Below are 72089 nucleotides of genomic sequence, written 5' to 3'. Positions count from 1 at the left end.
GCTGCTAGGTACGGTCCAGACAACTGCCTGGACCGATCTTGCTAATGACTTATGTGCAGCTGTAGAAGAACATGGAAATGTTCTCTGCCAGAAAGCTAGAGGAATTTCTAGGTTTAACCCTCCTTGGAGTATCTCGGGGTTTGAATGTGAATAAAAAAGGCTTCTTCTGGTAAATGAGATTAATTTTATTAGGAGGGAAAATGTAAGAAAGCTAGCATTAAATTTGTTCACAAGTACAGTAGGCGTTGGTTGGAAAAAAGCATAGAGACCACCTTATGGATGGCTTTAACAACCACAGCTAACCAAAATCTGGGAGCGCAAACGCAGAGCGCAGATATTTCTGCTGCCTCCTTGAAGTGTAAGCACTGGGCAAAGAAGTGCTCTGAGGAAAGTTTCTTTCTCTCTGCTAAATGCATGCTTTTCCTGAAGAGGTGCCATGTATAAAGGAGAAATCATGCTAAAGGCGTAATTTTGTTTTCCAAGTCAATGTTTCATTTGCCTCCTCTTAGAATATACATTTCTTTGCTTATGATCTTGGCATGGCTGTACATATTTTCTATTCTCTTCAGGGGTGGTTTGCTTTGTTGTCATAGCAATGCCTTCTAACTCCTGCACTCACCAGTTTCTTTTCAGGTTCCTGCAGGCTGCAACCAGTCCCTCATTGTGATGATCACATCTCCTAGCAGCTTTAACACCTCTTTTTTTTTTTTTTTTTTATCTCCTAACTATAGGCACATTCAGTAGCATGATTCCAAAGAATTCATTCTGGCCCAAACAGGTTTTCAGCTTGAAGATAAGAAAAAAAAATATGGCAGTAACATTGTTTGTATCTGTTTGAGGTTTTCATTGTTCTACTGATGATCCAATATTTCAACATTTTTCTTCATTCATCTTCTTGGCTTTTCTTGGACGTGAGCTATACTTGCCTTGGTGATCAGAAATGAGGTGCACCAGGCTAAGTGATGTTGCTTGAGGACTGCTTTTGCCTTGACCACAATGAGAATGGCAGAGCGAGTCTGGGACCAGGCCAACTCAAACAAAGTTGTCCTCTTTCCCTGTGCAGTCTTGCCCAACAGCTTTCCTTCTGCAGATCTCTGTTTTCAGAGGCTCATCCTTTCCCTTTGCGTACAGTCCTCCTTTGAATGCCTGGTGAAGCAGAGCTGACATGTTGACCCTCCCCGTGTCCAGGGCTCTCTTTTAGCACAAAGTAGGTCATTTCAGCTGTGAGGTATTGTTGGAGATGGGCAAAGTGGGATGCGGTAAGAACTCAACTTGGTGTTCAGCTTTTGGATGACCCCGTCCTTGAGCAATCACCTGCTCCTCAGCGCACCCAGTGTACAAGGGAGGAAACACTTGTTCTGCCTCATGTGGGAGGGCAACATCTTTCCAAGCCCATCTTGGCTTAGGTACTACCATGAAGGGAAGACCACAGACAGCGGAAGAGAGAGCAAAGACTTCCACTGTTATTTCTGTTGTCAATGGTGGACCACAGTATGGAGAAGCCTGTAGCTCTGGGCTTGGAGATGCTGCTCAGTGACAGCTCTGCACTAAGGCAGGGATGCTACTCAGAGCAATGCACCAAGATTTAGGTCACAGATGAGCCTGACCTCCTCGTATTACACCTCCAATGCATTTTGCTGGTAATGTATGCATATGGTACATGGTTGCACGGGATGATGTGGTTCTTCTATCTCCCACAGCGTTCTCTCTCCCTTTGTGGATGTAAGCCACCTATCTGAGAGGATGCATGTGGTTTCTAAAGCAGTGAGTCAAGAGAGCAGTAGCCCATACGCTCACCCCCATCTATTTTCTTGAGACAGATTATTACAGGCTTGAATTCCACCCTCACCACACAAAATACAAATCACAGAACAGAGATGGCTCCTGTTCCAAAGAGCTTTGTTCATCACACAGTAGCTGGATGAGGTTGCTGGCTAATATTTTGTTGCTGTTGGAATTAGTTTCAATATGAATCAATACCATTTTTTTAGTGCAGTGGGCGCATATGTTATACAGTTGAAAACGAGTTGAAAGGGACTTGAGCTTTAATGAAGTGCCTTTCGGGTTTCGGTTCCAAAGCAAGTGACAGGCAGGATCATTAGTTTGTCTCTGCCTTCATAAACATTACATCCAGTTTGGATTGTTGTTGTTGTTGTTTTGTTTTGTTTTAAACCTGAAGATGCTTGATTTTTTTTTTTTCTTTCAAAGTAAGAATATTTATCTTTGAATCCTCCAACAGCTTTGGAATGCAGCCTCCACACAGACTTTAATAGCAAAACCCACTTCTTCTGACTCAGGGACCATTTGATGAAATGTCTAGAGAGGCAAAAAAGCAGCAACAAAAAAAGCTTTGCACAGATGCTCCTCTGTGACTAACAGAACGTCCACCCAAAGCAGAGAGAGCATAAGTACGTTTGTCATATGTGGGTGTATTTTTCCTATACATTCATTTTTAAAGCTATGCAGTAGAGCACTATAAAATTATAGTTTTACAAATAAGCTTTATTTGACCGTCACTGGGCTGAGCTGATGACTCACTCTGTGACCTCCATGCAAGTCATTTGATTTTCTTGTTCCTTAGTAAGCCTAGATGGGAAAGAGGCTTAAAAAACAAAACAAAACAAAACAACAACAACAAAAAAAACAACCACAAAAAAACACCCTGAGAAAGCCAGAAGACATTCCTGACAGAATGTTCCCTACCTAAGCTTTTGTGTTGACTGGAAACACAACATTGGAAATAAGAGCTCTACAGCTGTTGGCTTGATGTCTGTGCCCAGCCCTGTAGGAATTGTGGGTGGCCAGTGCCTCTGGAAAGCATGCTCTAAATCTGGTTTGTGGTGTCTGACCTATTCTAAAACATTAGCAGTAGAAGACTTGCTGTCAGCTGCCAATATCATTATACTGTCCCATTGTCATTGTGGTGTGAGCTGGGTCTTTTAGCAATATGAATGTACCATCTAAAGCTGTACTTGGAAATATTAGCCTTATAATACAAAGCCTTACAGGCTTTAGCATGTCCCTAGACATCTGTGTCCTTGTCATTTACTTTCTGATATCAGATTTCTCTTTGACCTGAAAACTACATATTTGCACTTCAACACCTTTTTAATGAAAATGGTCTTATTTGTCCAGAGGAACATAGGTATATAGTGTTTCCAGGTCCCAGACTATTAACTCATCCAACCAGTGCAATATTACCAGCATTACAAACATTTCTTCAGTGTTCAAAAGCTGTGGGGCAAATTTCAAAGAGTCACAGAATCACCAAGGTTGGAAAAGATCCCTTAAGATCACCCAGTCCAACCGTTCACCGACCACCAGTATTTCCCCACTAAACCATGTCCCTTAGTACAACATCTAAATGTTTCTGGAACACCTCTGGGGATGGTGACTCAAAAACAACCTCCCTGGACAGCCCATTCCAGCACCTGACCACTCTTTCTGAGAACAAATGTTTCTCAGAATCTCCCTTGGCACAGCTTGAGGCCATTCCCTCTCGTCCTATCACTGTTACCTGGGAGAAGATGCTGACCCCCAGCACACCACAACCTCTTTTCAGGAAGTTAGAGAGGGCTATAAGGTCTCCCCTGAGCCTGCACTTCTCCAGACTGAACAATCCCAATTCCTCAGCCACTCCCTATTAGACTTGTGCTCCAGGCCCCTCACAGCGCCGTTCCCTTCTCTGGACACAGTTCAGGGCCTCAATGCCTTTCTTGTAGTGGGGGTCCCAACACTGAACATAGAACTCATCAGGTACTCATCACAGAATCATCAGATTGCTTTGGTTTTAAAGATCCAGAGTTTGCTAGCCAAATCTGGGTGCCTTTTCTGGTTTTTGAAGCACGTCTATTTCACATTTCCCAAGTCTTCTTTGCAGAGGATAGCAAGCAGGAGAAAACAGCTTTAGTGTCACTGGGGACTGCATGCAATTCCCTTACTCCAGGGGCTGGGACTTATAGGGTGAAGCTCAGGCAGGCTCACCTGTTTTGCCTCTATCTTTTTTTTACATATATTTCCAGTTTATTTTCCTGTTGCTATTCATTGTTTTTTGTTTTGTTTTTCTTTGCTTTCTCTAGGCTTTTTCCTCAGTTTCCACCTGAGCAGCCTTGATCTATTTTGAGGAGAAGGATATAGCAGTTATCTTAAAAACAGATTTAATCAGCTTTTCCTTTTGGCTCCTACTTTCTGGTTACCAGCTACGTAAACTCCTCTTTCCAACCTGCCATCTAGTGTAATTGCTACCTAGGAACAGCAGTGTTAAGCTGCCCTTATATACAGAGTGACTTATGAGGCGTCAACTCTGAAGTATCTATACCATACCTTGAAGGTACAAGCTTGCTTCAGAGCTGACTCATGACTGACAAACAAAATCTAGTGGCACTAAGTGCCACAGCCAAAGAAGCAGTTGTCCCTCTTTTGAGCTGGGTTGCCTGGCCAGCAAGTGCTGGCATTTCTGCAGCAGGGTTGGAGAGTGGGGTTTGTTTCTCTCGCGTTTTCACAGTCTGGCATTTATGTTATACATCCATTGAGGTTGGGACAATGCTAGGATGCAAGATGAGCAAAGCCAAAGTTTCCTCATGCAGCTGTCCCTCTGGTCCCGATGCTATGAGCATCCTTGTCCTTGTATATTGTGGTTGACTGCGTGGGATGAGACAGGGATCCAGGATACAGGGCAGGAAAGACCCGCAGAAGGATCTGCGTGATGGACAAGCCTGCTGAGCAACAGAGCTTATGAAGTGACAGTGAATTCAGCCCCAGGAGGGTGACTACTCTCTCTTCTCAGCGTGTAAACTGCTGAAGCTGAGTCACAATCCCAGCAGTTTGGAAGGATGGGGGGCTGGAATGAAATATAGCAACAATTAACAAAAGAGGAATGTACTGAATAAGAGCCTCCTCCATTTCATTTTCCTTATGGATGTTTTTGATTCACCACTTTGGCAGTCCTGGCTCCCAGCCAGAATGCAAAGGGCAGAATATAGGCTATCTGGAGGCAGTGGCTATGGAGGGTAAGGAATATTCCTGTGCAGCATTTTGTATAGGATTTTTTTTCCCATACGTTTCCTACCCAAATTACTTATGTAGAATGAAGAAACGTATCATAGGGAAAGAATCATGCTAGTTTGGACTACTGTGCTTTGAAGGTGCCTATTACCAAGTGGGTGTTAACTACAGCTTTCCTCAGTGCCTTGCGCAACACCACGCCACCCCCATCTATCATATACATCCCACCAGCTACCCTATAGCACACCTACAGCCAGCAAGCAGCAGACGCTTGCTGTGGGAGACCTCAGGTGACCAGGATACAGGCAAGCTGGTGGGAGTGTGCATGCTGCTTGGTCAATCCATGAGCTGAGCAGGTAATGGAGGACCTGTGAGGTCTTTCCTAAAATGAGGGTGTTTTTTTGAGTATCTCTCCTCAGCCCAGTGCTGATTTTCATTAAGCTTGGTGAGGCTGCAAAGATATTATTTTCCTGCCTCTCTGCCAAATTTAGCTGGAATTGGCCAACAGGTTTAAACACATTTGAATGGGGGAGGAGGGTGGTAAAGGCAAAGTAAACAGGCAGCAGGATCACATGAGCTTCATTTCATTGGAAAGCTAGGCTACAAAAAGGAGGTTTTAACTTCCAGTGATTAAAATTTTTGGATGTCTGAAATACTTAGCTACTCAAAGAGAGCTGTTTTTTTCATCCAGACCAGTTGATAAACAGTGTCATTACCGAATGTGTTTGAGAGATTATTCTTACCTGTGTGTATAAAAGAAAGAAGGAAAAAATCTGGATGCTCATATATTTGGAAGAGGAAAGTGGAGGAGTAGAAAAGATTATGAGCAAATAGAGAAGGTGTTGCTGATCATATATAGTCAATATCATCTTTTCCATGGCAACAAAAATAACCACCCCTATGAGGCACTTGAGTCTACAAAACCAATGTAAGCAAAGATAGCAATGAAGTACGCCTTGTTTTGAACATAATTCATGTTAGCTCCAGAGAAATTCTTAATGAAGCATGATATATTCCTCTTAAAAGTCACTTCTTGATAATGGAATCTGTTAAAGTCTTTTAATTTTCATTTCCAATGGTTGCCAACAAAATCTGATCCAGGGAGTCAATTAGATAGGATTCTCCTGTGCTCCAGGTTTAATTATCTCCTCATTGTGCATTGAATCACTGTGTAACTCTGCTCTCTAGCTTCCTGCACAGTGTTTAGGATCGTTAAAGCTTTTATTTCCAGCGGTACCAAACAAACATCGAATTGTCCAAAGCTAGCACCATCACGTCTGTCTTGTAATGATGAGCATGGTTTTCAAAAGAAAGGAGGGTGTTGGGACTTAAATGGGTAAAACTTCACCCAGAGCAGTTACAGTTTGCTGGTGAGCACAGTTACATGTAAGCATGAAGCTATGTATGAAAAAAGAGTGAGTCTAAACCCTAGAGTCTGTCTTACTCCTCTGTCAGCTGTCCGAAAGGAAATGATCAAGATCTTGTCAATCATTAAGAATTTGTTTTCCAGATGTTCACAATAACCCTGTGAATATATACGTATATAAAAGAAGGGGAAATCTGACTTCTCATTGGGCACCAGGGCTTGCCACTCCAGTTTCATTGACATCAGCAGGACTCCTCGTGTCAGAGAGGGCAGAAGTTTTCTGAGAACAGATTCCTGTTCTGAACCTTCCTACGTCATTTACGTACACACAGGATTGCTCAGCGCCTGCTGGGGGTGACCTCTTTCCTCCCATCTCCCCCACGCATACTGTCACAAGTCTGAGCATTTCAGACTCCAGAATGAGTACTACCACATTTGGTCTCGGTTATAGGAAGACATTACGCACGGCGGGGGATGGGAGGTTTCCTCCAGGATCACCAAAACACCTTCAGTGACGTATTACTGGTACATCTGAGAGGAAGTTAACCTTGGTCTTGGCCCCATTGCTTGACACTGTTTCTGAGAGGAGAATTTCAAAGCTGAGGGAGAAAGCTACTCAGCAGTTTGAAAACCCAGCAGTTCTATTTATTCAGTCACTTCTTCAGGGGCTGTTTTCTGCTCCTAACAATCGCTTCTCTAGCCACCCAGTTTGGGTTTCAGGTGCTATCCTGCTAAATCTCACAGTTTTTAGAGGTAAAGGGACAGAAGCAGGACAGCGAGAGAGGCAAAGCCATACAGGCAGCCCCCAGACAAAAGGATGTGGAAGTGAGGAATTTGTGATCCTTCAGAAATGGGTCATCCATTTGGGCCATGCACTGATGCCACCGGGGAGTAACAGTTCTCCATCTCTTTGGACCAGCAGAAGGGTTTTAAACGCTGTCACCTCGATGGAGCTGTCTGCTGGCTGAGCTCAGCCCACCAGGTCAGGCTGCTTGAGTTAGCCTGTCTGCCTGCCTGCAGTGGGCTAGGGAGCACGGAGATAAGGTGATCCCACCTGCGGAGCAGGGAAGGTGGTAACCCTGCAGCAGGCAGGAGCTGACACGCAGGTGGGAGGTGGATGCACCTTCCAGCAGAGCAGCTGTTTGCAACCCAGCCAGCTCTTTCAGTCCCAACTTGCAGCCGCCTTCCAGAAGTCAACCGAACAAGAGTGGAGGCTGCGGAGTTTTGCAAGAGACTCATCTTAGGATCAAGTTATTGCACTTAGTCCTATTTTTGGAGGGATGCTCTGTCCAGTTGGGGGGATGCTAGCTTTGCCTTAGCACTGAGTCACCACGAGATGATGCTGCGGGCTCCTAGCTACGGGAGAGCCGGCATCCTCTTGGATGGCTGGGTCTGGGGGGTTTCACCTTGTGGATTTTGCTCAGAACGCAGTGCGAGAGGAGAGGGGCCGCGAGGCTGCCCCGAGGGCCGCCCCCCACCCCGGCCCGGCCCGGCCCAGCCTGAGGGGAGGGCGACATCTTGTGGCGAGGCGCGCGCCGCGCCAGGCGCGTGGCCCGGCCGTTGCTGCTCTGAGGGAGCGGGGCCGTCTCTCTTTGTTCTACGCAGCCGCGCTGTTCTCTGGGGGATTCGAGGACACCCACGGGCTGGACGCAAATCGTGAACTTTGGTCCTGTCCTCCTCCCTCAAAGGAAGAGCATAGGCGCGGAAATAGCGCTGGGGTTGTGAGGCGCGTTCAGCTTTCTGAGTGCCCTTGTGCCAGAAGGAAGTCGCTGCTGTGAAAGAGATTCGTTGCTGTGCAAGGATCAAGGAGATGGGATGTGACAGTGTTCCCCAAATAAAGAGTAGCATTTGGAATGCTGGCAGGAGTTTTCTGCTTGCTCCGTGCTCTGTGGAAGGCGACTTGCTGACACATCCAATGCAGTTGCAACGGGACTCATGCCTTTGACATTGCACCCTCCCTTGATACGCTTTCATGACCAAATGTCCTCATGCCTGGCCTCATTTGCAACCCTTCCTCGTGCCGGCTTGACGTGTGGATCCAGTTGGGTCTCTGATCTTTAAAGACAACCTACTCCTTGGTACCCATTGAATAGATGCAATAAATTGATCTGTGGGGATGGCAGCAGGAAAGTGCTGCTTTTGTAGAGTGAGTGTTGCCCCGTGACACAGATACAGCCAGGAACATGCCTTTCTCCCGTGAGGTCACAGAGGCATGCTGGTTGGAACAGAAAAAAACTTCAAAGCTGCCGATTGCTGGAAGGGATAACAGCCACCTGCTGGAAACGCATCTTCGCATCACGTGGAATTAGTCTGTGGAGCTCATTGCCACCCGATTACACCGGGACCAAACCTCATTGAGTGACAGACAGAAGAAAGCATCTTTGGAGAATCGAGGTAATCAGATTCATATTGATTTGTGCTAACGTTGTGTTTTGAAAAAGATATAACAACTGATGGATTCGTGGTGAAGTCCATGTACAAGGATGGGGAATAGATACAGTGTCCTCCGTCTTTCTTTGAGATGACTGCTGCTGGAATTGTTAACACTCAGTAAGAAAGTCCCTTGGTGTGACTGGGATTTGCCTATAGGTAGGTCTGCATTAAAGGAGCTGGTAATGTCAGCCAATTCAATCATAGCTTTTCCCATAGCCACTGCTAATTGTTAGCACTGTCAATAAAGTGATCAAAGAACGAATGGGCTTGGGGGTGGACTCTTACCTTTTGCCTTTTGGGATAGCTTTTCCAGCAGCATAATGCAGCCAGATTATGGCTGAGTGGAGAGACGGGCACTAGCTGTGGAGCGTTTTGCTTTGTTAATCGGAAGTTTGCATAGCCAGGTGATGGTAGACAACAGCTACCTTGCTGTCAGTTCAGTAATCCCCTAAACAAGCAGATCAGCTCCCTAGTCTACACTGGGATGAAACCTGCTATGGAAGCACTGTAGAAGCAGTGCATTATCACATTTTATAGGGAGGTAATAGTGGGGAACACTTGCCAGTCTCCTAGGGGGAGTCTTACTGGTACCCCTCAAGAGATTATGAGTGGTCCAGTCTGATCTTCCTTTGGTCTGTTCTGTATCCTGAATTAGTGTGAATTTCCACGGACCCCACAACATCAGAATGGGATTATTTTCCTTAATTATTCCCAGTCAGTCCGTCTCATTCTTCTTGGGGGTTCTGGATCTATTCCCTTGACAGCTTCTTGCCAGACTGCTGTTTCTGAGAATGCTCCGCCTCCCTTGGGCTGTAGGCTTTTATTCCAACCACTGCTAATCAGTACATACATAGCTGCAGATCATGAAGTAGCTGCTCAACACATTAACTCCTTGGTAGCTGGGTAAGGATGGGGTTGAATTCAGAACTCTGCTTTTCAAAGGTTATGAAACTACGGAACTTCCTATTTTCTTCTGGGTGGCCTCTCTGGAAGGGAAGCGCTTGCTAAAGACAAAAAGAAAATCTGATTTCAAGGCATTGCCAAAGGAATATAAGTTCCCATAGGAGAAAAGAGAACAAAATTTCAGTCTCTTTTCTCAGCTAGTGAGTTATTTTTGTGAGAAGTTAACTGACTGTAGAAATAATCAAATTTGGCATAATAAGGAAAAAAATAGCTATTCTGTACATGGCCATTCTTCAGTTTGTTTTTTTTTTCCTTTCTTTTTTTTTTTTTTTCCCTTCTTTTGGGAAAACTAGAGCAAATCCCACAGGAATGGCAGAGGTCTTCTTCACCAGCTGGTGAATTTTGCTGGGAAAGGTTATAAGAAATGTGATTCCCATATTTCCCAGGCAGGGGTATGTGTAGCTGTATGCTTTCCTCCATGTTTCTCTAGAGTTAACCTACCATCAAGCCCTAAAACATCATCACAATGGAGGAAGACCTTCAGCTATTGCACACTGGCATACCTGCATTGAAACTGGTTTGTGTTTGTTGAGGATAAGGTCCATGGTGCTTCGTAATCCTCATCTGACTTTGTTTATGCATCTAACTATCATTAAGGCTTTTAGAAACCATTCTTGGGTCCCTTAGGTATTTCAGTGTGATCATGATTTTCTCCCCAGTGCAATTGCATATCATTATGTCATTTATTTTCCTCTTGCCTTTCGGTTTTCTGAGTGATCTAAAAGTTCCACTGCCAAGGAGAACAAGAAAGATGAGGCCAATTTATCCCATTCTTTGATCTCTAATAGATTGAGCCAGTAAATTATATCTGCTAGGAATTCTTGCATGTATTGTATCTCTCAGGAAGCCACAATGAGGCTTCTATTACAGTTTAAGGAGAAAAATATGCTGAAATTAACCTATCATTGTCTGCATTTGATCAGGAAGTATAGGGCTTAAAGTTTATTTATATTTTAGTAAAAACAAATCAGTTCCTTTTCAGATCCGAAAGCAAAAGAAAGAAATAGTATAGAGAATAATAGGAGGAAAACACATGAGCTGTTACTCTGCATGTACAAGTGTATGTTTATAGACAGAACCCACAATACTGATCCAGACAGATTCTGTAAAGAATCTGTAAAACAGAAGGCCTTTTTTTTCAACATGAGGAAAAACAAAAAGAAATTCCACAAAACCTGATACTGTGTGGCAAAGTCATTTTCAGGACGCAGAACCTTTGGGATAATAATACCTTGTACTTAGGCAGGGTGAAAATCTCTTAGGAGACACTGTAGAGAGCCACATAGAATTGCATCTGTATATCTTTGGCCAGTTTGTACAATGGACTTTATAGCAATGTGTGTTTATAGGGGGAAAAATAAAAAAAATTGCTCCTGGAAAGGATTCTCTGTTTGTGTAGATATATGTGTTTACACATGCATGTACACACACAGAGCTCTCTGCATATAAATGGCCTAAGCACATACGGGTTTAGGCAAGAGCATTTCCCATAACTGTTGTGCTTGGTCTTGCCAACCTTCCATGTGATTTCAGGAAAGGGAATCCCATGTTGGCTTTGGAGCTGAAAAGTGGCACAATAAGATACTGGAAGAGCTACAACTGCTATGAGCTTTCCGTTCATTACCCTACTCAAGGCACTGGATGTTTCTGCTTAAAGTGAGACTTGTAACATTAGGAGAAATAATCTTGTATATCTTGGCAGCTTAGGTTTCTCCCCAAGATCTGCGTTATGCAAGACCTGGTTGTTTCACACACAGTATTGTGCTTGTGCAGGAGCATCAGGGCTTGGATATTCTCTAGGTTGTGGTCACTAGATGGCAACATGATCACACATGCAGCAGGATTCCCATTCCCTTTGGAAGACTGTGGAAGAGCTGGGAGGACGGGATGATTGTCTTCAACTTTCTTGATGTGTCAAAGCTTTCTAAGACGGCAGACAGGGAAAGCAGCCTTATAGGTCTGCTGTGTCTGCATCTGCAAGTTGCTTCATACTGCCAGATTCTTCCTGTGTTCAAAAAATCCCATCATCTGCCTGTAGGGATTTTAACAGGGTGAAAGGAAACTCAAGTCAAGTAACTGTTCTTTTTTTTTTTTTTTTTTTTTTTGTTGTTGTTGTTGTTGTTAAATAGTCATTCTCATCATGCTACGGTTAAAACATAGTTTTCAACTTTCTCTATGAGTGAATGCAATTCTGTGTATAAGTGCAGTTACAAAGCAATGTCTATCTTATGCCCAGATATTTAGAAGAGCAGTCCCTGTGGGTATCAAGGCAAAGGATTCAAGTCTTCCTGTAGGCTATTGATATTCTTTGCCAGACTCTAGCTTAGCTCAGTGGAAGGTGATCGTTTCATTTTCACTTGCAGGACAGCATTTCACAAGGACTTGGGGCATCCTGCTTGTTGTAATAGCAGTGCTCTCTAGACCCTGCTAAGACGTGATGGGTTAACAATGGCCATTGCTGATGGTGGAAATGTGCAATCTACAGACTGATACAAAACTACCATCACACTTATGCAAAGATTTCCATAAAAACTAAGAATTTTCATCTGCATCAGACTTGTTCCTATCCTTCTCCAAGCTATGGGGTCAAAATATACGGCAACAATAACGTTCAGTCATAATGAAATGAATATGATGAGTCTCCTGAGATAACTCATGTCTTTATGGAACATTAACATTATTTATTTGGCTGAAGACATTGGTGCCTCTGTTTTAAGATGTGTCAGAATGTTAATCCATTTTTTGGATTATGACGACATACCTCTTAAACAATCTTAGACATGTCTCCCCTTTCCAAAGGAAACATCAAGGGAATGAACATTCATTAGCAGTGTGTTTACAGTAAGTAGATCGCAAAACATTGGCAGGGTCTGGACATCTTTGTGCCAGCTGACTCGGGAACCTTTGGTGGCTGATCCTCTCAAAGTGATTGAGATTGATGGGAAATGATTTCAGGGGTAGGACTCCTGTCTGAGTCTGTTATCAGCTATAAGAGCAATATCTTCCAATGTTGAATTAGTCATCAAGTATATATAATTTCTCAGTGCTGATACCTTCCATCAACCCATAGTGTTTTGTAAAGAAAAATGTCATCTACATTGTGCAATGGAACACTGTTTTTTCTGTGCTGTTTGCCTAAGTCTTTTTTGCAACTTCAGTGAAGACAAAAATCGTACTTGCTTGCCTGGCCTTCAGTGGGAATTGTAGGTACGTAACAGTTATTGCTCACAAATTTAAGCAGGTGTATTAATCCAGGTATGTGAGAAATCTTGCACTTAACAAGCCAGCCTTTCATTTTCACAGCTGCACCTTTGCTTCTCATTCAGTGAAGCACTTATTTCTGCATCTAATTAAAGTGTCTGTGCACATTCTCTTGAAACCATATCCTCAAGCATTTGGTCCTTAAAGACCTGTGAAATCGAATCAGTTTGGTTGGGAGTCCTTTTATATTGCAGATCATTTGTTCCAGGGATCTAATGGAGACAGGTACATCTGTTTTATATGCTCCACCACTGGGCCACAGCTAAGAAGAGGTCAGGAAAAGTTCAAGACTCTTGGTTATCTCCATCCTGGACTCTGGTTGTGTGTGAAAATTTTGTGGTGGACTTTGACCAAAGATATCATCACCATCTGTACCCTGGCAGAAAGAAAAGCCCCTTGCCATGTCTCTCTTACCTTCCAGTGATATACTCATCCTCATTCATCCACTTATTTCTTGTGCAGTGACTGAGAAACATAAGCAATCATAAGGAAACACAAGGACACACGAAAATATAAAACCTATCTTCCTCCATCTAGGAAGATATCTCACTTTTGGATTGCTGCAATGGAGAATTAATTCAAAGACTGTGTCTTCTCACTCTCCTGAGCAACATCCTGTGTTTCACCCTGACCATTGTTTCCTACACCAGTCGTTCCTTCAGAGGAAGAGCTACCACCTGTTATCTAGCCACTATAGCTACTCAGTATGCTGTTGTTGCATGTTCAAGGTATTTGAGCTTTTTTTCTGACATCTTCATTCTAAATCATTTTATTCTTAACTCCGGCAGCTAACAATCATAAGAATTAGTAATGGACAAATGAGCTCTTTACCCCTTATACTTTCCCATGCCTCCCAGGCACAACACTAACTTGGAACCTTGTGTAGGAAGGCAGAATTAAAACCTGGGACAGAAGTCTCTATTTTTATTTGACTTTATTTATTTAACTTTTCAGTATAGCCCTTTTGGGATACATGCCTGATAAAAAGTGTAAATGCTTGGAGCTGTATTCACCTTGGAGGGCTCTGTTCTGCACAAGGTGTTCAGCAGCTCCATGGCCACAGTACCTGCCTGGAGTAATCCATCTGCAATAAATGGAATTACCTGGGTGGTGTAAATAAGAGCAGAATCTAGTCCCGAGGCAACTTGCAGTTATTTTGATGAATCCTTTCCCTCTCTTTCATCCTTCCTTTTTTTTTTTTTTTTCCACATTAGCCTTCCAAAAATAGCACTGTTGTTATGATTCTGGTGTTTTCTTGTCTTAATTAGGTGAAACTGTTATTAAAATGCAATGGCCATCCAGATAATGCCAAAATAGTTGGGAAGCCTTTTTATCACATTTTAATTGTTGTCAGCGCTGTCCAAGGTATGTGTTATAAATGGGAAAAGTGTGGTCTTCTTTGTTTAAATCTCAAACTAAAATGCTTGTTTGATGCTCCAAATAATTTTTTTTTAAGTGCCTATTTATCTATATCATGATGAGATTTCAGAATTCATCATGTGTGCAGGTCAGGCCTCCTCCAAAAGAAAATAGTTAATGCATAGTCTGCATTTGCTAATGCTTCTCTTTTTAGCTGTAAGGATGTGTCTCTGTGACACAAATTCAGTCTTTCTGGGTGTTGCATTTATTAGAGGAATCACTCAGAAGGTGGCAAGAATGACTTCAGGAGCTTTTCTAAAGTAACTTAAGTGCAAGGCATGGCAGTCAGGGCAATCCCAAGCACGGAAGCAGCCTTGAGGAGAAGGATTTAGGAGGGTTGGTTGATGAAAGATTCAACATGAGCCAGCAATGTGTGCTTGCAACCCAGAAGGCCAACTGGATCCTGGGTTGCACCAAGAGGAGCATGACCAGCAGGTCGAGGGAGGTGATTCTGCCCTTCCATTCTGCTCTTGTGAGACCCCACCTGGAGTATTGTGTCCAGTTCTGGGACCCTCAGCACAAGGACATGGAGCTGTTGGAGTGGGTCCAGAGGAGGGCCACAAAAATGATCAGAGGGCTGGAGCACCTCCCCTACAAGGACAGACTGAGAGAGCTGGGGCTCTTTGGCCTGGAGATGACAAGGCTCTGAGGGATGTTATTGTGTCCTTCCAGTACCTGAAGGGGACTTACAGGAAAACTGGGGAGGGATTTTTTGTAAGGGCAGGTAGTGACAGGATGAGGGAAAATGGCTTTAAACTGGAAGAGGGCAGATTTAGACTAGATATCAGGAAGAAATTCTTTACTGTGATTGTGGTGAGACACTGGAACAGGTTCTCCAGAGAGGTTGTGGATGTCCCCTCCCTGGAGGCATGCAAGGCCAGGCTGGATGGGGTTGTGAGCAACTTGGTCTAGAGGGATGTGTCCCTGCCTATAGCAGGGATTTGGAACTAGATGATCTTAAATGTCTCTTCCATCCCAAATCATTCTACAATTCTATGATTCAGGGAAAATCTTCAGTATTTGCTGTATTTATACAAATGAACACAAATGAACAGAGAAAAATATTGCAGCTTGTCATTCACTTGTGCTATCAGGTATAAGCACTGTATGCTATGAAAGGGGAATATATGTATTTAAAAGCTGAGTTTTCCAGAAGTATTCAACCAGGAATAGGTAAGATTTTGCTTGTGATTTTTGTGGTATGAAAGTGGTGGAAATGTCCACAAATGGGTTTAATTCAGAAACATGAACAGGAGGAAAACCAGTCCCCAAGTTTCAGCTGGCTGTTTCTAACCTTTATATCAGTATTTACACGCTTATGTGTCTTTCGATTAAACTAGCAGAGATGTTCCAAGACAAGCTAAATTCAAAATGCCTAGTGTTTTTGTATTTTTTTAATAAGTCTGCATTTCATGGATAATAAGCTTTCCTCAGGCTTTCCATTTTTGGCTGTGGAAGTGTTTAATCCAAAAAGGAACCATGCTAGCATTATGTGGAAATCAGCTTCAGATCTCACCAGTGATGAGCACCTCAGTCAGGCTTTTTGTGTACGAGGAGCTGATCTGCTCATGTCCTACCCAGCTACTTCTGATTCACTGTGTGTAGTGGAAATGCTTAGTCACAACCTGAACCAGTGATTGAGCTTCTGGTGGGAAGGCAGGGCCAACCTAGGGGAGCTCAGGTGCATGCAATGCACCTGAGTGATCCTGGCTCCACCCCTTCCCAGACCTTATTTAAGGGTTGGCAGTGGAGGTAAGGGTATCTTGCTGGTGATCCCTACCTATCTGAGGCCTTCTAAGGGAAAGCAGACTTTTTTTTTCCTCAACGTTTTATCGGTGTTCGGCCCGGTTCCATGACAAAGGGGGTTCCATGACAAAGGGGACGGGGGACCCATGGGCCCATGCCCCAGTAAAAGGGAAAAGGGTAAGGAGATGGCCCTGAGAGCAAAGAACAGCGGCAACAATCTGAGGAGAAATGAACTAATTTACTAAATAAGATATCAGAATGCAAAACAACACACTATAATACAATATAATTACAATTTAAGCTGATAAATCCAATGCAGAGAGAGAGAATGTCCCAAAATCAAGGTAGGCCTTACTCTACTACCGACGATAAGACGGCTGGAGAGCAAGGTGCTGCCAAGACGAGAGACGGCGGAAAAAGGGCCGAGGTCTCGTGATCTGCAAGTTTTTATACTGTGAGCTTTTATCTTTTCCCTCCGGCTGGAAAATGGTAACAGAGGAGCAAAGTACCGTGGGGAATGTAGTAGTCCTTCTCTTCTGAGATCCAGGTACATTCACTACATGATGTTGTGATGTGGAGTACCAATAACTGAAAATCATAAAACCATGACACTTTCTTTGCTTCTTTGTCCATGGCTGTTGCTTTTGAGCTTGTCCTTGCTTGTTGCAGCCTTGGACTTTGCTACTCTGCTATCTTTGCTGCGTTTTCTATCATGTTATAGCATTACACTGTGCTGATGCAAGAGAAGCTAAGGCTTGGTGATGAAAGTCAGCAGAAGTGATGCTCAAGCTGCTTGCCTTATTTTCCCCAGTGCAGGAAAGAAAATTTTTGTCCTGCAGAAGCTGTGTGAAATTCTCTAATATTTGTAAAGAAGCATGGGAAGGCCCATCCTCCCTTCATCAGGTAGAGGAGCATTAAAAGGTGCTCAGTCAGCCAACGAATCATAGAATGGCTTGTGTTAGAACTGACTTCAAAAATCACTTAGTTCCAACCTCCTGCGGTAGGCAGGTTTCCCAATCACTAAATCAGATACTAGAGCAGGTTGCCCAGGGCCCCATCAAACCTGGCCTTGAACATCTCCAGGGATGGGACATCCACAGTCTCTCTGGGCAGCCTGTGACAGAACCTTACCCCCCTCTCAGTTAAAAAACTTTCCCCTGACATCTAAACTAAATCTCCCCTCTTTAAGATTAAAACTGTTCTACCTTGTTCTGTGCTATCTACCCATGTAGATGGCCTTCACCTGGACATAGAACTATTGACAACAACCCCCTGGCTGCAAAACTTCCAACCAATTCCTTATCCACCAAATAGTCCATCCTTCAAACCTATATCTCCCCAGTTTGGAGATAATTATGAGGTGTGGAACCATGTCAAAGCCTTGCAGAAGTCCAGGTAGTTAATAGCATTTGCCCTTCCTTTGTGCATTGATGCCATTGCTCTGTCAACTTCTGGGGTGCACCAGGATCCTGAGGCTGATATGGGTCTGCTGTTAGTTCCAATGCTGATAAGCATGGGTTTGTGATGAGCATGGGTGGGGGCAGTAGGAAGAAGCAGTGGGTGTTATCTCTGTGCGTGCTCTGGGTAAAGATGTTGCATTCCTTGGACAGATGAAGGCACATGCAGGATGTTGTCACGGATCTGTGGGTGGTAGTCTGGGCTGTGGGTCACAACTGGGCTATGGATGTGAGGCCACCTGAGCTTGCGTAATGCAGAGTCAGCCTTGGGTATGTAGGAGTGTTACCTCTAGTACAGGGCTAGGGGAGAATAATGGTGCATCTTCCAGGAGCAGCTTGATACCAGAAGTGGTAGCCTTGATTGATTAGTTGATACATCTGTGTGCCTGCAGGAGTGGGAGCACAGACAGAGACAGCCTGTCCCTGTGACAATGGAGGCTCTTAATCTAATTCAGCATTGACTGTTCTGAGCCTGATCTGTGTCATGGCCATCCTGTGGCTTTACTTGAACTGTTGTACCTCAGCTGGACAGTGCACCATCAGTAATTCCAGGAGCTGGCCTGGGACTGGTGCTGTTCTTGAAGTCAAGAGCCCTGATGGATCTAGGATGAATCTGTGTATCTCTTATTTCTCAAGTTATCTGGAATTCTCCATTTGTTACGGGAGATATCCTCATCCTTTGTTCTTCTAGCTGTGGAAATGTATATTGCAATATGTAACTTTAAAGAAATACAATTACACAGTATTTCTTCTTACTTTAAAATAGTAATTCTCCACCATTAAGCTACTTAGGGGAAAAAAACCCCACACATTATTTTTCATGGCAGAGCTTTTCCTAAAGAAACCTCAGTTATTTATAAGTTGTGAGTTCTTTTAAAGTTGTCAAGAGCTAGGGTAATATTAAATAAATATAAATAAATGTATATTCTACGTAGTACTTGGGTGTTTGGCTGCATTCTTCAGTAACATTATGAAATATACATGTGGAAAGGAAAATTGACTTTGACATGTTAAACATGTTAGATAAAAGCTTATCGGGGGTTGTAAGGAGTCCTGGTAATAACAGTGGGTAACATTATGAATAATCAGTCTTGTTTCTAGATAGCAGCTTCATTTTTAGGCAGAACAAATGGTTTTGCTCTGAAATTTAATGCTGTTACCACTGTTTCTTCATATATCTCTATGTATCTATATATACCTCACTTTGATTGAAAGCTCTGATGAATTCTACTTGATTCCCTTACATGGTAGAAATTAACAATGGTATGAAAGTTAAGAGAGAACACTTTTACTTACAAGAAAGGTCCAAATGACAGATGAATGAATTGAAAGGCAGATGAAAATAAGTTGTCCGGTCATCTGAAAAATGGCATGTTATAAATGCAACTGCAGGGCATGTTAATGAATGCCAAACTAATGTGGAAAAAATGTCTTTGGGCTTGCCTTATGCAGCTCTACCAATACAGTATCCAGGCTCCAGCATTTTTCTTCATCTTAGCTTAAGGATAGAGTGTAATCCATCCAGAAAGAGGGTACCAGAGTTTGCTGTCCTCCTCTTAGTTTCCCACGTGAGTTTATACTCTCCTCCTGCAACCCCATAGGAGTTTCCATGCTCTTCTGAACACATGCCAGGTCATACCTGCCTGTACAGACTCTAAAACCCAGAATTGCTTCTTTGTCATCCACTTCTTCTACTGCTTGTTGGTGTCAGTCACATGCGCCTGTGATTGCTTGAGCAAGGAAGGAATTTCCCAGGTGTCTTAACAAAGCTAGGAAAAGTAGCTTACCTTGCCTCTGTCACAAGTCTCAGCGTATCACACGAGTTGAGATGGCTGAAGTCCATAGTCCAGTCTGCAGTCTATGCACCTGGAGATGGTAAAGTTGCAACAGGTTTGAGGAGGAAGGCTGGCAGATGGAGTGGAGGTGGGGGCGAGGATTTAAACTGGCACCATTCCTGCTGACTGTTCTTTTTTAGAAGGCATGGTAGTTCTTCAGAAACCTCCTTCCTCTTCCTTGCTTCCTGGAGACAGCGTCTCACTCCTATTCCTCAGTAGAATTGTGGTACTGTCTCTGCTATTACTTTGTGTATATTTTGGATCATCCGTGTTTTGTTTTTTAGTTTTACTCTTTGGATAGGACATGGTAAGATTATTCTATTTCTTCTAGCTGAGAGGAAGAAGATAGGAAGGTGGAAAGAGATTTCTATGATAACTTTCTTTGAAACATCAAGTTTCTAACCCTTCTAAGAGCATGGTTTTTCAGGCTCCTCTCGTGCCTATTTTCAACCATCTGCAAACTCTGGCTTATTTTTAATTCTGTTTTCCTTATCGTTTGAGGACAAGACTGGACACAACCAAAATTCCCCGTGGCATCCCTGAGACATATCTTCCATGCTCTCTGCTAGTAATCCTTTGTTTACTGAATTTCAGCCAGCTCTCAATTAAGAACCATGTGACAGTGTTTATATTCCAACCAAATGCAGTTAATAAGTGTCAAGAAATGCTGCATGAGCTGTGCGCTGAAAGACAAAGGTTCTATATCTAGATCTTTCCCTTTAGGCACTAATTAGATAATATGTTTGAAAGGGTTGAGTCTGTCAATCAAGCCATAGATCTGTAAATTCATGTTGAAATTCATATGGCAACACTCAACAAAACACTTAAACATGTGCTTAAGTCCTTTCTGTGTTAAATCAAGTACATAAGCACGTGCTTAATGTTTGGATCTCCAGGCAGACCAATTGAAATTAATGTGGGAAATTCTTTTCATCTCTATGCACCAGGTCTCCATCTTGCTACCAGGAAAACTGAAGCCTTCATCTACCAAGAGCAGAGTCATTCTGAATCTGACACTTCAATGGCTCTATTAGTACAAGTTGTAGGACTCATCTCAAGACACTCACCAGTGGTTCTGTTTCACATCCATACCTGTTTGTGGTTGTCGTTTCCATTGGGTCCCAAGTAACTCATAGTGATGTCAGCATGATCTCTGCTAAAAAGTGCATAGCCTTTGGATCCCATGAGCAGGAAAAAAGGGAAACCTGAGAGCCTTGAACATGTTCATTGTCACTTCTGTTTGTAATGTTGCAAATTTGCAGAGGACTTCTCAATTCCTAGAAGTGTTTGGGGCCCTTACCTGGGAACAAAGCATTGAAGGGCTTTTGGATGTTGCCTGTATAGGAAGCAAGGGGCAACTTTAAAGCACTCAAGACCAAATCTATGCCCTTTAGGAATAGTTAGGCCAGCAAAAGCAATTGGTTGAGGTTTCTTTACTTACTTACATCAGTTGTCTCTGACACAGCTGTAGGGATGGTGGACACTCTGGTGAAAAGGAAGAAATGAAAAAGGGAGCTTACCTGAGTCAAAAGCTTGCACTTCCAGGAAAGTCAACTAATCACAGCTATTGAAGAAAGACATATCTTCAAGTCCAGAGCAGTTTTGGGTTGTTGTTAAGAATAACAATTCTTGTTGTGCATAACAAATCTGGTGGCCTTCTATGGTGGGGTTACAGCATTAGTGATTAAAGGAAGAGCAACACATAATGACATAATCGACCTGGTCTTGTGCAAAATATTTCACATTGAAAATGTGAAAATGTGAAATGTATGAAATCCTTGCCTCTAAACAAGGGCGAAGTGATCTAGTGGAAGTTCTCCTTACCCATGAGAGAAGAACTAGAACTAGCTGTTCTGTAAGGTCTGTTCCAATCCAAACCATTCTGTGATTCTCTGATCTCATGAATACCAGATTGAGTATGGTGGCCCATGTCTGGAGAGCCTGTAATACTTTAAGCTAAACTACTGTTATAGGGCAATGTCTCTGAAATCCTCTCTGAAATCTTAACTCTTGGTCTGCCAAGACTTGTGTGCATGCTTCTCCAAAGAGCATGATTAATCCATTTACAGACAATGGTCACATTTGTCTAGACAGCACAGACATGGCTACTACTGGAATAAAGTCAGTGGGAATTTGCTTTTGCTTTTCAGTAGTTCAACATTGCTCCAAAGGGCTGAGAGCACCAAAAATATGCAACATGTGAAAATGAAAGAAAGTTCCAGACTCTTCTGCTAGTCCATACTGTCCACAAGGTGCTGGTACTGTGCTGAAAGAAGAGATTGTTTAGAGTATGAGGGAGTGATGTTTACTTCTTGCCAAAGTCCTTTACTAGGAATCTCAAAGGAAGATATGTAGACTTTGTATAGTGACACATTGTCTCCACAACGGAGGGGAAGCACTACAGGAGAGTTCAAGAGCACATCAGTCAATGAGATTGTGAAAAAAGAAGACAAAACCCACAGCCAGCATTCTCAGAATGAGATGATAGGGCTCAGTTAGATTAGAATGATCTCTCTAATGTAAATAAAAAGCTAACTATGATTACTAGTGGTAAGTCTAGTGCATGACTCCACATCTGGATTTCTTCCTCTCTGCTGACTGTTGTAGCCTGATGGCAAGGGAGTGTAATTTGACCCAAGGCCTATATTAGTCAAGGGAAAACTTCTACAGAGCTTTGAGCAAGCCCTCAGGAGCAGGACTGGCTGCACCATGCCTGCTAATGCCGCAGCATGCTCAGAAGAGATGTTACTTCCAGCTCAATGCGGTTAGTAGCAGGGCTTGAGGGCAAGGTACCAGAATCTTCATGGCTGGGAAATAGGCAGTCAATTGGCAAAGGATTATGAATACGTGCCATTTGTGGCATTGGTTGAATCTACACTGCTTGGAGGCAGGCCCATCTTGTGAAGGTGAGTAACCCAATGTGATTTTCCTGACGAGTTGTGACTTGATGTCAACACTGAGTTATCCAGGGCAAAGCCAGGTCAAGTGTTCAGGTAACACAGACACAGGCACTCTAAAGTAATCTGTAGATCAAGTGTAGTCTTTGATTTCTCAACTTCTTCCCCTCCCCCTTATTCTTTGTGGATTTTATACTTCACAAGAGATTTCCTGGCTTCCAGGACAGCTCCTAGAACCTTGAAATAGTTTTCACTACTATGCACAAGTGGGCTTGTCAGTGGACTGAGAAAATGGATCAACAAGTTGAGTTTTCATGAAGACCTACTGTATTTCACTCTTGAACACTAGTAGCCATCTTAACAGAAGACACTATAATTAGCAAGAAACTTGTGGGTGACTTTGACTTTTTTCATTGCAGCAGCAAACTACAAACTTTAAACTAGTTATCTAGACCAGTACAACCTACACCAGAAATAGGCTCTATGCAAGGAAATCCAACCAAGTGTCATCAGTCCTGAAGCAACCACGTTGCAATAGAGTCTTTCTTCAGACTCTGTAATGAATGACTATTCAAATGACTTGAAAAACATTTACTGTCAAGATAAATGAAAAATAACTATGCTAATAAATTTCCGGGGTACAAAAGGAGATCATCTTAAAGCCTGGATAAAATACTGCCCACACAGAACTTAACTGCTAAGCTGAATTTTTGTGGCTGTGACCTCTTCTGAAATAAAGGAAAGCAAGTTGATGTAGGTGTACTGAGTGTTGAAGCACTTCATGCAGAGAACAACTTCATCTTCCATGCCCCCAAACTAAACTTCAAAGTCCATTGTAATGGAAATACTATGAGCTGTATGTTTTTCTACTGCAAGACCTCTGCTCATGGCTGTCTACCACAGTCTCCTAAGCCCTCTTGTGTCATCTCATTCTTCTCTCAACATGTGTTTGAGCTAATTCCACCATTAAGGAAAAATATCAGGATTTGGGCGGAGTGAAAGACTGTAAAATCATCCCTGGGAACATGAAGTGAAATGACAGCCAGAGAGAGGCTTCTGCTGCCTTTGTGTTTGTGTTGAATAATGTGTTGTTCAGCCTCTATAGAGTTCCTCAGACCCAAGAGCAGTTCCTGAGTTCTGAGAAGCAAATGTTGGTTTTGGCTAAAGCAAACGGGAAACAGAGCTGTGGTACAGCCGAGGAAGAGGAGCTGGGAGAGGAGGAGACAGAGAGGACACATTTAGATTAGAATAAATTCCTGGAATCCAGAATTTGCAATAAATTTCTATTACATAGGGAACAGAATGAAGGGTGAAACTTACAGAGTGATTTTGGCATTAGATGAGCTTTTCTTCCCTTTTCCAACTCATCTTCCCTTTTCTCTTCACCTTCTTCCCCTTCCTCTCTCCCTTTCCTTCTGTGCTATCTCATGAGTCAGAGTGGGTGTATCACATATAATTAGTCAAGATTGCCGTTCATGTTGGAACAGCTACCTTGAAGAGCTATCTTTCATCAAGAGAAACCTGTCAACTGAATGACCTGCAGCAGGCAGCTAGGTGACCTATTCCACTTGAGAGACTGCTGTGCAGTTTGAAGCCTGTTGGATCAGGAAGTGTGACCACAGTAATTAGCAGGAAGTTTCCAGATCTGGATCCAGCATGTTAAATGCATGGCTGGCCCTTAGAGAAGTCTGACCTTGGTAAATAAGAGTGGGCTGGTTGGACTGTGGTGCAGAGATTATATAGGAAAGAGAGAATGTGAGAAAGGGATTCAATGTATTTGCTGTTGCAGAGCTTGTCACAGGCTAAGGCTAGGCATGCTTTTTTTTCAGGGGCTGCAAATAGAATTGCTTGCAGCCCTGTGAGAGAGAAGTGTATGAGTTAAAACAGATTGACTTTCCTCCAACACACACGTGCTCCTTAAATACCAGGGGAGTACAAAGGGAGCAAGTCTTTAAAAAAAGATTTGTTCTATAGACTGCAAAGATGAGCGATTACTAGCAGTCGTACAATTTATGGGAGGCAAATGTGCATGTGGGGCTTTTATGAAGTGCAAGTAAAGCGAAAAGATAGAAGGAAGGAAAAGGCATGCTTTCCAAATGCCCATCTCTTCTATCAACAAATGTTGCCTTAGAGGCAAAAGCTTGGGTGTTTCTTTTTTCCCTTGGTGTTCTGTGTGCTTGTATTAGTCACACCCATTTATTTTTGGCATAATTCATGCACTATTTGAATCTTGGCAAGAGTAAGGATGTTATGGCCAACAGTCAGTCTTGCTTCAGGAGTTTCTATGAATATGAATGCCTGAAGTTCACATAAGCTTACTCTGTTGCTATAGCAACACATTTGTTGTGAAACCCTTGTGTTTTAAAAGCTAGATTGTGTAAATTAACTTCATCTTCAATAGAATGTTGTGATGCTAGTGATTTCTGCATGTATTGTTTTCAGGGAAGTTGCAATTGTTAGGGGAATGGATAAATTGGGGGATTTGAAGAAATTAAGTTTAATCACAAGCAATTCCAGCACTTAAGATCAAAGTAAACTTAGTTTTTTGTCCCATCCGGAGAGGGGCTGAATGCCCGCAGTTCTAGCAGGGTTCAAAAAGAGTTGAAGTGCTGAATAACGCTGCTCAAGATGTGCAGAATGGTGCTTTACCCAGTGAGAGTGCAGAGCATCCAGCACCTACAGAGTTGTGTCAAGTTTTGAAACAACAAGGTAGGAAGTGTCACAGAGAGTATTCAAAATCTGCTTTTTTTAAAAAAAAAAAGCAGAAGTTGTTTTTGTTTTTCAGCTTGCTCAGGGATGTTTGAGTCTGAACTGACAACGAGCCCTGTCCAGGCAAACTCCTGTGCTGAAGTCCATATGTTCTGTGTGGAAACAGGGGTCATTGCAGGTTCAGGGTCTTACTGCCTCGTCGTGAAGGGCCATCAAATACACATAATAAACTAACTTGGGAGTGGAGAGGAAGTGGGAGCTATTTTTTTTTCTTCCTGCTGTTTTCTTTCAGTTGAACTAATCATGGCGTAATGTAACTGTAATAGGTTAACAACCCCAACCTCCCACCACCGATGCAAATGGGCTTTCCAGATAGATGGGATCTTTTTTTTTTAAAGAGATAACAGCAGCTGATTTCCACTTCATCTTGGAGTCCCTGGGCCTCTCAGTGTTTGCAATTGTTGGAGTAAATGGAACCCCATAAAGTGTGTGAAGCTAACTCTGTGTGTGAGCCTCCAGAAACAGCTAGCACCAAGCGTCTCAAAGGAAAACAAATGCCAAATTAATGGCTTCTCTTACTCTTTGACCTGGGCACCTCTGGTATTTCAAGGGTGTAGGGGTTTATGAGATGCTGGTTCATTCCTATTTTGCTAACAGGAGTGTATGAGAGAAGGGGCCAAATCTCTGCAGGCCAAACAACCTTTTAGCAGTAGCTTGAGGGGCTAGTTCTCCTTGTGGAAGCGGGCTGACTTGCAAAATTGTACTTTTATGCAAAGCTGTTTTCAGTTAGACCAGTACATAAAAGTGTCTGAAACACAAAACTTTGATTTTGTGGTTGCAACCTTTAATATTTAAGAATGGCCAAATTCCATTTAAATTTTATTTCTCCTTTAGTTAAAAACTGCTTACCCCCTCACTTCTCCCCAACCAGCTCCCGTCAGGTTTCACTTCTGATGCTGGTTTTGCAGTCAGGGATGAACTGAAGTTGTAAGATTTTGGGATGAGCAAAAAGAGGGTGCCGAGGGCAAAGGAATAGGCTTAGGAGTCTTTCAGAGCCATAGATAATATACGTTGAAATATGTCTTTACTGGTGGCTTTGCAATAACCACACACAATGAACAGTGAGCAGTCTTGCCAAAGCAATTATGTGATTTCCCTTTTAGAGTACAGAACAAACTTGTTGGCATATTCTACAACAGTCCAAATTACCAATGATATTCTTCTCATTGCTATAGTCTAAAACAAATGACGGGTTGGAATAATCTGTCTTTTGTGACGATTACTGCTTTTCTTATAGAAAAAGGTGGACGCAAACCATATTCTAAGGTCAATCAGAAGCTTTCTAATGGCAAGATAAGCACCTGCTAATTAAAGAAATATTTGAATGAGGCAAAGTATGTGCACTTAATTTCTTCATACAAAGAAAAGCTCCTGAACAGTTTCACGGGATGTATCTGGAGCTAGGAAGGGAAATTACAGATGAGTCAGGATCACCGCTGATGGTTTTGCTTACTATCTCTTAGGTCAATAAGTGTAAATGTTTGTACTGCAGAGCCATATTGGAGTGCAGAGCTCAGAGCTGGTCTTAGGTGCACACTGCTTGCTGGTGCATGGAGAGTGTAAATCCTAGGGCAGAGAGACAACCTGTGCGTTAGTGCGGTCTGGAATCAGGGTAGGTAGATCATGGGCTAAAAAGTGGAGGGAGCATCCAAGTTTCAGGCCTGTGCTGGCTGTGATACTGATCCGGCCTCTCCTTAAGGTTAATTAGCTTGAGTTGGCTGAGATCTCTACCTGACTGTGCTTCCAGAGCAGGAGCATTTGTTACTTTTGTCCGGTACCAGAGAGTATTAGTCGTTCAGCCTCTTGCTGGGACAGGCAGTTCCACGTGATGTTGTGTCCATTAGGTTTCAGCACAGACAAACTGTCAGCTTTCCAAGGCCCAGATCTTGGCCTTCTCTTGAAATGCCTTGACAGGCAGCCTGACTGCATTTACTCACATATGGGGGGTGATGTATGAGGATTCTAGCTCTCTTAAAGGAAACAAATGCGATGCAAATTCAACATAATGACAAGTTACTCTCAGGATCAGGAGGCAGGCAGGCAATGCTCTGCATATTATAATGTCGTGTAAGTAGTTCTACTGGCTGCTATATCTGGCTCATTTTGACGTTTTCTGGCATAACAATACTGTGAACCACCTCCAGGCCCCCCACATTCTTCCCCTTCCCCATTGTTTGCTTTGTATGTTTAACTGGCAAATTGAAGCAAGTGTGGAAGCTTGGAAGCTTGGCTTTTAGCAAACATCTGTCCCTGGCTGCCAGGTCCATGTAATTCCTTCTGGACACTTGAAGGAAATACATACTTTGCAAGTGGTCCACTGAATGCCACTATGATGCTCTGCACAAGTTCAGCTCTAATCAGGTCTGTCTGGTTGCAAATAAGATGAACAGAAAGCAGTTTGGAATAATCTTATTTCTTTTTCCCCAGTTTTGGATGCTGAGCTCGTCTTATTCTAACTTGATGACTCGAGCAGAGAGGTATCTAGTCCCAGCTTATTCCTTCAGATGACTAGGGAATTAGTATTGGCTTAAGTGGCTGCAAGATTTAACTTATTGGTTTCTTTCTTTTCTCTTTGGGACAGAGAAACTCCATGGAAAAATACTGCTGGCTTGCCAGTGCTAGGATCTGCAATGTCTGTGAAAAGTAATATTGCACAGGACTTGTCATCACTGGTCTTTAAGTATTATCCCTCAGTGTCCTCTGGGAATGAGATGAAAAAAACTCACTTATGTTATGCAAAAAAAAGTAGATGAGCAGTAGGAGGTAGTGGACACCTTACACCACTGCTGTCCTACTCATAGGGCAAGAAGAAGCAGTAGTACAAGGAGTAACTAAAAGGAAGTGGTGATCAAGAGCAAATGGGCTGTGCACACAATGCCCGTAATTAGTTAGATAAGTGTTTTTTTCATATGACTGTTATTTCTAATGAGAAGAGTTATTTTCCTCCACTTCTTGAATTCTAAGCTTTAGAGAGGAGCAGAAGCAGCTAAAAAGCACTAATCAGTGAGTTAAGGGGGAGAGAATACTCGTCTCTCTGAGGTGGTTCAGGCTCATTTGGCTTTAGCTCAGACTAAATCAAATTCTGGGCTGGTACAGCCAGAGTAGTACGAGCATGCAAGGAAAATGGAGCCAACTGCTGAAGTAGCACAGGACAGGAACCAGTTATGTGTACTTGGCCTCTACACACTGCAGGGTGATGGCTGTAGGAGTTGTGGGACAATGAGTGTGACCTCTGGGGAATCCAGGTGAAGTCACTGCTACTCTCAGTTAAGCAAGATTTTGTCCCAGATATTCCTTACCAAGGAAGTGATTCAGACTGAAAGATTCTCTCAGTTTGGATTTCCATAAAGTTAATGCTGTCAGGCCCAGTGGTAGATGTCTAATTCTCTTTTTCCCCTTCCTATCTTCTGCCTGAACTAGTGTAGTCCAAACAAGCCCCTGGAAGTTAAATAGCCTTCACTGTTCAGTCAAGCAATTATTAACAAGCCTTGCCCTTTCAACTTTGGCCATTTTAATTAGAACCTGCTGCTGTTTTATTTATCCTGACTTGTTTGGATCAGAGACAGAGTAGTTACATGACCTACCTATTTTTCCAGTAGAGGTGGAAGGGTGGGCAGTAGCTGTCCTCTGATCAGAAGAGATTATATGAAAGCAGTTCCATTGACACTGACATTCTTTTATAGAAGTGTCTGTGTTAAGGGTGTGTAGGGATTATTCTTGTTCATTTGCAAAAATAACACTACATCTGGGATAATTAGATCAGGGCAATGAGTGCCAATCAATCTTGGGAATAATATATATAATCATGGTATCTGACCTGTGGTAAATATGCATGTACAAGTATGTAGTCCCTGGGCAGTATTGTACTTTGAATACAGCTACATTCTGTTTTTGAAAGCTAAGCTAATTCAGCAGAGTTCAAATCCTCCCTTAGACTCTGTGTTCATGCGTAGGCAAGTACTACAGCTTGACTGATGCTCAGTGTCTTGGAAGTGTCTGAGGCTGTGACACTCATCACATAAAAACTGGGAAAGCTCTTTGGCATGCAAGCTGTGCTTTTGCTGTGCTTTAGCAGGCTTCAGTCCTAATGGATACTGGTTGGCATCACTGTATTGTGGCATTAGCCCAGCTGCACCCCTTTGAATGTCCACTTACTGTTCTGGAAGCATGGGGCACTACAGCAGTGAATGAGATCTAGCCCCTGGTGCATTTTGCAGAGCAGAATGTTTCTTCTCATCCTTGTTGAACACTTCACCATGCAAAGAGACAAGAGTCTTTTTAAGTACCCCTATATCTATCCAATAATGCATAAATCTGTTTCTAACCTGGAAGGACTGCTGGAAGATTTTCTGTCAGGGGATTTAAATTGTTCCCTTTGCCCAAGAGCAGGATCCATCCAAATTCTTTACTAATGAAACTTAAGCCAGAATATGAGGAGGGAACTGTATCTCTTAGAAATCTGATGCTGGAGAAATGCATCTTGTCCAGCAGACCTGAGAAAATGGCCTACATTGTCAATTCTGCACAAGTTACAAAACAACACTTGAAATTCTTCACAACTTAAGGAAAAAATTGCAAGCATCAGCTGTTCCTAGTAGTCATTCCTTTGTTGTGAGATACTAAAAAAGGTGACGTTATTCTCAACTTATAACTAAGATGTTCTCAGCGTGGTTAAGTGAGTTAACCTCAGGCTGTCCCATGCAGGCTACAAGCCTTGGCTCCTGCTTCTGTATCTGAACACACCCTTAAAACTGGTATTTCACCCTGCAGCATGTGAGGCATGTGAGTACCGCAGGTGAGACCATTACTGCAGGGAAAACTGAAGCTCTACAGGGGCCATTTTGCAACACAAAGTCACAATTCCATTACATGCCACTGTGTCCTGATTAGGTCACAGAAAGCAAAGGCCTCCAGCCAGCCGCATGTGCATGGCTAACTGCTAGACTCTGGTTAGACAAATATACTATTCCATACCACTGTGGAAACCAGTGCTCTGTGTGGATTTCGTAATTCTTTTTTAGTAGAAGCCAGATGAAATGAAGTCTCTGGACTCAGGTTGTTCATGTCATTTGGGGCTGAGTTGCAGCTTAAGTCAGAAGAGGAACCGGTTTTGACTGAAGTGTTTTAGTGACACCATCTCTCTATTTGGAAATAGTGTAGAAATATAAGATAAAACAAAATAGTTTTGGATCCTGATCTTGGTTGCCTTTTCCATCCCCAGAGAACAGAGGAATCTGGGCACTTCATCTGTCTGGCCTGGAAGCAACTGGAAGTATTCCAAATTATGTGGACATCTTTCCAGTTTTCAAAGAATCTGTTTGCAGGTTGGAAAAAAAGAGGACTGCCTCTGACTGATAGATGGGCTTTGGAGAGTCTACCCTTCTTTTTAGTTGTTTTCAAATATTGGAGAGCAATATTAAAATACATGACTGACAAAATGATGATTACACTTTCCAATATTTCCTTAGTTGCACAATAAGGACAGCACATGAAGAAAGAACTGAAAGTTACATTATCATTGTAGGAGTAGAGAAAGTGTCAACATTGATTTAAGAACGAAGTCATACAGACGATTTTATTTGTTCCTGATTCTCCTCTGTGATACTTCAGCCTGTTTACACAGCGTTACCCAGACTGACATTTCCTATGTGTGTCCAAATTAGTTTAATTTAAAATTGCAATGCATATTGAAGATGGAGAATTACAGTTCATACGCAGTAATCTTCCAGAAATTCACCATTGCTACTGATTAGCTTTTATTAATGCCACTAACAACTGAACTCAAACAGAATGTTATTTCAGATCACATTAAACTCACGATGAGTGCGACATTTCTATTGTTTGGTGCTGACACAGATCTGCTAGAAAAATGATTCCCTGCAAGGCATGGATGGATTTTTCAGCAAATCAGAACAAAAAATATGTTTGTTTCTTTCTCAGTATTCTAGACCCAGAAAATAGCCTGAACTGTGTCACACTGTCATTTAAAAAGGTATGTTTCCAAAATCAGGGGGGAAAAGTATTCTGGATAATAAATAAATCCTTTCAGCTTCAAAGAGTCCACTGTGGTAGGGATGAATGAAAACACAGAGTTTAGGAATATGAGGAAAGTGGTTTAAGTAACAAGACTGAATAGCAAAGCCCATCAAAGCCATTAAGGCATAAACCAACAGATTTTAAAAAGTGAGAGTTGAAGATTATTTAGCGTGGTATGGAGGCTTTGCAGAACCCATTTCAAATGAGGATGGAACAAAAGAATGAGCAATTGCAGCTTTAGGGGAGATTTATTTCAGTGGAAGGGAAAACACTTGCTCTCTGATACCAATTAACCAACAAGAGGACAGCGTCACAAGCCCCCAATATTAAAAATGTAAATCCCAAGCCCAAGGGTGCCTGAAATGCAGGTCATACAATTTGAGGAGAGAATGCATAAAGAGATAACGAGACTTGTATTCAGACCACATCGGCTGCCTGATTATCTCCTTGCCTTCTGCCTATTCTGCTAGCTTACAAAAGGAGAGTGTTAGGAGAGAGGAGCAGGAGGGCCCACGGGTGAAAAGGATCACCTTGGCAAGTGGGCTGAAGCTGATCGACTGTGTGCCACAGAGGTTAGGAAAACAGGTTAAAACCTGCTATGGTAGCACAAGACAAGCAGGTGAGGGAGAAGCAACATAAAGGAGTCATAGCACAGTTTTTGTACCCTATGACTCTAGGGCTTTATGTGGGGCTTTAAATCAGTGGTTCCCAGCAGAGGGCATGGCAGGAGTCTCTTGGAGCCTCTTAGGGAGTTAGGATGCATTTGCTTACTCTCACCAGGGGTCGTGACCTCAGCTGAGACTACGATGTTCAGAAAAAGGGACTCAGGGTGTCATGAGCAGCATGGGAATCCCAGTGCAGATGTATGGTTCACAACTCGAAAGTGTGCATGAACCAGACAGTGCAAGGTTTCCGCTGGAGCCTGGACCTGCTTGCCACATTCAGGGAGTGCTGTGGACTAGAGTGGAGCAGCTGAAGCTGTGCATCTTTATTATTACAATTATGGCCCATGTTGTCCCTCCGAGGATCTGCTTCAACTGAAATGCCAGATCTGGAATCTCTCAGGCCTTGGGCTTCAGTCCAAGTGAGGCAACATAGACTGTTTTCATAGTGCCAGCCTGTTTCAGTATTGTCATGGCAAGAGGAGGATGGTGAATGCCAGAAGAGCTGAGTTCCTAGCGCTAGAAAGATCTTGTACTTCTTCATCACAGGCTACCTGGAATTAGTATCAAAGGTAAAAGATTGTTTATATGGCTTTTAATGTGGTTACTGTGTAATTGCAGTAGTTAATAGTAGCAGTCTGATGCTAGAGAATGGGAAACAATGTTGCACACTCCAGAACACTGCCTCCAACGCGAGTCAGAGCTGCTATGAAAGAACCTTGGAACATGGAGACAATATTTTTAATGGCTGTAGGTGTTTCTTCATTATATTAAGTAGACATGTTGCTGCAAGACAGGTCTGCCTTTGATTCATGGTAAAGAGATTGTGGTTAGAATCAAATGAAAATTCATATGAAAGTGAATCTAAATAAGGATAATTGAAGAGATTCATGGTTCATTTGTGCTTATATTCATCATGCCTATTGTCTGGAGAAAAACACTAATTTAAAGCCAAATGACAGATTATAAATTACTAACTTTGCATTCATGACATCACTGTATTGTCTGTTCCATAGTTAAAAAAGGTTAAGCCCGAGGTAATTTTTGCAAAATACTATTATAGAGTTATAAATGTCATTAAACAATAGACCGAGGTAGTGCCTTGCAACCTCAATGTCTGGATTAAAGAATCACCCAGAATGAAAGTGTTCTAGTCAAATGAAAAACCTTCGCACTGTCTTTTCCACTGCTGTTAAGAAGTAAGTCCTTGTTTAATTTACACCTATTTTCCACTTGTTTTAAACTCTTACCAAGAACTCCTATTTCTTCTTTACCTTTAAGACATTTACTTTTCTGGTTCTAGTAAAACATGACTGAAAGACCCACGGCCTTTCCTCCCAAAATTTTAGAAAAGGATTTCTGGTGCTGCTGGGCAATCAGAGCATCGTAATGGTAGAAGCTATAGTGGAAAAGGAAGCTGATACCTTAGTCCAGAGAGCCTAACTGACAAGGCTCTGTTGGGTTGTAGTAATTTCATTTACCTTTGAAAAAAGAATTTATTTTTACAGTCTGTAGCAGTGTAATTTCTGGGAGCATCATTTTTGCTTCCTTGGACTTAGATCAGATCCTACTCCACGTTAAACATGCTGTGTTAAAACTAACCGGTCTGGGATCTTCATTGTTTGAACCATACATTTTCTCTCTCTAAAGTCATTCTGCGCATTGACTGTGTGCCTCAAAGACACTTTGACCATGTCAGGAATTGAAGAAGGGAACTCGATTAGAAGCTTGAAGAGGTTTGTTGGAGGAAAATGGGATACTCCAGTCTTGTCTCCCCAGTGTAATGATGACATGACAAAGCTTTGAGTGGCAGATCAAGTATTTAATGATCTCCGTTTATATCTTGTAGTCTGTTTCTTTTCTAAAAGCGCTTCCTCTTTAGAAACGTTTGAAATGTGCATGCTGCTGAAGACTCAGGTCATTCTGCATTCTGCCCACTAGAGAGAGCAAGTGGCCAAGCTAATGCTTTCCTTGAGTCCTGTAAAAGGTTTCCTGAGTTGAAAAGAGCGCAGCCGTCCCCCAATCCTTGCCTCTGTCTATCAAATGCCATTTGATGCCCTGTCCATTTGTATGCTTTTTTTTTTTTAAACAGAGGTGTAGCATGGAAGTCTCATCCCAAATTATTAAATCTTCCCATTTCACCAACCAAAGCTGAACCATACCCACAAATATATACTTTTCCCTTTGACAGAGCACAAATTCCATTTGTTGCAATGCTTCCGTACACAGAGGAGCTCACAGTAGATCTTAGCAGTTTTGACTGTGAGATGTGAGGATTTTGGTATCTGTTTGCCAAATTTCTAAATGGAGTGGAAAGGATTTCTACATTTCTATCAATGCTAAAGTAACAAAATGGTTTTTAAAGGTTTCTGTGGTAGTTGCACTTGCTCATATCATTACATACATTATAAGCTTCTGTCATCATACTGAATGCTGCAAAGGGGTAAAGGGGACTCCTTCCAGTAGGGGATAATGTGCTTCAGAGGTGGATATTCTTGTACTTACTGACAGGCTCCTAACCAAGGAGCTGAAGAAATGGGGTGAGAAGTTTTAAGGAATCCCCTCACTCAATGAAACCGTAACCCATATTTTAATATCCAGCTGGGATCTCTTCTTACCACAGTGATCGCGGTTCACAAATTTTTTACCCTAGCAAATAACCAGGCAGGCATGTTAAGAATGGCTGTAATGCCACACAAGAGCGGGCTGGGAAACAAAGGAGCTAGCTGGTGTCTGAGATTCTGTCTCAAAATTGTAATTGCTAAGGGAAAGTGATTCTCTACTTCATAAAACGTTATGTACTGCAAAGTGAGTGACTCATCAATATGGGGATATTACCACTAACTCGTAATGCAACTCTCCCCTCTAAGGGCAGAAAAGTTGGGGCCCGATTCTGTTGCCATTAGAAATTATGGGAATTTTGTAGATGATTTCGACAGAGGCTGGATGAGACCTTGGTTATTTTTTATGGGTGAAATGTCCTATGCATTCAGGGTGTATGCCATTACAAAGACTTATGTTTGTAATAAGAGACACATTGCTTTGGATATAAATACAGCCCTGAGTATCAAATAAAAAAAAAACACCCAAAAACATTAAGACATTGAGCCAAAGTTGTCCCTGTTGCAACTCCAGAAACTTAATAGAATTACACCAGGGATAGATTTGACTTGGTAGGGATAGCAGAGTGATATAAGTAATTGGTAATGAATTAAGCTTTTAATTGTCTAATCAAACCCCTTTTCCCTTACTCCTAAATTTACAGACAGCAAATATGAGCATTTAGAAAAGAAGCCACTCTAGGTGCTGGTCTAACTGTGACTAACACTGTGTGATCTGATAGCAAATACCTTACATGTACTCATACACAGGGAACCCAAAGATCAGTTGTTATTAAATAAGTGCATGTGCTTTAGGAGATTTCCCTGTCACGTGTTTAGCAGTGTCACGCTTTACGACTTCCATTCCCACAGTCTCTGAGCAGCCCTGTTTGCCCTCACATGCACCCTTTGAAGTCCCATGGCTCTCCCTGTGAAAGTGAGGAATTTAAGCACAAAGAAGCATGAGGATGAGGTTCTCCTCTAAAGATACAGGTCCAGGGAAGGACAGCTGCAAAGTTTATGTGACTTGCTGAACAGAAAGGCTCGTGGAACCAACGTGCAGGAAAGGCAAGGCATGGAGGTGCAGTAGAATTCAGGTTGGCCGAATGTGGTCTGTGTCATTCCAACAGATTGCTGAGACAACAAGGAGATTGATCCTGCCTGATATTTTGCACACTATGGATCACAGCTCTTCCCAGTCCAACAGAGAAATGGTCTCAAACCTCTTGTCCTAGCCTGTGTAGCCCAGGGCTTTGAGAACATAGGTGAGTCTCTGTTCATCTACTTCAGTTCTGAACAGACCTCGCCATTGTCTGATGGGAGGAATTATTTTTAAAGCCATTTGCCTATTGCCACGTTTACAGAAATGGCAAATCTTCACTCATTTGGGTCACTAGAGTTAAGGTGCAGAGGGTGGCTCTGAAATTTTGACAAAGCCCTGTGGGGTTTGAATAGGACATCAGGTTGGTGAAGCTGCTGTCTTCTCTCCATGGAAGAAGATGTTATGTCTCCATCCAGATACCGGCACATCTCTATTTTTATGCCAGCTGTGCCAGAGCTACAAAGTTTTAGTCAAGCATGATGAGACATGACAGGGCACACTTTATTGAATAATAATGCCTGCCTAAGTGCATTTTCCATCTGCATTTAAATGCCATGCATCTGAAGGAAAGCAGAAATTCCAGAACACATTTCTATATGCGTACAGCAATGGATACCTCATTACCGTTTACATGTTGTGCAAATTAAGGAACAAGAAATAAAAGTATTATTATTAAAAACATACTGTAAAGAAATCAGTCCTCAGCGTAACTTTCTATTACAACTTTCTGTTTGGAAGGAATCTTTTTCTTAGCATTTCCCCTTGTTGCTGTATTTTTGAAGCATTATATTATTTAAAATGGATCTTTATACACCAGAAGTCTTTAGGAACCTGCAGGAGACGAAAGCCTGTAGCAGCCCTTCCGATGCTGACAGTTTAAACCTAAGAAGCTCTGACATTACTGGGAATCCTTTTGAAGTGGCTGCAGCTTGAGGAAAATCCAGCTGCTCCAGGAAAGGAGACTTTTCAATTAAACAACATCTTCCCTTCGATCAAAGATAGATTTTTAAAGACTTTTAAATTGGCTTTACACTGTTGGTATTAAGCGAGGACTGGATTTCACCTCTTGCCTTTCAGGGCTAGAGAGCCGAGCCCCTCTTGGGCTGTATGCCAGATGGCTAGCAGACTGGAACCAGAGGGACGGGTTATTTCTTTTAAAGAAGGAAAAGGAATTGGCAGCAGGAGTGAGCTTATTAAATTGTCTTGGTCTGCTTTTATTAATGTGTTTGCAGAATCGGCAGGTAGGTTCACAACTGAGAGAATGTCACCTGCAAAACAGCCTGCTTCTAGCATGGGCTCGCTGATGGTGTTTCCAAGCTCCTGGCTGAGCTTAATGCTTCCTTCTTCCTGCCAGGCACAGGGGCCCTCTTATTTACTGACCCAAAATTTTGTTCCTGTCTTCCAACTTACTTTTAGCTCTGTGTGTGTTTTACTGTGTCGCAAAGCCATTTAATGTTCCTACTGTAGGCAGCTGAGCCAAGTCCTCTGTTACACATCTGCTGTCTCCTAAGGAACTATTTAAAAAGAGGTAGCACACCTCTGGGCTGCCTTTGCGTCGATATCTCTGTATCTCCATTGATGGTGTCTATGTCAATGTCACCATGCAGGGGCATTTAAGTTGTGCTTCTTCCTTGTAAATAAAGGACGAAAGGTTCTCCCCACTCCTTACCCCTCACTTTGCTTATGCCCGTTTAACTCCTTCCTTTTTGTCTGTGATACTCTGGGTTATAGTTCCCTTCAGGCCTCAGAAGGAAGCAATATCAAGAGTTGTTTTCTCTTCAGTACTCTGTTCTGAAAGACAGAGTCCTTTCGTGATGTACAGTCAGAAAAGGTGAATATGAAAGAAACATGGGTTCTCCCTATAGCATAGCAATCTAGAATTAATACGCATCTCTTTTCTTTGCTGTTTTCTTCTCTCTGAGACAGCTTGAGGTTATTTGACTTCTGATGTTCTATGCGGTGTTTCAGTTATTAGCTGTTGAACTGGACATGCATGTGGAAAGCTGTTTCCTGCCATGAATTAGAGGAACAGGCTTCTGCCTCCCTTCCACCTTGTAGAATTACACACCAAGGAGGAGATTTCTATCACCTTATGGGCAAATACAGCATCTTCCTTTCCAGACAGTGGCAGAACCCACTGAGCCTATTCTACACCTCAGCCTGGCTTCTGGCTCTTTTAGTTTGCACAGAAGTTCAATGAGTAGTTTGCTCAGATACTGAGTCCCATCTCTTCAGCCGAGTCTTTAGTCTTTCACATATGTGTTGGCAAGAAAGTTTGTCAGAAAACTTGGCAACTCAGAGGAAGTGTGCTACATGCCATGCACTTTAGTAAATTGGATCTACTGAAAAATCCAGTCTGCAGTGGGGAAAGAAAGCCAAGGTGAATTTCTCTGTTTGAGGGAGATCAGTATCTCGGTGTTGCACCAGATCTCATTTTGCACCAATGGAAAAATCAGCACTGCTGTATGCCCAGGTATATCAGCAGTGGAACAGCACAGTCTGCAATGCTCTTGCAGAAATTAAGAACATGCTGCATTAAGAACACACTTTAACCCCTGTTTTACCTTGGCAGGATGCTTTGCCCATGCGCAGCTGCTGCTGATATTTATTACATCTGACTGCTCTTCATTGAGCAGAGGACTTCACGCTGTTCCCCTGCCCCTACGCACTTTCCCCCATCCTGTGCCTTGATGATCCCATGGGTTTGAAGCTCATCTGTGGAGATAATTTTATTTCTAGTGGGTTGCTTGTCAGATCCTGTCAACTACAAATTGCTCTACTGAAGGTGCAGAAATAGAAATCCTTACCTGCTAGTTGTGGTAGTGGGCTTTTTTTCCCCTCCAAGTCTCAAGACAATCATTTGCAGTGATTTTCCCAACAACACAGTGGGTATTTTCTGTGCCTTTTTCTCTGCGCCCCTTTTTTTCTGGTACCAGCTGATTTGGACCGTATGTTACAATCCAGTGCGCTTGTAGCAGTGAAGCATGCTGGCTATGGTGGAAGAGGTCAGAACAAAGTGAGGAGGGAGACAGGGAAACTTCATTGCCAGGGCAGAAGGATTAATATTTTAAACAGAGGCTTCCACTCCATATTTCTGCTTACACTGTGCCCCAAGTGTATCTGGTCTTAGGAAAAAAAAGAAAAAAAGGAAAGAAAAAAGAACGAAACTGAAATCTACTTATCTATATTTCCTCGGGCTGACTTTCTGCAGAGATGGAAACCAATGCAGCAGATGCATGAAAGCCAGTTTGCTCGGCTCACATGGACAAGTGAGTGGCACAAGGCTCCCGTGAGCATGGAGGAATCCAGAAGAAATGTGTTTGCTTATGGCCAATATACACAAATCCAGAGCCTTCCCTGGGGGTTTGCAGCACTCCATGAATTGTCTGACACACCAAATGCATGTGCTAGAAATCCCCAGACTTTTGTTCTTGTGGCTAATGCTGACAGCAGAGCTGGCAACGCAGCTGGTATTTGTCTTACACATACAGAAGTGTGAGAAGGTACAGAAAGAAGACTCCACTGAGGGGAAAAAAAAAGGCTTTGGAAAAAAGTTGCAGTTGTTCTTGTGTTAGATACTAAAAAGACAAGGCAAAATGCCTTCCATTAGGATTACTCACCAGAGCATATTCTTTTTCTGTAGGCTGTTGTGATAAGTAGGCATGATGTAAAAGTACTCAGAGAAGAAGTGAAAAGAAAAAACGTCTGAGCGCCTTATATTGCTCTCAGGTTGTTCTGCAGGTCTTCCTTCAAATAGGTCTGCTCTGAATTGGGCTTTGATGCCTTTCAGTTCTAAGGTAATAGAGGCCCATCTGATCCAGGTGCTAGGATCTGGAAACACATTCATAGGTAAAAATCGTCGCTTATTGCAAAGGGACCAACACCAACCCTTGCAGTGGGAGTGTTGCTCACATAATACTGTTGCTGTCATGTCCACGGCTTTGCAAGCAGCTGTGAGAGCTGAAAATTATCCAGATGTTTTTTTCCCAGTGTTATAACTCTGCCTGCAAAAGAGATCACATGTGTTGCCCGTAATCCGTTAAAGGTAAAACCAGATGGGTTGCTTTAAACTGAGATTGTTAACCAATGATCAAATGATTGTTAACCAGTGTCAAACAATGATGGATTACCGGGTTTGCAAATGATACCTGAAAAGGAATCAAACTTCTCTGAAAGCATGAGAGGAGGCCACCGTTAGCAGGGTGATGTCACCCCCTGAGAGGACACAGAAAATACTTTAAGGAATGAGGCAGTTTGCAATTCGTGTCTTTTCTCCTTCCATGTCCAGGGGACTTTCATGCTGTTCCTATCCAAGGACTCTTTGGATGGCACAGACCAGTGAGACTGGAAGCTTGCCTTGCCAACGTGTTTTCGGGTTTGGAGCATGGCTGAATTGAGATAGCTACTGAGCAGGGAGGCTGAATGCACACGTGCATGTGCTGAGGATGAGGCTTGGAGGCAAGGTGGGTCTGGCAGCAGATATGAGAAACTGGATGTTGTTATGGGGGAAAGAGAGAAGAAGAGAGGTGAGAACAGTTGTTTTGAGCTCACAGTGGAACAGGAAAGCAAGGCTCAAACGGTCAGAGGTAGTTAGTGGAAGTCACATGAACTAACTATCTTAAAGCTAAGCAACTTTGCTGAATGCAGACCTGAGGAGAGTTTACATGATGAGCCTTTTTGCCAGTAGATATATAAGTATGGGTTGGACTTCAGACAAGTGAGTAAGAGACACTGGGTGGTCAGAATGCCTCCAGGTGGTACAGTCAGCTCAGGAAGGGAGCGCTCGCTGCAGATGTGATGGAGTTTGTGCTGTCATGAAAAACATGCTGAGCCCTGCCTTCCCAACCTGGGCATTCTCACATGAAGCATGCTGGAAGAATGTAGCAATGCTAACCTGACTGTAACAGGCATAGGCCCAGGTCACAGGGCGATCAAGTAACCAGCCCAAGACTGCACAGGAAATTTGTGCAGTATGTGGAAATAAACGCTGATCTCCAGGACTTCAATTCCAACTGCTAACTAGCCCTCATCCATCTCGGACAGCTGCCTTGTATTGGGATTTCCTCTGCAAGGCAGGGAGAATTTAATCGATTAATGTTGGTCCTTTGATATCTAGAGCAGTCAAAGAATGAAAGGTTCCCAGAGGAACAGATGGTCAAGTTTCAATTTACCTTTTGGAGCCATAGCTTTGCCTGTTAGATGTGGAAGGTTTTGGAGGTACCACTAGGAGTTATAAAGCCTAAGCTAGCCACAGAGCTGTTCTTGTGCAGCAGTTACTATGCTGTGCTTGTGCCCAGTGAATACTTCCAGTCTGCTAAGGGAAACACAACATTGGTTTATGTTTCACATTTCGAAGTAAGAAATCAGACAGACTAAAAGATGAAAAATTAGGTATTTTAACAGGCCCATTATGAAAAGCAGGGGTGCAAACACCAGGACATTTACAGCAAGGTCAATAAAACTGCAGAATCAGGCTCTTTAAAGTTCATTGCACTCTAAATAACTTACAGGCATTTCAGATCACCTACAAATCCACAGATCTACGAGTCCTGACTCATGAGTTTTTGAAGAACAATATTTGGGCTCTCAAATCCTGTCCTTAGTTGGTACAGGTACAGGGAAACTTTGGAGCATGCTCACAGATTCAAAGGTCTCAGCTTAAATGAGCTAGAGGAAGGGTAATAGATCTGGGGAACGTTTGTGTCCACAGCCCTGGTACTCGCTGAGAGTGGCAAGTGTGTTCACAGGGGGAAATCCCAGTGTAGGGAACCTGAACTCTGGAGACAGTGGCAGATCCTCATTTCAGGCTTCTACTCCAGAAAATGAGAATTTTCACCAGTTCATCGGAGGAATTGCTCTCCCCCTGTTACTTGTAGAAATTGCCCAGAGAACTTAGAATTCCTGAGCTGAAGCTGGTCTTTCCAGAGGCTCCAATGTGCCCTCCTTTTCTAGAAAATGAGTAATAGCTAGGTAGGTCACCAAGCTCAGGAAGCTAAGTGTGGTTTTATAGGGCAAAATCATGATACCTCCCTCTCTTGAAAACTAACTGGCAGCCAGTGCAAATTGTAGCAGGAGAATCATTTTTTGAGAGCTTGTCTGTAACAATAGCATGTTGCATTCTGCTCCCATTTCTAAGTGGGTTTAAGTGTAGCCTGGGGTTGGTGCGTGCTCCATACACATACAGCAAGCTTATACTGACGTGACAGAGGCAGGAATAATGGCAATGAGGCTCATAGCTGGTGAAACAGTTACAATTGTTCAGCCATATGTAATAAAGAAGAAAAGGGAATCCTTGTTAGCAGGCTTGGAATACTTGGAGTCATCAGAGCCCCAAGATGCAAAGCACGAAGTACAGGAAAATGAAGACAGAGCCCTTGCTGTATTTCTTGGTATGCTTTGCTTCAACTAGCCACACGGGTTGTGTGCTGGAAGAGTGATTTCTTTTGAAAGAAATTCACCCTGAATAAGTGGGAGGAGTGTTTTTCTGCTCTCTACACTGCAGTCATCCAGAGGGATGTCCTCGGGCCCTGTCCTGGAGGTAGGTGTTATCTGTACAAGTGCCTCCAGAGGGCTGGACAACAGCTTTCTGTGAGGATGGTCCCTTGATCTCTTACTCTTTTCTTCCGCTTGTGAAAGTGCAGAACTATATTGGAACCTTCTGAGAAGCTTGACGCTTTCCCCTACTCATGCATGTGATCTACAGACCATTTGTATGTCCTTACAAATGGGTTTCAGGCAGATCAGGTGTCCAAGGCTCACCTCCGAGTTGAATTCCTTTAGACTCCAGACTGCACTACTTGGGTAAATATGGAAATACTAAGAAGGATGACTCTTAGATGCACTAAAAATGGAGGAAGGTAATGTGCGAGTACAAAATATTTTTAGAAAGCATATTCTCATGGCTTTTATCCTTTGCTTGTTGTATAATGGTATTTGTGGTTACTTATTTAGCCTTCAGTGCAGTTTTTCTTTGGGAATGTAATCACCTATTAAGGCAATTTATTGCCTTGTATACTTCTCTGCCAAGAACATTATCCCTTAAATAGAGGCTTTGTAATAATAACCTCTAATTTCCACAACTTCATTGTTAATTTCCACAATTTCTACCTTACAAGTATAAAAACTCCAAGCTCTCACTGAGCCCCTAGATTATTTCAGCCTAATGACAGTAAATCCAGTATTTTCTTCTTGGAGATTTTAGTGTTTTAAAGGGCAGGATCCTGTCTTTTAAAAGGCAGGTCCTTGTTCAGTGCCTTTTGAGGTGCACTGCTGGGAACACTGGAGTTTGCTGTAGAGCCAAGCCGATCATGCTGTGTGCACGTTAGTGTCCTGGGACCAAGACCTTTTCACAGTACCTGGTTACAGGGACTTCTGTGAGGTCAAGGATTCCTTAGGTGTTCTGCAGAACAGAAGTGAGACAAATCAGCAAGACCTTATGTAGAGACCAAAGGACAATCTGAGAAGTCCTGCTATCTGTGTGCATTGGGGAGGCAGAGGAAATGCAACACTGCTTTATGTAGCTTTTTTACATCTTGTCCCTGTGATCATTTTACCCTACAGTTCTTTTATTTATTATCATTTTCATGACAGATCCATAAAGGATGCTGGTACAGTGCTGTTGCCAGCTGTAGAGCCTGAATGACCATTTTCCTGAATTACAGCAAGTTGTTCCTTCCATATCTAAATATTGCCAAAGAAGCATCTGCTTTGTTTGTTCTGAGGATCCCCAGTGATGAGGTGGATGATATGCCTGTAGGATCCCCAAGATTTCCGCTGACTTTCTGCAATGTTTTGATACTTGAGTTGCTGCAAGAGAAATGTTTTTGTCGCAGCAGATAGCTTGTGTAAATAAGTTGGGATACGATCAATCCCTCCACAGTAGAAGGCAGTGGAAGGAATGTATGCATCTCTCTTAAATCTAGTCTCACACAGATCTAGATGAAAATGACCAGCTGAAGGCCTGTTCTGGTGAAGCTTGGAAAACTGAGGTTCATCATTTCCATCTGACTGGAGGTCTTGCTTTTTCCAGAGGGAAACGAAGGGGTGGTTGGTCTCCAGACGAAGATCAAGTGTGGATTATTGCCTTATGAAAACACAAAACTTACCACGGGGAGAAAATTTGCTAGTCCAGTTCTGAGATCACCTGGACAGGAATGACATCTCCCATTACTGAGATTTTTAACCCTTTCTTGTTTCTGGGACCTTTTTTGTTGCAGTTTGGCACTCCTCGGGGAGTTCTTGTGAATCCTGGTCAGATCCCAGGTCCCCGTTCTTGCCTTATTTGCTCTACTTTATAAAACAACAGATTTCCCTGGCACAAGACTTTAACTCCTTGCTTTCTGAAAAGGAAATTCATCTGCTGGATATTGTCACATTTCTCATCACGATGTGAGCAAATGGGCAGAAACAGCTGGTGTTGGCAGGGAGTGGGACTAACATTATTTCTTTTCCTGCTGCATTCTCTTACTTCGTTTTACAAATGCCATTTGGTGGTCTCACTCTCTCCTAGGCTGTCCTCATTTCAGTGGGTGAGCTTCTGGCTTGTACGTAGTGCGTGCAGGTTGTAAATCATTTGGAGATGCCACTTTGTGAAAGGTGCTTTATGGCATAAGCCAGGGGTTTCCAAGCTGTGGTGCGCGTATCACAAGCCACTTCAAAGTCATTTGTGCAGAGCAGTGGTTGCCATCACTGAGTCTGTTACTTACTACCACTGATGGTCATGGCAGGCAGCAAACCCTCCACACCTCGCACAAAAATCCCTGAAAAGAACAAGGCCCCCCACACAAATCTTTTTGTAAGCCATTGATGATTTCCCTAGCTTGCTGTTCAGTTAAAAACAGTAGGAAATGAAAAACAGAGTGTAATCATTTGTTTCTTCTGTGCATCTCTCCAGGATCCCTGTACTTTCCAACTGCTCCAAAGTTTGATTTTGTCCCAGTTGTCTATATTGGTTAAAGTGGTCAGAGTTCTTTCTTTCTTTTAAGTAGCACAATCTACTGATTCAGGGCAACTGCGAGGATGGAGATGAGGTTAGTCTGGCTCATTTTTTCCCAGCGAGATTATAATTTGTTTCTCTAAGTCATGAGTTATTAATCTTCCTAAAAATTATCCCTTCTACTGTGCAAAAGGAAAAATAAAGCGGAGCAAAAATATGCTGGATCATAGCAAAATTCGTTGGAAATAATTTTCTTTCAAATAAGTTGCACATGTGTTTCCCTGTTTAGTATTCACAATGTATGGCAGAGACGCTTTCAGAAATGAGTTGATTTTAAAAAGAGATAGATTTACACACACTACAATGAAAGCAGTCACTGGCAGTATTGTATACCATATCAAATCAGTGACTGTTGTTACATATTTGAAGTTAATTTGACACTGAAGTAAACAAATCAAAGCGTGTTTATAGAATAATTAGACTATATTCTCAGCATTGTGGCTACAAAATTTTGTCACTGCTATTGAAGTACGCTGCGGTTTTATTTGGTTTGTTTACAGAATTCCCTAGCAACACAAGGAAAACTGTCAGAATTACATAAGTATCATTGTAATGGTAAAATCCATCTTTGCATAACAGCCGCAGACCAACTATATAAATCATAACCAGTCCTGTTGCTTGGTTTCATATTCATGATTCTGAAAGCATAAGCGGATATATTTTGGAGTTTGAAACAGTTTGAAAAAAAAATGCAAAGATTTTATCCAGCTAAAAATAATAAAAATAAACAATTTAAAAAAAAAACACAGCAGTAGACTCAAGCTTTTTGTCAAAATTACATGTATTTTCTACAAAGCAGAAACACGATACGCCATTAATGCACAGACATGTTATTACCACATACGATTTCTCATCTGATGTTTTGCAGTCATATTATTACGTGGTTTTGTATCCTTCAAGAACAAGCGAGTGTAAAAATAGACCAAACAGATATCAATGCAAAGCTCCTTTTACATCTGTTCTTCTCCTGAAATGTTTATGAAACTCTACCTGAAGAAGTGCTACAGAGCCTAGACTCTCCCAAAGATGAAAATGTACCTTTTTAGGTTTTTAAGTTAGGTGAAGAGAGCATCCATTCTTTTCATTCTTCTATTTTTGTGATATCACATGTCACTTTTGCTGCTCCTTTTGAATGCAAGGCAGCTGCTTTTGGTTATTTTGGGCTTAATCCTGCAAAATGTATGGTTTAGTTCAGTACAGCTTGGGAGTGCTTGGCTCCTCTCAGAAGCAGTCCTCAGAATTACAAAGCTTTCTTCTTCCTCTTCTCAGGCTTGCACATTAAAATAACAGAGCGTGCAGATCTGTTCCTGTCTGTATGGAGAGAGAAGTTGTGAAGAGAAATGGCAGTAACAAAAAGAGGTAGAAGAGTAAAGAATTACAGGTGAACTCCCAGCCTTTTTGAAACCATTTTGCCACTAAGTTCAGTGGATGAACATCCTCTCCTCTCCTCCCTGATTGGGAATGCCTGCCTACCTTTACTCCATCCTTTGAACTCTTCACAATACTTTTTCCCCCCTTTTTTTAATGAAAAGGTGCTTCCGCTAAATATTTACTGATGGGAGTTATTCCCCTAAAATGACATTTTTCTCCAGTAAATAACTTTAGAATCACAGTTTCTGAGTTCCTCGAGTGAAAAAATGTTTTGATGTGGTTTTGTATACATGAGTGAGGAAGCTTAACTGTAATCCAAATCTTCTTGGTCGGGTGCTGGCACGGGCTGCCCAGGGAGGTGGTGAGGTCACCGTCCCTGGAGGTGTTCCAGAAACATTTAGATGTTGTGCTGAGGGATGTGGTTTAGTGGGAAATATCGGTGGTAGGTGGACGGTTGGACTGGATGATCTTGGAGGTCTTTTCCAACCTTGGTGATTCTATGGTTTTACAGGTGATCTTTACCTCTCACTGTGTCTGTCTTCTGCACATTCTTCATTCTGAGAGTTTATTTCCACACTGGATTTTCTTCTCCACCAAACGATGTGGGCTTTCTGCAGGTGGCTGGGAATCTTTCCCATACAGCATCCTTCTCTTGATGAGTCTGAACTCCAGGTGTGCTGGTGTGCAGTAGTGTATGCAAAGCCACCGTTTTGGCATTACAGGTCTGATTATCATTTATCACCAAACTTGTTCTCAGATATTGTCAGATGAGAGTGCAGGCTTCCAGCTGGCCAGTTTTGTTTTCAAGTTTCTCCCATCTGAATTCCTGGTAATGGAGCATCTGGAGCCCTCACTAGGAGTTTTGGAAAGCACGCATTATGTAGTCTTCTCATGGAGGTGGCAAGTTTCTAGAGTTAGAGAATGAAGACAGTAATTAACAAGTGACATAGCTGTCTCTTAACCCTTTCCCTTTTTGGAACAGAGATGCTATAAAAACAGAACTGAGATATCCTGTGTTTACTTTTTTTATCAAGATTATATAAAGAAATCAATACCTAATTTTTCTATTACATTTTAGCACCGCATCTTCCTAGCCCTTCGGAATCATATCCTATTGATTCTACCTTTAATGACTTTGAAATTTTCAGTGATTTGTTTGTAGAGAATACTGTGCCCGATATAGATTTCCCCATGTTAGTTTAAACGCTGATAGTATACTTGGTGAATTAATGAAATAAAAATAGCTTTGTCAATAAGCAAAAGTGAAGCCACTTCCAACGTTTGTTCTGTAACCACTGCTTTCTGCAACTGCTGCCTACACAAAATTAGTTGGTGGGATTAAAGAATATATTCCTCTTTTATCCCATGTTTGAGTACTTGATCACAGAGGCATAGTTTAATCCAAACATCAATAGCACCTCATCAATTCAGTCAGATGCAGCTGTCAAAGTGGACTTCGGGTTTGTTTAGAGCTTTGCGATTTATCCTTTTTTAAGGTCATAGAATATTTTCTTTGATTTTTGATGCTGAAATCTTTCTTAATCTTCTAAACTTGAGAAACATCTGTTAAGATTTAATGGGGTGACTTTTGTCTTAAAATTGGAGTTCGTCTTGCAAATCTTTGGCTTTGAAAAATGGGCAAAAAGCACAAACATATATTCCTTATCAGTTATAAGCCCTGCTTGGTCAGCAGGCGATTAAACTAGTTAAAATGGAGCAGCAGGCAGTGAAGTTGTATTTAAGCAGTCTTTCTGTGTGTGACTTCAATTGTGTTTTGTTTCGCATTGGCATTAGCCATTTCCCTTTACCGTATCACTTAGCTGAGGATCTGAGTGGCAGATCTGTGAACGCTTCCACGGAACAAGGCAGAGTGATGCAACGGGGTGATGCAGATTCAGAGAGAAATTCGATCTGCATTCATAAACTTTGGGGGCTTGGAGTACTTTGGGAGAATGTAGTAGTTAATATGTTCAGAGGTAAATGGCATCTAAAAATATATGCCCCTAAAAACATACAGACAGCTGTCACGTCTGCTGCCTGAATATATTAGTCATTATCCTCATTAACAGATGCAAAATCATCCCTGTTTTCATAATGTAAGCATTTCATACCAGGTAATTTGTAGTAATTTTTAATGGGGCTATATTCCTCGACTCCCATGTGTGTTGGTGTTTTGAAGCAGGGTTCAGCTGAGAATTGCAAGATCAGGTCCAGGCATCCTATCCTACTGGAGCCCTCTTTTACTTTCTCACTACTACAGCCTGAGATCCCTTTTGCTAGGAATCTAGCTCATGGACTTTTTAAGCACGGCCTCATCAAATTTTTTTTGTAGCCAATAGACCTGCATGTCTAACATATCTGATGAGAGCTCTTTTCTTCTTTCTCCTTCCCTTTCATTTCAGAGACAGTACTACCTGGATGAAAAACACAGGATATAGCTTTCTGCATATAAAAACTTTTTTTTTTTTTTGGCTTACAGCGATGAATGTGTTATTGTGTAATTGCAGAGACAGCACTGGCACAACTTGTGTATGGTACTGCAGAGCTGCCATTCACAAGTACCAAGAGCAAAGTATGGCATGCAAAGCACAAGGGCCTGCCAAGTTTCTTTCTCCCTTCCTCGTACTTCTGATGAGTTTTTCAATGAGCAACTTGTAGAGGTCCAGCCTATAGTCCTATTTTCACGCACTACACATAACTTAATTCCCCAGAAGAGGCTGGAATTGCAGAGGAAAGGAAAATACCCATTGGTTTGTAAAGGCCTTCACTGGAAAAAAAGTTTACTAAAAGTATGGTTTGGGAGGGGAAGAGAAGGCGGTGGAGCACTGGGAAAAGGAGGAAACTGCTAGATTGTGTCTTGAAAGTGCCAAAATATCACAGGAGATCATTATCTTAAAAAGCATAAGAGCGCAACACTTTTTCTCTCTGTAGTCCCTGTGTCTGTGGTTAAACTGACGTGCCAGTATCTTCAGGAAGATAAATGCACTTCCCAAACAAAGCCCCTTATCTACCTAAGTGCCCCACACAACACGTGTTAATGAACAGTTTTATCATGTTTGTTAATGTTTCCCAGTGTTCCCCTTTAATGCTGTTTCTACAAACAGAGGAATCTCAACTTATTGAGCTAGAACATTGTCTGGCATAAATCCTTGTGGCAATCTTGTCTTCAGGTAGTAGCCAGTGTCTCATGGCAGAGGAAGTCAGGTGAAAGAAAGAGAATTACATGAGTGCCAGATGCCCTCTGCGAGAAAATGGTACAAAGGAGTGGAGCTGCTTTATTCTCCCTTGGATTTTGATCCTGGTGATCACATTGTGTCTATGTGTGGAGTACACTGCAGTGGTATGTAGTGATCTGATAACGGCACGGGTAATGTTAGGGAGGTTCCCAATGGACTGCAGAAGTCTTACGACCAGGCTGTGAGGAAAAAAAAAGCCCTACTGAGTCTTTGTGGTCATAGGAATGTCTCAAAGCAGATGTCCATCTGTGAGCTCTCACAAAAACTGAGCAAGGTCTTTGGGGACATTCTGCTCATCATGAATGGAGGGGGCAGTTTCACAAAGCTCAGGGTGGAACCACAACAGGGTTCCTCCGTGTTACACTGGCATGATCCTGGCTCTTTGCTAGACAGTGTACACAGAGGAATAAAGACTTGTGGAAGATGCATTTACTTCTCCCTCCTTGTCTCATTTCCTCTGCTAAGAGCTGCAGTAGGAACAGATAAGTTGATTTATGGCTAGTGTATACACAGCTGCAGTGAAAGCCTTGAAGCAAAACTGGAATAACACAGCTACAGTGGTGAAAGTGCCAAGAAGGATATGATAGGCAAGGACAAGAAGTTACATTTGTGATGTGTAGATGCAGCTGCCGCTGTGAAATTTGGCTTAATTCTCAGTAATGGAGCAACCAAAGCTAGACCTTCACTCACTGCACTGGCATCAGACCCACGCTGGTGATAAGCAATGTTTATCACTGCGTATATTCTTTTAAGAAATGCAGCCCTGGAGGGAAGGAGTAGGTTTCTCACTGATTGTCTTTAAGGAGCCAACCATAGCTGGTTCCCTTACATCCTGTATGAACTTTGGAGGGGGAGAATGTGTCCTCCACAAAGCAATTCAGAGCACTCTCCCTACTCTCCTGCCTGGAGCTGGGCTCTGGAGGGGACAGCTTCATACAGATAGTTCAGCACGGTGCTGAGGATGTGCTCTGGGGCATGGAAAATGGTTTCAGCACACTGGGCCCTCCCTGTGTGCTGGGGAAATGTGCCCACCGCACTTACAGAGGGAGACTTTTGGAGAGGTGCTGCTACAGGGAGCAGTACGGCCTGGCAATAAGTTTGTCAGCGCTCTCCCTGTAGCGCTCCAGTAAAAGGACGAGATGTTGTGAATTTCATACATAAAAGGAAAAGTATCACATTTTCCCCAAATTCTTCAGGAAATTACTCTCATATACAACCCCAGAATTTGGCTGCGTTACAGAGACAGAGTGTCATTTGCATGCCATTACCAGGCTGTAAAAGTCTCGTGGTGACTGCCTACTATACATTTGCAATCTTTTGGGATCCTATGAGGGTCACCCCTGAGGTCAGGTTTGTTTAGTCTGTTCCATAACGGTGTAAAGTGGACTTGAATGTATACTCTGCTCAAATAATACACAATCTGATTGATACTTAAACATCAGTAAGTGTTGTATATATGTTGCAGTTTCTAATGTTCTGGGCAGAGGAGAACCATGTATTTGCTAACAAATTGTTTTTACAAACAACCGGATGTGTCTTTAAAAAGTGAGTCAAAATAGGGAATGAAATGCACCCTCAAAATTATGATAAGAAAATATTCATTTTTTTCTTTTCATAAGAATACCTTTTTTTTTTTTTTAAATCCCCTCTGAACCCTCCCCGTGTTTGGAATTCTTACTCCTGTTTACTTTTAATTCACTCGCCATCCATTCACTGATTGCCTTGCAGTTCAAAAGCCAGGTTCCTTACCTTGCATTGTTCAAAGATGGCTTAATTAAAAATAGATCACGTCTTCTGTGCAGTGCTTAATAAGCATTGTGCTGATTGGCCTCTGAGAGGCCTCGATGATATTTCAGCCCTTTGCGGATCTTTCAAAAGGAATAATAAAAAGATAGGGAGGAGAAAAAAAGAATGTAAAGTCTTTTTCATTCTTAATATGTCATGATCTGCAAGTCAAGAATTATTACTCAACACAGGCTTAAGAGAATAAAGAGACAGTAGAGAATAAGGCAATATGTGAAGGACTTTGCTTTGTCTCTTTGTTTTTAGAGTACTGTAAAAATGTAATCTTCTATAAAGACCAGCCTACAGTATTTTTCTAGTGCTTTTCTTTCAACACAACTTTCATGATGAAAATGTAAATAAAAAGTGACATAGAATTATACAGCTTGGCCCAAAGCTGGTTGAGGCCAAAGCTTCTTCCTGACCTTTTTTATGGCTTCACCGATGAGCTATTATTTTTTCTCCTTTTAAAATTGTCACACACATGGGCTCAGAGAGGTCTTGCTCATCTTTTGTTCTTTCCCTATCTCTGGATCAATAATATATCTATGATACAATTTCTTCTTTGATTCCTTTCCACATTGAAATGTTTGTTTCGCTTTAGTTAGGCAGGAAATTTTTACCAGAGAGCAAGCAAAAGAGCATGACTCTTTACAAGTTGTAGTTCTAGATTAAACCAGGTTGGTGCTGAGGTGGAAAAGAGAAGGAAATGCAGACTATTTGTCCTTCCATTCCAGTAGCTCACAAGGACTCCGAACTCCTCAGCACAAGTGCTGTGATACTCACAAATCCTCGCTCACAGATACATGCTGATGGGTTTTGTTAGCTCAGAAACAGGGGCAGCAACAACACCCCTAAGTGTACTACAGCCTAACGGAGTTGCCAACCAGCTTTTGGAAGTGCTGTTCATAGCAACACCAGAGGAAACAATATTTCCCCTACTGTGAGCAGTTACCAGTAGCGCTGCTTGATAGCAGTCACCTGAGCATGTTCTTCTATGGGTGGAGAAGGGAACCCTGTGTTGTGTTGTGTATACTGCTCCTGGCTAGTCCCAGTTGCCCTTGCAGGGGACAAAAGCCCTCAGGAGCAGCAGTCATTCTTTTGAAGCAGAGTTTGGGGTGAAGCCTTGGGGAGGTCTGTGCCTCTGACCCAGGATCACTTTGGTTTTGGATTTGGAGTACCTCAGGTGTGTCTGGGCTGTGGGTTGTCCTGCAACGTAGTTGTGTTCCCTGGTAGAGACACTGATTAGAGAATCACAGAATTGCAGGGGTTGGAAGGGACCTCAAGAGATCATTGACTCCAACACCCCTTACTGATTGATTAGAATGTGGGCAGAACCACAGCCTAGGCCTAGCTTCAGAAAAGCTGACATAGCACATTAGTTCTCTTGCCCCCCACGGCTCCTTATTCCTCCCCACAACCTAAAAGCTTTGTCACCTAAATGATCATTGCTCCTTTCATCTACCCTAGCTAGATTTAGCTCTGGTTAGCACAGCCCCTATTTGGCAGTCTTTGTGTCTCTTTTTGCTTTTCTGTCTCTTTCTGGATGCAACACTTCGTAGCCTTTGTTCCTCCTAGGATTTGGCTCAGCGTGGAAAGATTGCATTTGACACTGAGCTGATAAATTCTGACTTTTCAGTAACTTCAGTAACTTTCAAAACATTCCTGCAGAGAGAGACAACATGAGGAGTCCCCTTGCCAAAATGTAATCATGCAGAAAATGCATACTTGAGCTCACCATGTAGAATATTTTATAATGTGGTCACATGAGACCAGAGGGTGGAGAAGCCAGAAAATGAACAGTCATTGCAACAAACTCGAGATTGTTGCAATTTGATTCACGTAAGGGAATTGTGTTAGCTTTTTGGCCGCGGTCTTGATGTTCTATTTGGAAATGTATGATGTCATTGTACCATGCAAATCACAGCAAAAGGCCACTTGTATTTATGTTGGCTAAAGGTTTAACCAAGTGTACATGGCAGGCTTAATTTATTGCTACTTTAACTTTGTTTAGTCACAGAAGGGCTTTATTTATGCTGGTAAATTCAAATAGTGGCTAACAGTGACCACACAGCTAAAGAAATGGCAAGAGTCGTGATCACTAAATCACTTTGTTGCTGAGTTCCCTTAATTAAGGGAGGGAGGGAAATTGAATCCCTGGACATTCAATAGAGAATAGGGTGGTAAAAGAGTGATTGATTGGGATATCAGTTGCTTTCCTTAGAAAACGAGATTTCTATATCCTAGTATGGCAAAACAAGAATGAAAATAAAACTCAAGAGTCATTTAAAGTGCTGAATTAATTGAAGGCATATTAAAAAGTTTTATAGGCTCTCTATAAAGTAAAATAAATAGCTAGAAAGTTATATTCTTTATGCAAACATTTTTCATTACAGTACGTGTCGGTCCCTTAGTGAGAGCTCATTAACTTTTTAAAAATTACCTTTAATGGGCTACTCATTATCATCACCATCAAATGCTTCACTTGTCCGACATTCTAGCATTTAGTGCAGATTAAAGCCAAAATTACCCTCTAGATACAGGGCATATTCAACTATGCAGGAAAAAAATCGTTCAGTGAAGTCATGGCTTATAAACAGTGAAAATTAGGAATGCTGAAAGCGGCCTTTTTTTAAAGCTCAGAAATGTGTCTTAATGTGGTAGCTGTGGTTTTGAGCAATAAAAAAAAAATGAAAAGGTTCCTCATGTTAAAGTCTGTCACTGAAAAGATACTTGGTTAAACGTAATTGTGAAACAGGCACTCAGAAGCCTGGTCTCCAGGGCTTGGGCATATCCTTGTTTGGCTGTTGTTTAGCTAAGGCATGCCCATGTTATTCCTTCCTTTGCCTGAACTAAAACTTGTTGGTAATTGGAACTGCTGTCAAGGACTGGAAACCTTTCCATTAAAGCTGCTTAAGAGATAACTGATTGCTGTTACTCGTCCTGCAAGAACTCTGCTGCATCTAAAGACTGCTGTATGCGGGAGCAGAAACAGCAACCAGATTCAAGCTTTGAGCTTGTTGAAATTGGCTGAAGCTTCTCAGTTTCAGTGGAAGTGTACTCATTTGCACCAGCAGGGAAATTGGCGTCCACTCTGTTTTCTTTTCTAATGGTGGTGGTGGAGAAGAGTGAAAACTACAAAGCGTCAGTTAAGAATTACAGACATCCTGGCATGTTCTGATTTACTGGGGGCTGCAGTACTCAAATGTGCTTCTGAGGTGAATAGCAAGGTTCATTGAGGTTGCATTAGCAAGGTAATCCCAAAAGCATTTCTGTGATGGCAACCTCACTCACTCTTCTGAGGAGTAAAACAATATATAAACAAGGCTAAGCCTTCAGCTGGACGAACTCTATTAACTCTGAGGAAGCTGGCTGATTCACGTGAGCCACAGCCTTGGACCTCAGTTCATCTTTCCTCTTCTTGGGCTTATCTGTGACGCAAGCAGTTTGCATGTGTTACCAATATCCAAAGGTGCTCTTGGGCTGTGGTACCAAGAAGGTGAAGAAAATTACTCCACCTGCATGCAAATTAGGTTCTGTGGTTTAGGGATGCTGTGGTGCCCTGCTATATTCTTACTGGCTGTGGGGAGTCATCCACAAAATGCCTCCTCAGTTGGTGAAAAGATCCCTGAGCAGTAAAAATCTTCTATCTCTGCACCTTTTCATCTGTTTCCTCTAAGAATCTCAGGCTATTTTTCAAGGATATTGAGCTGCAATATGCTGCAATATGCAGGCAAGCTCTTGAGTTTCACTGGGATAAGTTCTCCTTGGAGATAGGGTTTAGGTTGAGATCCATGCTGCCATTAGTTTAAAATAAATATGTTCTGAAATTGTCTAGTCTAGTCAGCCCTTCAGCTGAGAAGAGTCTCCAGATATAACTCCCCTGGCACAAACCTAAGGGAGCAGCTAAAATGTCTTCCATCCATTCACCTTCGGGCTTCTAGGATTCTTGCTGAGTAACCCGGGTCTGAACTGCACTGCTGAACTAGGTGATTTTCATAGCAAGCCTTCCAATTGGTTATGGATAACTAACCAGCTCATCCCTTCCCATCTTCCTGTCACAGCTCTGTTCCGTGCTTTTGCTGCCTCTTCTGTTTCTGCAGCAGTCTTGGCCCTAAAACATTTTTAGAGAGGAGAGATGAACCAGCAAGCATTGCTGGTCTGGAGATATGCTCAACTGGTATCTCAGACAGGCAAAAAGAAAGAACAAGCAGTTGGACCATACACAGGACCACAGCTTGTAGGCAGGGTCTGAAAGCACTCAAATGAATAGTCACTGGAACAGAAAAAAGTGTACAGACCACCTTGAAATGCTGGGAATGCTGCGTGTCTCATTTGAAAGCTGTTCCAGGACGGTGCAGGTCTAGTCAATATATACTTTGCAAACAGTCACGCGCACTTCATCCATAAATTGTCTTGTTCAATGTGTCAAAGATATAATTTATTCTTATTACTGGATTCATTAGCGGGGTGTGCTAAATATTTTTGACCTTCGATAAGTGCCCAGCTGTTATTGACCTGTACCTTCAGCAGTTCCTACCACTTTAAGAACACCCTGCTGCTTGTAAGGGAGTATGCTTGGTGCACCTTTACACCACACAATGCAGCATCATGTTTGACCTCTGTGCCACCCCTGAGTGAACTGTTTTCCAGGTAACCATGTTGCTGTGCATTGGCCAGGGGTCCCAGGAGCAAAGTAGCCATGTTAGCAAACCCCTCCTGTGGCAGCACAGGCTAACTAAATGTCCCCATGTCCTGATGTGTGAGCCACAATCAGAAGCATAAACTGACACCATGTAATGGAGCGTGATGAACACATCCGAGGCTGACTTGCTAGAAACTTCAGTCTCTGTGTGGTGTTCCTCTTGCCTATGCCTGGTCTTTTTGGATTTCATTAGTTTTCATCTGCTTCTTTCTATTTTCCATCAGAAGAGATTATTTTAATTCAAATTGTTGATACCTTTGTTGATATCACATGATCAGCTGGTGATATCCGTTGTTGATATCTTCGAACCAAATGTAAGTTATGTTTCTAGTCTGATTTTTTCACTGTCTGCCTGAACTTCTGTAGTGCCTGGATGCAGCTAAAAACGGTGCTCTTCTGTGATGTAGGCCTCCTGACAAGTTGATATCTCCCTCTGAAGTGGTGCAATACCATATGGGAACAATAAAATTGGCTTATGGTAAACAGCAGGGGAGGCAGTCCTTCATAACAGGTTGCTGAAACCTTGAGCAGAAATAGGGCTTCCTGGTCCATCTTGCAGTCTGTACTCAAAGCAGCTTCAGGGATGAAATACCCACTCTTTTGTAATGTCATGGTAGTCAGTGGTCCTGAAAGCTCCTCAGTGCAAGAATGACTCTTCTAGAGCATGTCTGCTCACGTGAGCACAGCCACAGCTGGTGACAAAACGGATGCTGGCAGAGGAGAGCCACAACAGCTTGGCAGCCTGAGTTTCTCAGCAGGGCTTTTTCAGGCCATGTTTTTTTGTTCCTGTGCACAGCTTGTACTCCTGGGTTGAGCTGCTTTTCGAGTTGACTCAGGCAGGTCTACCTGCACTACCACAACTATAGCGTAGAAATGCGCTCAAAACATCTGAAGTTATCTTATTGCTGACAAAGGTCTGGCAATGCCTCCTGAGTTCTCTTACCCCTCTTTTGTACCCACTGGACCTCCTGTGTGCCAATGGTGGCAACTTTCGGGTGCTCCAACATGGATATGCAAGGAAGAGCTGGAGGGAGAGCTACCGTTTCTACCTCTCTTATTCCAGCTGTAATTGCTAATGATGTCAACAAGAGTAGAACTTTGAAGCATTCTCCAGCCATTATTTCCCTTCAGGCAAGTGCTTATTTGGTAATACATAGACTAGCTGGATAATTTTTGAAAAGCAGACCAATGTGAAATTTTTATCACACTTGTACATTCTCTTCCTGCTGTATCTTTGCTGTACTTGGAAATGAAGACAGTGTAATTACCTAACAATTATCTTGTCACCTTGTAGCAGAATGTGAAATTCGAATTTGGGTAAGGAATGAGAGTGCATTTAAAGCTGTGGTCTTGTGATGTGGCATTTATTTTCCATGCTAATTTTGGGGATGGGTAATGATGTAGACGTGTGTGGCTAAGCTAAATGGCCCAGGGTGCCCTGATGGGCGTCAAAGGAAAGGGATTGTGTGTGGCTGTCCAGAACACAGGAGACTAGTCAGCCATTTGAAACCTCCCTGTTCCTAGGCATGCTGTAGCAGTGAGGACAGACATCCTACATGGCGTTTCTGGGTGTATACCTGGTGTCTAAGAATGAAGTTGCCACTGCAAGAAGTTTTGAGCAGTCTTACAGCCATCGGAGGCGGGGTGGGAGCAGACATCTCCCAGCAGATGTCTGTCTGATGGAGAAGAGTCTTTTCCACAGGGCCTCTGATACAGTGTGCCTTGAAGCACACGCTCAGGCTGTCCAGCTATCTTCTTTGTTGATCCTGGTAACTTACTAACATGAATGGGGAACAGCAGTACACCAAGAATGTTTTGTATTCTCGAGCCCTTCCTTTTGGGTTCTTACACTCACCTGCCTAAATGTCTGCTGTAGTCTCCCTTAAACAGGGAAATGCCAGCAGAGATGATTGCCTGCTGTTGTAGGCAGCCATGTGAAGCTGATAGGAATACGTTTGGAGAAGAAACAGTGCCCAGAGTTTTTAAATCTCACCGACATGAGGTATCATCGTCTGTGATTCAGAATATGCTTTGGGGCCAGTCTTTGGCTTGTGCTGTTGTATGGGGGTAGATATTCTCCTCCTTTTTGTCAGGAAATAGCCCGTTCCTGATAGATGTGGCTCTGAAAATATGGCAGTTTTAAGCTTACAGTGAAACTACTTTTATGACCACAATTGCCACAAATTCCAGCTGTTTTGCACTGACAAGACATAGCCAAGGAGGTTTATTTTTCGCTCTGATCAGACTGCAGCTTTTTACCTCCTGAACTGCATAGCTTGAGAGCACAGCAAGTGCAGCAGTCGACAGAGAAGTGACTTTTAGCTGACAGTCTCTGACGGGCCCTGATCTGCTATCAGTATACTTGAAGAGTTTTCAAAACAAGTGGTGCTTCTGTCAATGCAACTCTGTTAACACTTTGGCATTTCAAGGCCTATAACTCCTGCTTGTCGAAGGTAATGTGGGATTCTGGAGATTAGAAAGCGCTGCATTATGAGTTGCTGACTGGTCTGCATTTCAAAGTCAGCTGAAAGTTAAGATGCATCTTGACAGAAACATGCAGCATATGGACCACGCTTCCAGATACAGGCTAGGCTGCCTATTGCAAAGGAGTTGCTTTTCTGGTTAGGCAGTTCCAACGCACTGCTGCATGGTTGGAGTAGTACAACGCTTTGTACAAAGCTTTGAATGGTTGGAGCAGTACAACAGTACCAAAAGGTGCTGCAATATGCTTGACAAACCCAAGACCTTTGTTTTTCCATGTGGCGTGGTGTGAGTGTTGCACTGAACTAACATTTTTTAACACTGTTGCTTAGTGGTGGAGTGTGATTCTTCAGCAAAGCGCATGTTCTTCAGGCCTTATGGCTCAACATTTTACACTTCTTTGAATACTGTGAAAATTTGCAATGCTTTCTGAATAACTGCTAAGAAGACAGTGATGTATGTAAGTGCAGGTTTCACTGGCTGAAAAAACCCCACAACCGAATAGAACTTAGTTACCTTACAACTAGGAGTCATATGTTGCTCTTCATCCCAGTGATCTCAGGCCAGAAGTAGTGGAAGAAATTCAGTAAAAGGCAGAGAACAACAGCAATCTGTTCCATGCACCTCCTCAACCTGCTGCACTGCCTGTTGTCTCACCACAGGGGTTGGGGCAACGAAAATAACCTGTGGTGAGGGTAAGAGAAGTTGAAACTAGAAAAGGGTTGGGGGGGGAAGATGCTTACTTAGTGTTTGATTGCTTATTTTCTTCTTTCTCACTATTGAGGGGAGTGATTAGAAAAGTTTGTGTTAATTGCTGAGAACTTAAAAAAACATCCTCTGATTGACGGCTGTCTTGCTAGCAGCAATAGTTGTGCCCAGGACAGTAGCTGGTGGAGACCATAGGCAGACTATGGCCCAGGGTTGGAATAATTTGAATGATTCTGAGGCTTGGCGAGGAGCCTTGATTCTGGCATTGGGAATTTGGGGTGTAAGTAGTGTCTGTTAGTCTTGATGGGGGTAGGTAGGTATGAACAATATGTAAACAGGTGGGAAACAGAACTCAAAGCTACCTGTACATGTTTTTGAAGGATGGGAGGCCAAGTGAGAGATGGGATATGTCTGGTGGCTTGGAGCCTTGGCCATATGCACAAGAGGAATCCAAGAAAACTTGCCCACATGTGAGCACACTGGGTACTTGTGTGTGCCATTGAGCATTCATGCACAAATGAATTGGATGTTCAAACATTAATTGATCAAGTACTCATGTATAGGCTAATCGGGCACTCAAATGTGAATTGGTTGTGAACATCTACATGGACCAATTGAGTGATCATGCATGAAGTAACTGGGTTCCTGCCTATGAATTAGTTGGGCACCCAAGTGAAATTGACTGCCCACTTAGGCAAGAACTGTTTGGGAATCCATGCAGGAAGGCAGTAAATCCTGCAGCTTGTCCAGTGCATTCTTTCTTTTGCCTATATAAAACATTTAATAACGATTCATATAACAGTAATGGGTATTTACACTCTCTAAAACTTCGTTCCTTGCCTTGTGAACCACATTACCGGAGATAACATCACAGTCATAAGACCTTACCCATCACAGATTCCAACCCTTTTCTCTGTAGAATAGACTACACAGGTTAATATAGCAATCTTCGTGCGCGCTTGTTATCCTACCCCTGCTTCCTTGCTTGAGTCAAACTGGCTGTAGAGCTTTGTCTACACATAGAGTGAGTGTTAAGTAGTGCTCTCTTGATAAAACATAGGTGTTTTCCCACCTATGGAGTAAAATAGTGCACCAAATGACTCAGCTGTCCTGGAGTTTGCTCTGCATGCTGGAACATTAACTGAGCCCACTGTTTGCAATTCTTTAACTTGCTGCTCTCATCTCTGAAGAACTTTCTTTTCCACTTCAACCTATCCTGCCCTTGTTCTTTCAAGAACAGTCCCAACATGTTGAGTGGAAGCATGGAGAATATTCAGACTGTCTTGATGCTTTCTAGGTTGCCCATATTACTAGCCTCTCAGCATTGTCATTACTGCTGATCTCACACTCATCTTCTAGCAGGCTCTCCTCCCATGAGGATACATATGCACCACTGCTAGACCCACAGAACTTTTGACCAGCTTATAAAAGAAGGTAATCAGTAACTGTGGAGAGCTGTGAGGAGCTTTCAGGCCATGAGTGACATGCAGGCCACAGTCCCTCAAGGGTGTTCCTGCCCTGGTGTAGCTCACCTAGATGCTGCAGTCCCTCAGGGGCATCCTTCAGGCATGGTTTTCCTCCTTCCATGAGCAAAGTTCTACTCACACATCTTCTCTGCCCTCTCTCCCTCCATATGTCTCCTCCAGTATCTCCCCATGTGTCTCTTTCCCTTGTGCGTGCTGCTCTTTCTTAAATACCTCCGTGTTGGGACACTGTGGTCTTCTATGAGGGCCTGCCATTTTGAGAAGCCATGGGCAGTTACATCAGCTTCAGAGCCAGCTGCCACCTGCTCAGGGCAGTTCATGGCTGCCTCACACACACTGACTGGCACCACTGCAGCCCCTGGATGCCAAACCCTGCCATGTGTGCACCATGCAGCACTCGTGTGAGCTCATCAGGTGCTCATGCATGTACTAGTTGAGCGTCCATGCATGAATAAACTTGGTGCTCGTCCAGAATGAACTGTGATGGTGTATGAAATATTTATGTGCTCATGCATGATATGATCATGTGATCATGTGTGATCAATTTGTGCAGTCATGTGTGAGTTAATGGGGCATCTTGAACCAAGTGGATATGCATGTGAGAGCTAATTGGGTGCTCAAGTATGAATTAATTGTGCACCACTGCAGGAATTAATTGGATAATCAAGTGTACGTTACCAGGACACTCATGCATGAAATGACTGGGAACTCATGCATGAGCTACTTGGGTGGACTGTCATGAATTAATTTGGAACTTGGATAGGAATTAGATGTGCACCCATGTGTGAATTCACTGGGTGCTCCAGGGTGAGCTGATCAGATCCTCATACATGAGCTGATAGGGCTCTCAGGTGCAAATTATTTGTATGCCCATGCATGAACTAATTGAGCATTCATGCACATATTTATTGAGTGCTCATGCATGAATTTATTGGATGTTTGAGTGTGACCTAGTTGGGCATCCTTGTGTGAGTCTGCTGGGCACTCATGCGTGAATGCAGTAAGCCTTGCAATTTATGCCCCGAGGGGCATAATAATACGTATGCATTCAGGCCATTACGATATTAACCCCTGCAGTCTGATCCATGGGGATAGTGACTGAAGTTTGTGAAGAGCATGCGTATTCAGAATGTGAGAAGGTTGACCCCAATAATATAGTTCATATGGGAAAGGGGTGGAGCTTGTATTGAATTAATGGACAGACTTTGATGATGATGATAACCCCTGTAATCTGGCTTTCAGGGGGCTGGAGTAGAATTTTAATAAGTGAATGTGCACATTGTTACAGTATTAACCCCCTGTATAGTCTGATCTGCAGGGACAAAGGGTGGATTTTGTGATGAGTAGGATCATCTGACTGTGATGTTAACTCCTACAATCTGTTTTATGGGAGGGGAATAGATTTTTAGAGAGTGCACGTGCACATTGCTACTATTTTAGGACCCTACTATCTGATCTGCAGGGAAGAAGCATGAAGTTTACAGTTGGTGTATGCTGAGATTGTGATGATGTTGGAAGTAGAGTTTATAATGCATTTGAGCAGGTCTTAAGTGTTTCATAGGGGTGAAGGGAAGAATGCACGGGGCAAAATTTGCAGGTTTCCTGCATTTGTGCATGGGCACCGGTCTAGCTCTTGCATGACTGCTGGTTTAAGCCATACTCGAGTGTCTAACCTGTCCTGGTGTGGGATGGGTGCCCAATTAGCCAATGCATGATCACCCAATCACTTCACGCATGGGTGCTCAATTAGCTCATGCTTTATTGCTCAAATAGTTCACGCATGAGCACCCAATTAGTTCATGCTTGAGAGCCCAATCAATTCACGCTTGAGAGCCCAATTAGTTCTGGATGAGCACCCAATTTACTTGTGCATGAATGCTCAATTAGTACATGCATGAGCCCACAACAAGTTCATACCCAAATGCCCTGCCAGCACATATGGCAGGGTTTGGCATCCAGGGGCTGCAGCGGTGCAGTGCAGGAGGCAGCCAAGAACTGCCCTGTGCAGGTGGCACCTGGCTCTGAAGGTGATACAGCTGCTCACAGTCTCCTGAAATGACAGGCCCTCAGAAAATCCTGCAGTGCCCCAGTACAGGGAGTGTGAGGAGATGAGGGGAGAGATGCTGGAGGAGATGTTCAAATAATTTGAATGGCTTTGAGGCTTGGGAAGGAGCACTGATTCTGGTGTTGTGGTATGTCCATCATGTCTGGAGGGGAGTAGGGGTGGACAGGTGTAAGCAGGTGGGAAATGGAGAGTTAAAGCCTACTGTATTAAGTTCCTGGGGGATAGGAAGGGGACTGGGAAGAGATGGGATTCTGTTTCAATCCCCTGCCCAGAGGCCTGAATTCTGGGCTGTCTCCATGCGAAGGATCCAAGAGCATCCTCCCTGGAGGCACCGCAGGGCTGGGAAAGCCCAGCAGAGCTGCATGGTGCTGCATAGTGCAGAGGGGCCGCTGCTGTCTTCCAAGCAGATCACTAGGGAACCCAGCAACACTGGGCAGGGCTGGAGGCTTGAGCTGAGGTTCTCCATCAGAGTAAGGGGGTCTGCTAAAAGGTGTTAATGAGTGCTCAGAAAAAAAGGGAGGCATTTAGTCCGAACAAACAGCTTGTAGTGCTGAGCTGGTCAAAGTGTTCGTGATACAGCGCTTCCTGCCTGGTCCCCGGAGGGGAGGTTTTGGGGGGGGTGAAGGGAGTATGGATGTGGAGCTTGCAATTGTTGTGTGTTAAGCTTGAGACAATGTTTAAAGTAGAGTTTATAAGAGATTTATTTTGAAACACAGAGGTGGAGGGTAGAACATCTTGGGCATAAATTGCAGGGTTTACTGAATTCATACACGAGTGCCCAAATAGTTCGTGCATGAGCGCCCAATCATCAGTTCACGCTTCAGCGCCCAATTACCTCATGCTTGCACGCCCAGTTAATTCATGCATGGGTGCCCAATTGATTCATGCATGAGAACCCAATTCTTTCACGCTTGCACGCCCAATTAATTTATGCATGAGTGCACAATTGAGTTACGCATGAGCGCTCAATTATTTTGATGGATAAGAATTCAGAAAGTGCCACTGCTAGGAACCCCAAAAGTTAAGCCAGATGCAAATTAAATCCCTGCCCCTTAAGGACCCTGGACAAATAAATCTAGGCTGAAAAGCAGGCCTTTCAGATTGAAAAGAAACAAAAAACAGCCCTCATTCTACACTTGGCTGTACTTTGTACAACTTGAACTTGGATCTCTTATCCAGGAAAGCAGCTGTGTGGGATGTTAGCTTTCTTCATCAGGGTTCTAGCTAATCCAGCCTTTCTGTTCCCCTATGATTTTTGTTGTTATTTTTGTTATTTTTTGTGTTGTGTGCTAGTCAATAAAACGTAATTTCCCATCATTCAGCTTCCTTAGCTAAGATGAAATGTTTATTCTTAATGCCCATGGAAAATGAAGATATGTTAAAAGGAAGAGCAAAATGAAACCAGCAGGAAGAAATCAAGAATACAGGACAGTTTCATCTGTTTCAGTAGACAGCATCAGTGCTATATTCTTACCTTGAATGGATGCTGTGGAATGTGCATTAGCAATGCCCTGACATTGTCATCCAGAAAACAAAATATTGTTTGTTGATGAAGACCTGGAGGAATAGAATACAAAAATCTATTGTTATATGATGTAGACTGTTCTCCTTTTGATTATTTCAATTATTGCATCATGATAGCAGTTCCATCATCTAATTTCTAATTTTTTGGAGGTCTCCACTGTCCTAGCGTTAGAACCCCTTTGCTGGCTAGTATAGTTCCTCAGCTAATGTCAGAGCAGTGGAATTACCATCAGAGGTTGATTGATAACAGCTGGTAACAGTGCTCTCCCCTCAGCCAGCTGGCGTTTACCTGGGGAGTCAGGAGGCTGTCAAGAAGGAGGTATTGTCTGTTTTTAGACTCATGACATTTTGATGCTTCTAAATTGACCTTTCCCACCTCTGCGGTGTCCTTCTGGAAATTTTCACTAGTGTCTGCAGGCTGCTTTTAGCAGAAGCATGGGATGCTAAATGTTTGCTTGACCCACCTTTAAAATTTGTTCTTGTTGTGTAATGTATGGCCGTACCGTAACTTGTCACTCCACAAGCAGCCAGTCTAGGAGTGAAACCAAGAAGCTGTCTTTATAACTCGACTGGAAAGAGAAAAGGAGGCCATAAGCTTGTCCATCTGCAGATTTTTTACTTGCTTTCACCCTGATGCATACAGAGGGTTATGAATTTGGGCAGTGCAAGTCATTGACTTTGTCACTAATGTTGAGCCATTCCTATTTGAAGTGGAAATGACTGTCTGCTCCATCTGTTGTACATGCTTTAGTAAAATAACATCCAGGATGTGGCTCACCTGGCTCTGGTTTCAATATTTGGATTATGCCAGGATATTTTTTCAGCCACAGGCAAACTGATCTTTATGGTAGATGTAGAAAAAGAAAGCAAAAATAGCAGACCCACTTGCACATCTCTTGATCACAGACTGTTCTGGTTTCTCCACCCCAGGATGAATTAATTGTAAGTTATAGCTGTTTGGGCTTGAAGATGCAGAGAATAAATCTCCCTTAGGACTTGGGTTCTGGTATTCTTACGTAGCTTAAATAGTACTTCACACTCTGGACGATGTCCCTGATTTAGAGTGTACTTAGCAGGTGCAGGCTGACTACAATAGCATCATAGCAACAAGAAATGTAGGAATAGAGGAGCATTTTAGAAAGCATGCACAAAGTGAGTTTTTTCCACAGAGAACAAAGTAGAGGCATTTGCAGACTCTGCAATTCATTTGGAAAGTATTTCTGCTGTCCCTCCTATTTCATTTTAACCTGGAAACAAAGGGATGTATTTGTGCACACCTGCTCCTTTCCAAGTGGAAGATCCTCATTTAAGTTGTCCTACGTCTCTTTTGAAACATATGTGTAACATGACCTAACAGTACCCCGGCATTGCAAACTTACAGACAGTGTTGGAACATGTTGCCAAGCGAGGCTGTGGATGCCCCCTCCCTGGAAGCGTTCAAGGCCAGGCTGCATAGGGCTGTGAGCAACCTGGTCTAGAGGGAGGTGTCCCTGCCTATGGCAAGGGGTTGGAACTAGATCATCTTAAAGGCCTCTTCCAACCCAAACCCTTCTATGATTCCATGCGTTGCAGTATTGTGCAGAGCAGTAAACAAGGAAGAAAAGCTCTTACTCTTCTTCAGGAATGGGAGGACTATGAGTGCTGTTCTTGCTGAGTCTGGCAGCTAACCAAGAAGCTGCACTAACACCACCGGACTGCTAGAGATGCACTGCCCTCCTGGGCATTGAGTTAATGCCAACGTAACTACATGGAAGGAAAAGATGTTAACTAAGGATGAAGGACTCAAAAAGCCTTCTGTTCATTGGGCTGCTATGCCTTTGCTGCCTAGTATTAATGTTGCAACACAGCAACTAGACAGGAAAAGGCTGTGCAGCCCACATGCTGAGCTGTGAGGTCTTCAGAGAGAGTGTGGGAACAAAGACCAAAGAGGGAAAAGTCTATTATAATGTCAGCTAGTAAAAATTTTATTGCACCTTTTACACATTCCAGGAGATGCAAGGCACTTTAAAATGGTCTGTGGAAACTGCTGCAGCCTGAAGACAGGAGTGCAGTTTTGGTGTGATTCTTGTATATACCATATACTTCTCCATGAAGGACAAAAGAACAAAGTTTGTGTCCACAAGTAGTTCACCCTCCAAGTTAAAAAAAGGATAGAGGACGTGAAGGTCTTAGGGTTGCTCTCTCTCTGCATTTTGCTCTAGATCCTCAACCTGTCTTAGGATGTGAAAGAGTATTTGCAATCGGTGGTCACAGAGAACAGACTGAATTTCAGAGGGCTGAGAGCTTGCTTTCTTCAATTGACTGATGGTCTTCAAACCTTACTGTTTTGTTTGTCTTCAGCGATTTTTCTTTATTTCTCCACTAAATCTAGCAGTCTTGCTAGAGTTTACAGTGCATGGTAATGTACCTGATTTCAGTAAGATTAAGTCTGTATGGAGTGAACAGTCTATCGAACTGTCTTTTCTTTTGCACACTCTTGCCTATGAGCAACAGTAAGAGACAACTGATGTGGGGCTTGAGGATTTAACCCTTTCTAGGAGTTGTTTATTCTCACTAATGTTAATAAGCTATCTATAGCACATAAGAAGATGCTTTCTGATCTCTCCTTGCTCCCTCTACACCACCTGTTCCTGATGCTGCTCCTGCTCTGCGTTATGTTCTTCAGTGCCTCATTTTTCTCCATAATAACAGTTGTGTTGTCATATCCTATGCAATCCTGATGCTCTGGAGTACAAGGAGAAGATATTCTTCTTCTGAAGACTTTGCTATTTGAATTTTAGGCACTTGGGTCTGTGAGAAAATGAGCTTGTGAGCCATGTAGTTACAGTACAGTGTGAGGTAAATCTCAAAATGCAAAAGGATTGTTGAATTAGTACCAGCATTTTGTTTGGGAGGAGGAGGGACTAACTGAGGAGAGGTTCAACCCACTGCAAAGAATGGTAATGAAATATGCAATCTTTGGAAGTGGTGATGGGTGAGCTGGAAGGAGTGAGAAGAGGGACGTGGTAAAAATGACTGGAGGGAACGAGTCTGTCAGATGTAATTAAACTGCTTTAAATGAATTAACAACAACAGAGGTAAACTGGTCTGCACTGAGCACCCTCCACACAGCCTCACCTGTGGCAGTGTGACAGCTGCTGAGTTTTATAGCTAACTCAGGAGCCTCTGCACTACACACACATCTTGCTGGAAAGGGATTTAGAATAAAGAAGGTTGGAAGGAGAGGGGCAGAGTGAGCAGCCAATCTGCAGAGTGATGAGGAGCTGGGATCAAAACTACTGCCAGTTCTTTGAAAGCCATGAAAAGCCAGAGCCTCAGTTTGCTCATGCAGGCACCGCTCCTCTGGGCTGCAGGAGGAAATGTGGCTGAGAAGCTCTCAGGTACGTGTGCAGAGCCTGCCTTGTTGTGCTAAGAAACACATTTTGATTAACGGTGCACGTGGCAGGAATTTTGCATTGCTGCTAAAGCAATAAAAAGTCCGGAAAGGTTTCCATGACGTTAATTTCAGCTCATTTGAGATAATCCATGTAGAGCTTAAATAATACATGAGATTTACACCGTCAAAGACATGCGCTGTATCTCAGCCTTAGTGAAAAGAAATCTGCCTTGTTGACACCAAGCAGCCAAACCAAGAGACAGGACAGAACTAGTTTTTTCATCGGAGTATTGCTGCCTGCTTCTCCTCCTGGCTTTCATCTCTCTCTCCCTCTCTTTCCTGCCTCCCCTTTTTTTGTTGATTGGTGTCACCTCACATGCTTAGGATGTCTGCCTGTCTGCTCGGAGTGTGAACACATTCCTCAGAATGCTGATTTGCTCGTTTCACACCAGTGTCAAAATGACTTATTAAATTCGGCACCTCCTGATAGTCAATGCCTGATGTGTTGCCATGCAAACATTAAATGACAATAAGCATATGCAGCTGCTGGGCCTAGCAAACTCATTTCATTTGATAATAATGTCATGGCAATATGCTTGAAATCACTGTCCTTTTCAGCCTTGTTAATTGCTAGCTGCAGACCTCTTTCCAGCAAGCAGTGCAAGTGTTGGGATGCTGCTCCTCCTAGCCTGATTAGGCATTTTTTCTAACTGTAGAAATCCTTTTCAGTGGCAGTGTTATTTCATCAAGACATGGATTTTGCTCTTAATTAGCCAACATGCCACCAGGGATACTTCAGAGTCATGGGTGTGAAAAAGCCTCCAGCAGAGGATGATTCTCTGGGATTAAAATGTATAATATATCAGTGACTTGGGAATAATTGGCAGCTTCGGAGATGGTAAGCTGGCGCTAGCAGTGACAATGTGTTCTGGTGTAATATCAATACCTGTTTCTGTCTGCTTTCCAGATGGCTCACTTCAAACTCGACAAGAGCCGTTCTGTATATAACAATGTACAACAGCCAGTGCTGGGGGTGGGGAACCACTCCCCACCTTTTCTGCTGTCACTGGTGAGCTGCATAGCTTTCCCAATGCATTGTAAACACAGAATTTGTACTCTCTTCAAGAGAAGTGCAACTGCTTAGGCCATATTTGCTCATTCACACAAAGATTAAAAGTAAAAAGAAATTCTCATGCATGTAAGATCTACAGCAAAAATCTCAGAGTGGGGGTCAAGTGGGATCCTGCTGCCGCCTGAAGTGGTTGGGAAGAATCTACGTTGGTCCTGAGACAGGACCCGATCTGTGGTGCTGCGCAGGAGAAAGCAGTGTCCTTGAATACCACCGCTGACGGAGCCGCAGCAGCCTGTTCCCAAGCTTCACAATTGTTAGAAGGCTTCAGACTCTCTATCCTTACTGTCCTCCCTTGAATTTTCTCTGCAACAAGCTGAGCATAGAAATTCTTGCCCTATTTGCCACAAATGAGGAGGACAGATGATTCCTTTCCCACTGCCAACATCCCCACTTGTATTGGTGGACTACTATATCAACACGTTCAGTCTGTGCCTCTTTCTACCTTTTCTTATGGCTCCCTTTTTGTAGAATCTGAGCCCGAACCTGAGTGTATCTGTTCATTTCTTGTTATTAGTAATATACTTAATTTTAGCTTTTTACTTTGCTTTTAATTTTGTCTGTAAGAAGTGGACTCTGCTGAAGTCAGAAAGGATTGAGCTATTGAGTCCCTCTCCATGTCTTGTATCTGATAACTCAGTGCGTAAGGCTGGCCTAATTTTCAATGCATGAAAAGGATTTCTGCTCAGAATAAGAGAAAAAGACCTTTTAAAAAAAGTATTTCATTGAGTTCATTGACACCTTTTGTTCCTAAAGAATATAATGTTATTTGTTGGCATACATACGCTGTCAGAGAGTAGAATTTTGGAGATCTCTTTTAAGATGCCTGTTTCACACTCCTGGGATGACTTGAAAATAAACTGCTTCAGAGCTTGACCAGAAGTAATATCTGAGAGAATGATTCAGCTCAGTGGAATTAAAAGGAAAAAATATATATCTTCTGTAGAGATAAGAGTTTTATTCACAAGGTGTATTCAGAAAGTACTTGTGTGTGATGTAATCAAGCTTTAAAAAGGGGGCAATTACATTCGTGGGGAAATCCATCCTTACAGCGTGAAAGAGTGAGCCTGTGGGTCACGCTGTACTGCTACCTGAGACCATTGTAATGTTTACAGACTCAACCTAAATTCCTTCAAGAAATCAAACCTGAGCAGTCTCTTTTGGGAACTGTGTGCTTGATTCAAAGCTCACTGAAATCAATGGCAAGTTTTGGGACGTGATTCTAATTGTCAAGAACTTGCAGTTATTTAGCACATCTTCTAGAGAGAGAGAGATGATTTCAGCAGTTAGAGATGTTCTTTTCCAAATGGAATGAACTCTAACACATCCTTCACACTGCTGCCTGTCAAGCTGTGGTAGACAGATATGTGGTCAGGCATTCAGAGGTGCCTGTCTTCTAACAGCGGAGCAGAGGCTGTAGTACTGGTGTCAAATGAAACGCAAGGATGGCTGGACTTTGCAGGGGCTATCTTCTCCAGATAAAAGGCCAGAGACATCAAGCCTGTAGAGAAGGGTCTGGCTAAGAGTGGTATGCAAAAGGGTTGGCAAGAGGGCTGCTGCTTCATTAAGGCTGAGATCTTTTCTCTCACCTTAGGGAAGTAATTCAAGATGTGTCTATCACATTGCTGAATCCTCACAGGGATGATGTATTATTCCTTACAAATGGAAACACGAGAAAAACATTCGGAACATTCTGAAATGTTCAGTGATACATTTAATTTAGGAATAGTTATGAGTATTCTTCGTTTGTGCTTTTGCATCTTTTGAAGAAGTGTTTTGTTTTCATAGTTAGCTGCCTGTCAGAAGAGGTTAATTAAAAAAAATGAACAGTTTTAGTGGACCATAAAGCCTTGTACCAAGCAGAAATAATGAGAGCTGAATTTTGATATTTGCTTTCTTCTGGTTATCCAATAGCTAAAGCATTAAAGCATAGTATTGTCATTTTTCTCTCCATCTTCAGTTCAGGTAAAAGTGAAAAGATCTTATTTAAGATCCTTCAAAGAGTGCATCTCCTCAGCCACCTCAAGCATCTTTTGTTTAACTGTTTCCTATAGATCATTTGTCCTTGCTGTAAGAGGTATTTAATGATAAATCTTTCTACTTGTGTATGCTTAATTCAGTTTGTAGTATGAATATTGCAGTACAAACTAACTTTTGTCAATTTGTTTTCCAGTCAGCGTCAGCCTTGATTACCTCACCTGACTTGCAGTTTGTGGTCAGGAGATAAGAATTTGCTAATGGGTGGCATCTGTGTATCTGATTGTAATACTGCTTTCACCTGAAGTGGCATAAAAGAAACTCTGAGCATCCATTTCTCTTATGCTCTAGAAGGTGGAGGGTACTGCTGAGAGCAGCTTGGAAAGGTAATGTTTAGCAATCTAACAAATGGTGGGAAAGAAAGGGAAAGGAGAAAGGAAGAAGCTTCAGGCAATTGTTGACATCTACCTTGTGATGTGAATGGTGTGTGTTTTCCAGGCTCATGAAAAATGTTGTAAAATGTAAGAATAAGCATGGCAAAGGTAAGAAAGGCAAGGAAAAAACCTAGTACGCTGCATAAAATACATTAGTGTTTCAGCGATGAGAAGTCCCTTTCTAGGGACTTTCTACTCTTCCACACGAAACTACAGATCATGTTGTGTTTCTTGGTATGTAATGGCAAGACGTAGTGTTGAGAGGCTTTTATGATGACAAAGAAGTACAGAGGAGATTGGGAATTTAAAAACTATCATTCTACTTGGATCATTTTCAGTTTTGTTGTGTTTCTTCTCATTCATCAAACTGTTTAGATGTGGTATTTGGATTGACAGAAGGGAGTAGTAAAATGGAGTGAAAATACTCATATCAAAGAAGACACTGAAAAGATGTGGAAATTGATCTGAGCCAGATTTCCATAGTTAGCATAAAAATTCCTCAAATAAACAAGCAGAAAATTGTTCTCATCCTCTTTGCCTGGGAATCTGTTAAAGTAAAGTAGAACTGACAGAGTTACTCCGAGCCTCCATGTTTAACAGTGGTGCCATTCACACAACAGACAGAAATTCCTCTACATACATATACACGTTCTTGGAAAGAATTACACATGTTTGCAGAACCTTTATTAGACAATACCATGAGATGTCTGTTTGTTATTGATGTTGAAAATAACACGACCATACCCATTTACACTGAATACTGATTCAGCTCGAAACACGTCAGAATGGCAGGGGATCTCAGGAAAACTCTCCCATCCAAAGACAATAATGTGGTGAGGGTCTGTGGGCATGAAGAAGGACAGCTTACAGGCTGGTTTGTGACGACTGGCAAAGAGTTAAGCAAAACCTAAAAGCTGTTGGTTTGTGGCACTGCTGCTGTGCAATGTATTCTGGATAAAATCTGTTGTCACAGCTTTATCATCCGTGTAATCAGGTGTGATATTGGCTCTGTGTAGCCCCTCCTGCCTGCTTTCTCCTGGTTTATGCTGGGAGGAAGCAGAGTGGTAAGAGAAAGAAAGGGAACAGAAGCGTTTCCTTGGTATGAAGTGCTGTTAAAAGGACATCTATGGGCCTCTTACTTCATATGGTTTCACTCTGTAAATGGCACTTGAACTAAAATATTCCCTTTCATCTTTCTGACAGAAATATGACACAGTAATTCTTTGTGAAAATGTAGATGATACGCTGCAGTAGTTACAGCGAGTTAGGATT

The 72089-nt window shown here is 42.6% G+C and overlaps 2 long non-coding RNA genes across 3 annotated transcripts; both read right to left on the bottom strand.

The window, feature by feature from the left end:
- Positions 16724 to 23878, bottom strand: LOC110396361. The gene is made up of 5 exons (XR_002436939.1): positions 23702 to 23878; positions 20926 to 20969; positions 20577 to 20784; positions 18946 to 19515; positions 16724 to 18340 (listed from the first exon to the last, which is right to left on the bottom strand). It is a non-coding gene; the product is annotated as an uncharacterized LOC110396361 (long non-coding RNA).
- Positions 35072 to 39541, bottom strand: LOC110396360. 2 transcript variants are annotated; one of them, XR_002436938.1, is made up of 4 exons: positions 39463 to 39541; positions 39171 to 39381; positions 38358 to 38541; positions 35072 to 38285 (listed from the first exon to the last, which is right to left on the bottom strand). It is a non-coding gene; the product is annotated as an uncharacterized LOC110396360 (long non-coding RNA). The 2 variants fall into 2 exon arrangements; XR_002436937.1 differs by having other exon boundaries at positions 35072 to 38265.

Source organism: Numida meleagris, chromosome 3 (assembly GCF_002078875.1).
Source record: "Numida meleagris isolate 19003 breed g44 Domestic line chromosome 3, NumMel1.0, whole genome shotgun sequence".
In the NCBI taxonomy this organism is placed as follows: domain Eukaryota; kingdom Metazoa; phylum Chordata; class Aves; order Galliformes; family Numididae; genus Numida; species Numida meleagris.
The sequence above is the reverse complement of the archived record's forward strand: the minus strand, read 5'-3'. Positions and strand labels throughout refer to the sequence as shown.